The following is a 72,089-nucleotide window of genomic DNA, read 5'->3' on the forward strand; positions in this document are numbered from 1 at the left end:
GAGCTGCTTCCCCTGTTGCTAGAGGCCGAGGCAGAGGCCAAGGGATGGTTCTAGCCCATGGTAGAGGATGAGGACGTCCCAGAGTTGACCCAGTGGATTTCATGTATGCACCAGGACCCGGTGGATCTATATCATGATTTGGGTCTTGGGTGTATGCCCGGAATCGAATTCGGAAGTCCCTAGCCCGAGTTATCAGACTTTGTTGAAATTTAAAAGTTTGAAAGCTTAATGACTTTGAAAGTTTGACTAATGTTTGACTTTATTTATATCGGGTCCGTATTTTGGTTCCGGAACCCGATATAGGTCAAATACTATATTTATGACTTGTCTGTCAAATTTGGTGAGAAACGGAGTTGGTTTGACGTGATTCAGACGTTCGGTTGTGAAATTAGAAGTTCATGAGTTTTCTTGAAACTTTTCTTTGATTTGATTCTAAATTCATAGTTCTAGATATTATTTTTGGTGATTTGATTGCACGAGCAAGCTCGTATGATGTTTATAGACTTGTGTGCACAATTGGTTTAGAGCCCCGAGGGCTCGGGTGAGTTTCGGATAGGCTACGGAGTGAAATTGGACTTAGAAATATTGCTGGTGTGTTTCAGATCTGGTGCAGGCCTCAGACCTTGCAATTGCGAGGTCAGGCTTCGCATTTGCGACCTCTGATGTGTTCGCATTTTCAAGCAACTCATCACATTTGCGAAGAATAGCTGGAGCACCTCAAGTTCGCATTTGCGAACAAAACTTTGCATTTGGGAAGTGGGTCAGGGGGTACAGTGATTGCAATTGCGATCAAAAGTCGTATTTGCGGAAGGTCAAAGTTTGCATTTGCGAACAAATCAGCGCAAATGCGATGACAACAGGAATGGAAGGGACTTCGCATTTGCGATTGTTTCTTCGCATTTGCGAACCCCAGGTCGCAAATACGACATCTGCAACTGATCAAAATGGGAGTTAGACGAGATTTTTGTTCATTCTTCAAATTTTCAAAATAAGAAAACCCTAGAGGCGATTTTTCAAAGAACCCTTCTTCCCCAAATCATTGGTAAGTGATTCTAATCCTTTTTCTTTCGATCTTTCACTATATTTCCTAAGATTTCAACCAAAAATTTAGTGTTTTCATGGTGGAAATTGGGGGTTTGGGTAGACTTAGAGATCTTTGTAAAAATTGGGATTTAGACCTCAAATTGAGGTTGAATTTCAAAACAAATTACATAATCGGGCTCGGGGGTGAATGGGTAATCGGGTTTTGGTCTGAATTCCGGGATTAGACCAAGCGTGCCTGGGGGGTTGACTTTTGTTGACTTTTTCAATAATGACCTAAATTGAATCCTTTGCAATTGTGGGTAGTTCCTAAGACTTAATTTGAATCGTTTGGTTGGTAATTTGCTAGATTCTATTGGTTCAAAGGCTTGTTTGAAAGGCAAAGTTGTGATTGAGCTTTGAGTGGACCTTTGGAGCTAGGTAAGTGTCGTGGTTAACCTTAACTTGAGGGATTAGGACTTGTTTGTCTATTTGCTACATGTTTAGATATTGGGTACAACGTATTTGTGAAGTGACGAGTACTTATGCGTTGTTGTCGGGTTAAAGCATGCGGGTGGAACTTATTCCTTGTAGTTTATTGCTTACTTTGATCTTGTTATCTATGCTTAGACTAGTTACTTACTAAATTGATCGTTCTTATCGTGTTTAAGGGCTTTTGTGATGATATAGTATTGATTCCAAAGTTGAGATTGGTATTGTGGAACCATTGTTGAAGTAAGGCTTGTTCTTGTTGATTCTATCTCCCTGCTATTACTTGTTCATTATCATGTGGTAAGGGAGAGTGTTAATGCACGAAGGGTGATGTCGTGCCATATTGTGAGTGTTAATGCACGAAGGGTGATGTCGTGCCATATTGTGAATGTAATGCATGAAGGGTGATGTCGTGCCATATTGGGAGTGTTAATGCACGAAAGGTGATGCCGTGCCATGTTATGAGAATTAATGCACGAAGGGTGATGTCGTGCCGTATCTATTGATTTTCATTGTGAGGTTGAGAGTAAAAGCACGAAGGGTGATGCCATGCAAAATTTTCTTCATTGTGTTTAGTTGTTTTCACTGGTTAAAAGCATGTTGATTGTTCTGGTTATCATTTCCGTTGTATCTCTTATATCTTGTGCCCCTTTAGCATGTCCCCATCCTAATAGTACATCTTTAGCTATTATTGTTGTTTTCTTGTACATACACTATTATCTGCACAGGTCTATTATGTGGGTGTCTTGTCATATCCTCGTCACTACTTCATCGAGGTTAGGTTCGACACTTACGAGTACATGGGGTCAGTTGTACTCATACTACACTCTGCACTTCTTGTACAGATTTTGGTACCGATCCTAGCTAATCGTGAGTCTTAGCAGCTTGGACTTTTTTTTTGGAGACTCAAGGCAGATCTGCTGACGTCCGTAGACCTTGGAGTCCCCTTCTATCTCCCATATTTTATTGTTTCTTTTTTCATTCAGAATAGTTGTATTTTTTTCAAACTCTGTTTGTAGAAAATCTTAGAAGCTCGTAAGCTATGACTCCATATCCGAATTGTATCAGATAGTATGGGCTTTATGTTATTCCGCATTTTAGTTTTAGCTTCTATTTAGTTTAATTGATTCTGTTATTGAAATTTACTAAAATTTGTTTAAAGAATCCTCTAACACTGGCTTGTCTAGCAAGTGAAATGTTAGGCGCCATCATGGTCCTGAAGGTGGGATTCCGGGTTGTGACAAGTTGGTATCAGAGCACTAGGTTACGTAGGTCTCACAATTCACGAGCAGGCTTAGTAGAGTCTGGAAGGATCGGTACGGAGACGTCTATAATTATCTTCCAGAGGCTATGAAGTTTAGGAACAAATTTCACTTCTATTCCTTTGTGTCATGCGATTTTGTTCTCTCATTGCTAATTGAACTCTTCTACTCTTATTCTCTCGCAGATGGCGAGAACACGTACTGCATCTTCGACTGAGCAGCAGCCAGAGCCCCCAATGGAAGCTCCTACGAGGGGTAGAGGTCGAGGCCGAGGCCGTGCTAGAGGCCGAGGTAGGGGCAGAGCTCAGCCCAGAGCTCGAGCAACAGCACTAGTAGTGGAGCCTCAGGTAGAGTTTGAAGAGGAGGTTCCAGCCCAGACTGTTCCTGTCGAACCAGCTCAGGTCCCGGAGGGGTTCATCGCCACCCCAGTACTTCAGGATGCTTTGGTCCGTTTGGTGGGCCTTATGGAGAGTGTGGCCCAGGCCGGTACATTTCCCATGGCACTAGCCATCTCCCAGGCTGTTGGAGGAGCACAAACTCCCACTACTCCCGCTCCGGAGCAGATGTCTCCCAAGTATCAGGCTCCAGCAGCCTCGCCAGTTGGAGTAGTTCAGTCGGTTGTTGTGGCACAGGATGATGATAGACCAGCTATGTCTTTTGAGGGCTTATTGAGGTTGGACAAGTTCACCAAGCTCTTTCTAGTTTACTTCAGTGGTGCACCTTCTGAGGACCCACAGGATTATCTTGACCGCTGCCATGAGGTTCTGTAGAACATGGGGATAGTTGAGACCAATGTGGTCGATTTTGCTATGTTGCAGATGACGGGTTCTGCCAAGAGATGGTGGAAGGATTTTGTATTGACCAGACCAGCGGGGTCGCCTGCTCTTACTTGGGACCAGTTCTCTCAAATATTTCTTGAGAAGTTCCTTCCTGTCACACTGAGAGAGGATTTTTGCAGGCAGTTCGAGCGTCTCCAACAGGGCAGTATGTCCGTCACTCAGTATGAGACCCGTTTTGTAGATCTGGCCCGTCATGCTATTCTTCTGCTTCTTACCGAGAGAGAGAGAGAGGGTGAGGAGGTTTATTGAGGGACTCACTCATCCTATCAGGCTACAGATGGCCAAGGAGACCGGAAGTGAGATTTTCTTTCAGGCGACTACTAATGTTGCGAGGAGGATCGAGATGGTTGTTACACAGGAGAGAGTGCAGGGGTCTGATAAGGGGCCTCGTCAGTTTGGTGGGTTCAGTGGTGCCTTGTTTGGAGGAAGGGGTAATTTTGGTAGAGGCCATCCTCCTAGGCCATTTTATTCAGACTCCAAGCATCCCATGGTGCTTCAAGTGGACGTGGCCCTCATATGCCTTATTCCGACCAGCTAGCCTACAATGCACCACCAGCTCCTATTAGTGCACTTCTACTCCAGAGCTTTCAGGGTGGTTACTCAGGTCGACAAGGTCAATGTCAGGGTTAGCAGCACAATATCCGAGGTCCTGTTATACTTGTGGTGATCCGAGGCACATTGCTAGATTTTGCCCTCATGCATCGAGTAGTTCACAGCATCAGGGTTCTCGTGCCATAGTTCCGGCACCGGGTGCTTCACCGCCTGCTCAGCTAGCTAGAGGTAGGGGCCAGGCAGCTATAGGTAGTGGTCAGACCGTTAGAGGTGGAGGTAAGGCCACTAGAGGTGGAGGCCAGCCAGCTAGGGGCCGTCCTAGAGATGTAGCCCAGAGTGATGGGGCCCAGCCCCGATCTATGCTTTTCCATCCAGGCCCGAGGCTGAATCATCTGACGCTGTTATTGCAGGTACTGTTTCAGTTTGCAGTAGAGATGCTTCAGTTCTATTTGATCTGGGCTCTACTTACTCCTATGTGTCATCCTATTTTGCTTCATAATTGGTTCTGCCTCGTGATTCTTTGAGTGCTCCTGTGTATGTGTCCACACCTATGGAAGATGCTATCATTGTAGACCGCGTTTATCGTTCGTGTGTGGTCACCATTGGGAATCTTGAGACTTGTGTAGATCTTCTACTTCTAGATATGGTAGATTTCGATGTTATATTAGGTATGGATGGACTGTCACCTTATCATACTATATTGGATTGTCACGGTAAGACAGTGACCTTAGCCTTGCCGGGGTTGCCTCGATTAGAGTGGAGAGGGACTCCTAGACATTCTACCAGCAGGATTATCTCTCATATGAAGGCTCGGCGTATGGTCGAGAAGAGGTGTCTAGCTTACTTGGCTTATGTCCGTGATTCTAGTGCGGAGGTTCCTACCATAGATTTAGTACCAGTTGTCCGTGAGTTTCCAGATGTATTCCCTATAGACCTGTCGGGGATGCCACCCGACAGGGACATTGATTTTTGTGTTAATTTGGTTCTGGGCACTCAGCCCATTTCTATTCCTCTATACCGTATGGCCCCGCCATATTTGAATGAATTGAAGGAGCAGTTGCAGGATTTGCTTAATAAGGGTTTCATAAGACCTAGTGTCTCGCCCTGGGGTGCGCCTGTGTTGTTCGTGATGAAGAAGTATGGATCGATGAGGATGTGCATAGATTATCGGCAGTTGAACAAAGTCACCATCAAGAATAAGTATCCATTGCCGAGGATTGATGACTTATTTGATCAGCTTTAGGGTGCCAAGGTGTTTTCGGAGATTGATTTGAGGTCGGGCTACCATCAGTTGAGGATTAGGGCATCTGATGTCCCTAAGACAGCTTTTCGGACTTAGTATAGGTATTATGAGTTTCTAGTGATGTCCTTTGGGTTGACAAATGACCCAGTAGCATTTATGGATTTGATGAACCGGGTGTTCAAGCACTATCTAGATTCCTTTGTGATTGTGTTTATTGATGATATCTTGATCTACTCTCGCAGTTGAGAGGAGCACGAGCAGCATCTTCGGATTGTACTTCAGACTCTGAGAGACAGCCAGATATATGCTAAGTTTTTAAAGTGCAATTTTTGGTTGGATTCGGTCGCTTTCTTGGGTAACGTTGTATTAGCAAAGGGCATTCAGGTAGACCCTAAGAAGATTGAGGCAATTCAGAACTGGCCTAGACCTACTTCAGCCACGGAGATCTGGAGTTTCTTGGGATTGGCGGATTACTACCGTCGGTTTGTGGAGGGGTTTTCATCTATAGCATCCCCGTTGACCAGGTTGACCCAGAAGAGTGCCCTGTTCAGATGGTCAGACGAGTGTGAGGCGAGCTTGCAGAAGATCATGACTGCTTTAACTACGGCGCCAGTGTTGATGTTGCCCATAAGTTCAGGATCTTATACGGTATATTGTGATGCATCTCATATTGGACTTGGTGCGGTATTGATGCAAGATGGCAGGGTGATTGCATATGCGTCGCGACAGTTGAAGGTTCATGAGAAGAATTACCATGTTCATGACTTAGAGTTGGCAACCATTGTTCATGCGCTGAAGATTTGGAGGCACTATCTTTACGGCGTGTCGTGCGAGGTTTTCACGGATCATCGAAGCCTACAGTATTTTTTCAAGAAAAAGGATATCAATTTGAGACAGAGGAGGTGGTTGGAGCTATTGAAAGACTATGATATCACCATCTTGTATCATCCCGGGAAGGCCAATGTGGTGGCCGATGCTTTGATTAGAAAGGCAACGAGTATGGGCAGCCTTGCGTACATTCCAGTCGGTAAGAGACCGCTTGCATCAGATGTTCAGGCTTTGGCCAATCAATTTGTGAGACTAGATATTTCGGAGCCCAGACGTGTCCTAGCTTGTACAGTCGCTCGATCTTCCTTGTTTGAGCTCATCAGAGAGCGGTAGTATGACGACACTCATTTGCTTGTCCTTAAGGATATAGTGCGGCACGGTGGTGCCAAGCAGGTTACGGTAGGAGATGATAGATTTTTGAGGATGCAGGGTCGTGTTTGTGTGTCTAATATTGATGGACTTCGTGAGTTGATTCTTGAGGAGGCCCACAGTTCTCGGTATTCTATTCATCCGGGGGCCACCACGATGTATCAGGACTTGCGGCAGCATTATTGGTGCAGGAGAATGAAGAAGGACATAGTTGCATATGTAGCTCGATGTCTAAATTTTTAGCAGGTAAAGTGTGAGCTTCAAAGACCTGGTGGTTTGCTTCAGAAGTTAGAGATTCCTGAGTGAAAGTGGGAGCGTATCACTATGGATTTCGTTTTTGGACTCCCACGGACTCAGAGGAAGTTCGATGCAGTTTGGGTCATTGTGGACAGGCTGACCAAGTCAGCGCACTTCATTCTTGTGGCAGTTACCTATTCTTCAGAGTGGTTGGAAAAGATTTACATCCTCGAGATCGTCCGTCTTCACGGCGTGCCCGTGTCTATCATTTCTGATCGAGGTACGCAGTTCACCTCGCACTTTTGGAGGGCAGTACAGCGTGAGTTAGGCACACAGGTGGAGCTGAGTACAGCATTTCATCCTCAGACGGACGGACAGTCCCAGCGCACTATTCAGATATTGGAGGATATGCTCCGCGCTTGTGTTATAAACTTCGGAGGTTCTTGGGATCAGTTCTTGCAGCTCGCGGAGTTTGCCTACAACAACAGCTACCAGTCGAGCATTCAGATGGCTCCCTATGAGGCATTATACGGTAGGTGGTGCCGATCGCCAGTTGGATGGTTCGAGCCCGGGGAGGCTCGGTTGTTGGGTACAGATTTAGTACAGGATGCCTTGGATAAGGTCAAGATTATTCAGGATGGACTTCGCACAGCTCAGTCTAGGCAGAATAGTTATGCCGACCGTAGAGTTCATGATGTTGTATTCATGGTCGGAGAGAGAGTGTTGCTCCGGGTATCACCCATGAAGGGTGTGATGAGGTTCGGAAAGAAGGGCAAGATGAGCCCTAGGTATATCGGGCCCTTTGAGATTCTTGAGAAAGTGGGAGAGGTGGCTTACAGGCTTGCGTTGCCGTCGAGATTATAAGCAATTCATCTGGTGTTCCATGTGTCCATGCTCCGGAAGTATCACGACGATCCGTCCCATGTGTTAGAATTCAGCTCAGTCCAGTTGGACAAAGATTTGACTTACGAGGAGGAGCCGGTGGTTATTCTAGCCCGACAGGTTCGTCAGTTGAGGTCGAAGAGTTATCCTTCAGTCCGAGTGCAGTGGAGAGGTCAGCCCATTGAGGCAGCTACTTGGGAGTCCAAGTCGGACATGCGGAGTAGATATCCCCACCTTTTAACTAGCCCAGGTACTTTTCTATGACCGTTCGAGGACGAACGGTTGTTTTAGAGGTGAAGAATGTGATGACCCGATAGGTCATCTTATGTTTTAGAACTTAATTTTGCGCTTTGAAGCCTTAAATACCTCATTTTAGCCTTTCTCGATTTGCGTGCGCAGTCCGGGTATTTTTACGAAAAGCTTTTATGTTAAAAACTGAGAAAATATGAAATTGTTGCCTTAAAATCCATTTGAGTTGACTTCGGTCAAAGTTTTGAGCAAACAGACCCGGATTCATGTTTTGACGGTCCCAATGGGTCCGTATCATGATTTAGGACTTAGGCGTATGCCCGGAATCGAATTCGAAAGTCCCTAGCCCGAGTTATCGAACTTTGTTGAAATTTGAAAGTTTGAAAGCTATGACTTTGAAAGTTTGACCAATGTTTGACTTTATTGATATCAGGTCCGTATTTTGGTTTCGAAACCCGGTATAGGTCCAATACTATATTTATGACTTTTCTGTCAAATTTGATGAGAAAGGGAGTTGGTTTGACGTGATTCGGACGCCCGGTTGTGAAATTAGAAGTTCATTAGTTTTCTTGAAAATTTCCTTTGATTTGATGCTAAATTCGTAGTTCTAGGTGTTATTTTGGCGATTGGATCGCGCGAGCAAGTTCGTATGATGTTTATATACTTGTGTGTACAATTGGTTTAGAGCTCCGAGGGGTCGGGTGAGTTTCGGATAGGCTACGGAGTGAAATTGGACTTAAAAATATTGCTGGTGTGTTTTAGATTTGGTGAGGCCTCAGCTACGCATTTGCTACCTCTGATGGGTTCGCATTTGCGAAAAGTAGCTGGAGCACCTCAAGTTCGCATTTGCGAACAAAGCTTTGCATTTGCGAAGTGGGTAAGGGGGTAAAGTGATCGCAATTGCGATCAAACGGTCGCATTTGCAGAAGGTCAAAGTTCGCATTTGCGAACAAATCATCGCAAATGCGATGACAGCAGGAATGGAAGGGACTTCACATTTACGATTGAGCGTTGAGTGGACCTTTGGAGGCAAAGTTGTGATTGAGCTTTGAGTGGACCTTTGGGGCTAGGTAAGTGTCGTGGTTAACATTGACTTGAGGGATTAGGACTTGTTTGTCTATTTACTACATGTTTAGATGTTGTGTACAATGTATTTGTGAGGTGACAAGTACTTATGCGTTGTTGTCGGGTTAAAGCATGTGGGTGGAACTTGTTCCTTGTAGTTTATTGCTTACTTTGATCTTGTTATCTATGCTTAGACTAGTTACTTACTAAATTGATCATTCTTATCGTGCTTACGGGCTTTTGTGATAATTGAGTATTGATTCTAAAGTTGAGATTGGTATTGTGGAACCATTGTTGAAGTAAGGCTTGTTCTTGTTGATTTTATCTCCCTGCTATTACTTGTTCATTGTTATGTGGTAAGGGAGAGTGTTAATGCACGAAGGGTGATGCCGTGCCATATTGTGAGTGTTAATGTACGAAGGGTGATGCCATGCCATATTGTGAGTGTAATGCACGAAGGGTTATGCCGTGCCATATTGTGAGTGTTAATGCACGAAGGGTGATGTCTTACCATGTTATGAGAGTTAATGCACGAAGGGTGATGCCGTGCTGTATCTATTGATTTTCATTGTGAGGTTGAGAGTAAAAGCATGAAGGGTGATGTCGTGCAAAATTTTCTTCATTGTGTTTAGTTGTTTTCACTGGTTAAAAGCATGTTGACTGTTCTGGTTATCATTTCAGTTGTATCTCTTATATCTTGTGCCCCTTTAGCATGTCCCCTTCCCAATAGTACATGTTTAGTTGTTATTGTTGTTTTCTTGTACATATACTGTTATCTGCATAGGTTTATTATGTGGGTGTCTTGTCATAGCCTCGTCATTATTTCGTCGAGGTTAGGTTCGATACTTATGAGTACATGGGGTTCGTTGTACTCATACTACACTCTGCACTTCTTGTGCAGATTTTGGTACCGGTCTAGCTGATCGTGAGGATTAGTAGCTTGGACTTGCTTATTGGAGACTCAAGGTAGATCTGCTGGCGTCCGCAGACCTTGGAGTCCCCTTCTATCTCCCCTATTTTACTATTTCTTTTCATTCAGAACAGTTATATTTCTTTCAGACTCTGTTTGTAGAAAATCTTAGAAGCTCGTGAGTTGTGACTCAAGATCCTAATTGTATCAGATATTATGGGCTTTATGTTATTCCACATTTTAGTTTTAGCTTCTGTCTAGTTTAATTGATTATGTTATTGAAATTGACTAAAATTGGTTTAAATAATCCTCTAACACTGGCTTGCCTAGCACAAAATGTTAGGCGCCATCGCGGTCCCGAAGGTGAAAATTCCGGGTCGTGACACTAACAAAATTAAACTTTTCAATTTTCTTGTTAAAGTAAATATTCCACTATAAGTTTTATATCTTTTGAAGACTCAACTAAAGTCCATACTTTATTTTCCTTCATGGATTCCATTTCGAATTTCATGGCCTTTTGCCATTTCTCATAGTCAGAACCTTGTATCGCCTCTTCATAGGTCTTAGGGTCATCATCATTATGAGCAACCTCATTTGATACATCATCTTGTACCATTAGATTTAATCTAGTTGGTACGTGACGTTCTCGTGTAGACCTTATAAGAGCCTCTTGTACAACTTGCTCACCTTGTGTTGGATTTGGTTGTTGTTCAATTTGGTTTTGAACTGATTCATTAATCTGTTCTCGAACTACATTTAGTTTTTGAACTTAAACCATTGAAGATGGTAAATTCCTTGTCAACTTCAAAACATCTAATAAAGGTTCTTCAACTTGTGTCTCGTGATCTTGATTTTGTGTTGATTCAAAGAAGTTCTTGAACTTCATCAAGTTCTATTTGTCCAATATAATTTCTTTCTAAAAGAAACTCCCTTTCCAAAGAGGTTGCTCCTCTAGCCACACACACTTTATGATCAGAAGAGTGATAAAAAAATATCCCATTGTTTCTTTTGGATACCAATGAACCTACACTTATCAGATCTTGACTCAAGTTTATCGTACTGCAGTCTCTTAACATAAGCTGGACAACCCCAAACTTTAATATGTTTAATGTCAGACCTACGTCCTTTCAAATCTCATATGGAGTTTTAGAGACTGACTTAGTGGGAATTTTATTAAGTATGTATGTTGCTGCTTCTAAAGCATATCCCCATAAATTTATTGGAAGATCAGTGAACCTCACCATAGATCTCACCATATCTAATAAGGTCCGATTTCTCCTTTCAGACATACTATTGTGTTGTGGTAATCTTAGAGGTGTCTACTGTGAGAGAATCCCATTCTCTTTGAGATACCTAGTAAAATCATCACTAAGATATTCTCCACCTCTATAAGACCTTAGTACTTTGACACCTTTACCAGTCTGTTTTTCATCTTCACTACGGAACCTTTTGAACATTTCAAAAGATTCAGATTTGTGTATCAAGAATATTCACCTCTAGTTTGAATCTTCATGGACCCAAAAACATCTGTATGAATTAGTCCCAATAATTTAGAAGTTCTTTCTCCACTTCCAGTAAATGGAGATTTGGTCATTTTTCCTTTGAGACAAGATTCACGTAGTGATATAACAGACATATTGAGAAATCTAAAATATAGAAAAGAAAAGGCAACAATATAAGAACATATTTACATATATCATAAAGACATGGATTTTTATCTAAATGATATTTTCACTAATTATTTTAAACTATTTACCCTCATTATAGTTTAAGAAATCTTTATTTCTGTTAGTGGAGTAAAGGAATCCTTCAACAATATATATGAGCCCCTTGGAAATCAAATCGTTTCTCACATATATTTTAAAGGTAGGTACTCTTACCAATTATATCTCCATACAATTTCCTTAAGTAGCTCTATGCCAAATAATCCCCTGGTAGTTAGGTCGATCCTATTGGCATAGTTGAGTTCAACCATCATGATAACAAAGAACTTATTAAAGTTTATACTCCCCGGGTAGACCAGGCATCTAGTGTAAAATTGAATTATTCTTTCAATCCATGCATCTGACGCAATAAATAATTTTAACATATTCTCGAACTATAAGTCTCCTGGTAGTCAGGCCGCTCCTTATAAACAAGAAATAAATAAAATTATTTATTTTGATGGATAACTTTACCATAAAATATCTTATATTTTATTATTTAAGAACTCAAATTTTAGTAGGAAAGAATTGTTATTAAAAGTTATTTTAATAACATGATGATAAAATCTTTTATAGCACATGAATTTAGTTCAAGTTGTCTACATGCTTAGTCCTAAATTAATTTACATCACATGTAATAAATAATTCAAAATTATGTAACGAGCAAGCACGTGGCACAAAAATAAAATCCAACATTCTTCTAACATATTTATCTTATATATCACATATACCAAATAAAAATATTTCATGCCAGAACAGTATTATTAATTAATATCTCATGAACTAATAACAATTAAAAATAACAATAGAATTCAATAACCTATTATAGATACCCGTCATATTTAATACAAAATTTCAAATTCAAGTTATGAACTATCTCAAGAGTTTAACTTATATGGATACATATTTTATTCATAATAAAATAATATCAATTCATATGCATTCAAATAATTTGACTATTACACAAGACACAAGTATTATGGTTTGAACTATTCAAATATAATCTTAAACATTTCGTAAATAAATTTTAGACACGAGAAACCACGGCTCTGATACCACTGAGGGATTGCATATACATGTTCGTAACACGCAGCAGAAGACAATAACAATCTTAGGTAGATCTTTTGAGTTTAAAATTTATTTACATGTCAAAAATTGGATCTAAGACGTACCTGACGAAGAGAGTCTCGTTTCAAAATTCTTCGATAGTGCGAAGACTCTATACGTATCCATGTAATGACCCGGTCGGTCGATGCTATTTGGGTGATTGGGGATCGGCTGACCAAGTCCGCGCACTTCATTCCAGTTGGGACTACTTATTCTTTGGAGCAGTTAGCTGATATTTACATCCGAGAGATTATTCGCCTCCACGGCGTGCCAGTGTCTATCATTTGAGATCGGGGCACGCATTTTATATCGCAGTTTTGAAGAGCCGTGCAGCGAGAGTTGGGTACCCAGGTTGAGTTGAGCACAACATTTCACCCTCAAACGGACGGACAGTTCGAGTGCACTATTCAAATATTGGAGGATATGCTACGCGCTTGTGTCATTGATTTTGGGGGTTCTTGGGATCAGTTTCTTCCACTCGCGGAGTTTGCCTACAACAACAGCTACCAGTCGAGCATTCAGATGGCTCCATATGAGGCTTTGTATGGGAGATGGTGTAGATCTCCGGTGGGTTGGTTTGAGCCTGGTGAGGCTAGGCTGTTGGGTACAGACTTGGTTCATGATACTTTGGACAAGGTTAAATTGATTCAGGAGTGACTTCGCATGGCGCAGTCCAGACAGAAGAGTTATGCCGACAGGAAGGTCCGTGATGTTTCTTACATAGTTGGGGAGAAGGTACTGCTCAAGGTTTCACCCATGAAGGGTGTTATGAGATTAGGGAAGAAGGGCAAGTTGAGACCTCGGTATATTGGGCCATTTGAGGTACTTTAGAGGATTGGGGAGGTGGCTTACAAGCTTGCCTTGCCACCTAGTTTGTCGAGTGTGCATCCAGTATTTTATGTTTCTATGCTCCGGAAGTATGTCGGCAATCCGTCTCATGTTTTGGATTTCAGCACAGTTCAGTTGGATGGCGATCTGACTTATGATGTGGAGTCGGTTGCTATTTTGGATCGGCAGGTTCGAAAGTTGAGGTCAAAGGACATAGCTTCAGTGAAGGTGCAGTGGAGAGGTCAGCCAGTTGAGGAGGCTACTTGGGAGACCGAGCGGGAGATGTGGAGCATATATCCATGCCTATTTGAGACTCCAGGTACGTTTCTTGACCCGTTCGAGGACGAAAGTTTTTTTAAGAGGGGAAGGATGTAACGACCCGGCCGGTCGTTTTGAGAGTTTTATCCCTATTCCCCCATTTACTGCTCATTTTGTACTTTATAGTGATTATGTGACTTGTCGGGGTAGTCGGTTCGGATCCGGTGAGATTTCAGAATGAAATGAGACACTTAGTCTCAAGGTTGTAAGCTTAAGTTTAAATGATTGTCCGGATGTTGATATTTGAGTAAACGACTTCGGAACAGAGTTTTGATGGTTCCATTAGCTCCGTTAGGTGATTTTGGACTTAGGAGCGTGTCCATATTTTGATTTGGAGGTCCGTAGTGGAATTAGGCTTGAAATGGCGAAAGTTAGAATTTTTGAAAAGTTTGACTGGGAGTGGACTTTTTGATATCGGGGTCGGATTCCAATACCGGAAGTTGGAGTAAGTCTGTGGTGTCATTTGTGACTTGTGTGCAAAATTTGGGGTTAATCGGACGTGATTTGATAGGTTTCGACATCGTTTGTAGAAATTGAAAGTTCATAGTTCATTAGGCTTGAATCTATGTGCGATTCATGTTTTTGATGTTGTTCGAGGTAATTTTAGGGCTCGACTAAGTTCGTATCGTGTTTTAGGTCTTATTGGTATGTTTGGTTGAGGTCCCGAGGGCCTCGTATTGGTTTCGAATGGTTAACGAATCGAAAATGGGACTTAGTCCATTGCTGAAGCTGGAGCTCTTCTGGTGTGATCACACCTGCGAGGGGTTGGCCGCAGGTGCGATGCCGCAGATGGGGCTGGATTTACGCAGAAGCGGAGCTGAGCTGGCCTAGGCAGGGCGCAGGTGCGAGGGGTTAACCGCTTCTACGAGCCCGCAGGTACGAGCGAGGCTCCGCAGATGCAGAGTTGAGGGAGAGGCTTGTTTCCGCAGAAGCGGATGGAAGGTCGCAGAAGCAGCTCCGCAGGTGCGGAACCTGGAGTGCAAATGCGGGCCTAGGGGATTTAAGTGATTTCCACAAAAGTAGAGGATTTACTGCAGAAGCAGTTCCGCAGGTGCGGATAATTGGTCGCAGGTGCGAAAAGCCTGGGCAGATTATTAAAACAAGTGTTCGCGATTTTGACTTCATTTCAAACATTTCAAGCACGGTTTAGGCGATTCTTGAGAGGGTTTTCAAGGAGTTTCTTGAGGTAAGTCCCTTGTGCTCATTTTGATCAATAATCTTGCTTCCCCATTGATTTTTTCCCTAGTTGGTGTGTATTTAAGGTGTAAATTGGGGGTTTGAGGCTAGGAATTTGGAAGGTTTGATTTGGGAATTTGGGTGACGATTTGGTGTCGGATATTGATAAATTTGGTATGATTAGACTCGTGGTTGAGTGGGCTTTCGGGTTAGTGACTTTTATCGAATTTTGAGATGTGGGCCCGAGGGCCGGCTTTTGAGCCGATTTTATTTTTGATTAATAGCCTAACATTTTCTTATGGAGTCGATTCTTTTAGCCTGTATTAATTATATTGCATTGTTTATGGCTAGATTCGAGGCATTCGGAGGCCGTTTCTTGGGGCAAGGGTGTGTTGGAGTAGAGATTTGCTCGGATTGAGGTAAGTAACAATTCTAAATTTGGTTCTGAGGGTGCGAAACCCCATATTACGTGTCATGTATTTGGTTTTGAGGTGACGCACATGTTAGGTGACAGGCGTGTGGGCGTGCATCGTAGGAATTGTGACTTGGTCAAATTCCGTGAAACCGTGTAGTTGAATAATCTATCTTTATCTGTACATTCTCCATGTAATAGAGAAATTGAACCACAAATCATGTTAGAAATCACATTTAGACTATGTGTTGGCACTTTAGGGACCCACAGAGGTCGTGTACATATTGAATTATCTGCTAAATTATTATTTTGTACTCCGTCACAGTTTTACTTATTTATTTTATCTCAGTCTCTATTGTTCTTTGTTGACACATTATATCATTTCTGTTGGGGCTGACTTTCATGATTACTGAGATCCCGAGAGACTGGAGAGATTGATGACTGAGTGAGGCCGAGGGCCTGGTTGTGAGATATTGATACTATAGCATGTGAGTTGTCCGTGCGGATCCAGATATTATACTATAGCACGTGAATTGTCCGTGCAGCGTGTGAGTTGTCCGTGTGGATCCAGATATTATACTATAGCAAGTGAGTTGTCCGTACAACACATGAGTTGTCCATACGGATTATAGCGCTTGGGCTGAAGGAGCCCCTCCGGAGTCTGCACACACCTCTAGTGAGCGCAGGTACCTACTAAGTGCGAGTGCCGAGTGCTGAGGGAATGGGAGGGCTGAGTGAATGTGGCCCTGAGAGGATGCATTTGATTTCATTATTATTGCATTTAACTGTCATGTATCACTGTCTTGAAATTTCTGAAAGATATAACACTTTGTTTCACTTAAACTTGTCATGGAGTAACTGTTTGATCTAATTTATTGAACTTGAGAGCATGCCTACTTTTCTATGTTGAAATTACTGTAATTGAACTATAACTGTGAAGCCCGTCACTACTTTCAGTTCTTTATTCAGTCTTGTTACTTACTGAGTTGGTTGTACTCACCCCTGCATCTTGTGTGCATACTCAGGTGCATCCGGTCACGGCGGTTGCTGAGTTGTGGAGTTCGGATTCTCGGAGACTATCGAGGTAGCTGCTTGACATTTTGTAGACCTTGTTTCTCCTTCCCTGTCTTCCCACTTATTGTATTTAGTTTCAGATTATCATAGGCAGTATTTTCCGGACTTGTGATGTATAGATACTCATGTACTCAGTAAAACCCCGATGTTTAGAATTTTCGCGTTGTGTTTTGGATTTTCTATCATGTTTATGAGGAGTTTTATTATTTAAACTGCTTTACATCCATTTTCTGTTAAAAGTGTCGGAGTCATTTCGTAAATGTTGGCTTGCCTAGTACCACGATAGGGGCCATCACGACATGTTAGGATTTTGGGTCGTGACAATCCACACCGATATCGATCCTAGCTATCAACTCTTTGATAAAAAATACACGCGAACAAATTGAATAAAAATATTTTATTGAAACTTTTCTCAAAAATCTCAACTCAAAGATAGAAAAACAAGAAACACTTTTCTTGTAATTATATTTTTTCCCTTGGCTTTGTATTATACTTTCACTTTCATAAAGTGAGTTTTCTTCTCAAGACTTAATCCGGCAAATTTTCTTCATCACCCTTTATATAGTATCACCTATAAACTCTTTTCCTATTTGGTTGGGGTAATAATTTACTTAGGGTAAAAGTTTATTCCAAAAATAAACTTCAATCGAATTTTATGGAAAATTGGAAATCACGTCTTAATGAAAACGTGACTGCCGAACTATTCCTCAACTCAAAGTTGGATTCTCGTCGATCCAACTTAATGTTGGATTCAATTTATACGTCCTTTATGGACTTTACCTTTCCAATTCCAAATTGGTAAATTAACTAATATATATATATATATATATATATATATTATATTTCAACCAAGAAATATAATTAAATTTTCTATTCCAAATAAAAAATTTCAATTTGTTAACAATATTAACTATATCCTCTGTGTTAGCAACGAATATAATAATATTTCATTTGGACTAATAACTAAATTTATTTGACTAATCAAATTCTTTAATTTAATTATCAAATAATAAAGTAATTAATCCTTTAGCAAAGATCAGAACACTCGTTAGTGTGCGACCCCATAGGTTCAATACTAAACCGGTAGTAAATTTATCATATCAACATACTAATCAAGGGTGGCGTCTAGCAACACTCCTTAACGATCGGATAGCATGAAGTATACAATTTACTCTCAAGAACCCGTAGAAGAATAATGTAGTAATTCCTTCCACCCTTATAGCTCTGGGTCATCTTAGGATATGGTTCAACTGTCAAATCCTAATAGGCGACCAACTATGTGTTCATGTCAAATATAATCGACCATTGAATGACCTAAGAAACTCTTTTCTTCTTTCATTCAATTGCCCTGGCCAAGGTCTTAATTTGGTCGTTTATAATTCATGACAACATGGAGCTTAAACTCATTACCAAGAATCGACAGATTCCATCTTGATCAATTACTAATTCTACAAGTATTCAATCGTATCCAATATCCTTTCAACTATCGCCCTAGGGCCATAGGTGTCTAGTATCAAAGCACAATAAATAACTTGTCAATTACTATGACGATCTCAGGTCAAAGGAAACTTTTATATCACATTCTTCAAGAGAATATCCTATTGACAGTTTATGGTCATTCTAACCATTAGGAATTATCCAATGAGTCGGTTCAATAATCATATCTCTATATGTATCATCTATTTATGTGATTTAGTTAATGAGATCAACTAATCATTATCTCATAAAGACGACCACATAAATATTGATCTAACCGGATTACTAATATCCAAATTAATAATCCTACTATCAAGAACAAATTTAGATTAAATTATAAGAGACTTTGCTCTCATTATCATGATCTCTATCACGATGACAAATCTCAATATTTAATCAAGTACCTTATTAAATTAATCAAATAATTAATAATAACTATGATAAAAGAATATCAAATACCATATATTTTATATCAAATAACGTTCACAAAAATATGTTCAAATCATCAAATATGAGATTGGATCTAGGGTATATCTACTATATCCCTAACAATTTTCTAATCCCACAATTGCGGCATATCATCAACGGACGTGTTGTAAGAAATAAAACGTCCAGCAATTAAAATCATGTGGCTTTTCATATTTAATTTTGTTGAATGTCTTCCCCTTTAATCAGATTTAGGCCTAGCAAATCTTTTTTCGCAGCGAGAAAGAAGAGGAAAGGACGTGGCTTTTGCTTTTAAAGAAGTGACTTATCGATTCTTAAAATAGTAAATATATAGGAAAAATAGGATAAAAGTAAAAAAATCAATAAAAAAAATAATTGAGTTTTTTGGCCAAGTAAATATACCACATCACCTTGCCAAGTCCCTGCTTTATATATATACTAGTAAATTTATCCGCGCTTCACGCGGTTGTTTCGGGAAGAACACAAATGACTTTAAGAAAATAATTTTCTTTTTGTGAGTTCTATTGAAAAAATGAAGAATCGTGAGAAAAACTAATTGCATTCTTATATAAATTAATTAGGCATTACTAATATCGTATCAATGATAATTTAGCCGGGTAGAACAATGAAAGAAAAAGCACAAATATATTTGCTTCTAAAGCCTTTTTGAATGAGAATTTATGAAATAAAACTATTGCATGTAACATAATATCATCATACAGTACTTCTAAATTACTATCAAATTCGGAAGTCCTAAATTCACATTTATTCCCTGAGTATAAAAAAAATAAAAAAACTACTGATTTGAAAGAAAATAAAGAAAAATGGCCAGTTACAAAAAAAAAATATATATATATATATCAAAAGTTTAATGGGAGGCAAGAAAAAGTGGAGTTACTATTAATATTACATCTCGTTTAATAGTCAATTTAATTTGAATATTTTACTCATCAATTTGCTCAAAAAGAATTCGTGTTGTACTTTCTAATTTTCTTTATTTTAATCGAAATCTAATTTTTATACACGTGATATAAAATGTGATTTTGTTACCCCAAATTTTCAAAGTTTTTTTACGAAAATAAAATTAATCAAAGTAAAAAAGAATAAAAGAACAAACAATGCCAATTTCTGTGTTAAGACAGAATTGAACAAAAAAATTCATGTTGTAGTTTTTTATTTCACTCTTGTACTGTTCTTTATTTTTATTTTTTCTCCTCCCCACCCCATAGTTGTTATTACCTAAAAAGTTAAAATTTTACCACAATATCGTGATACAAATTAAAACCTTTTCTGCCTTCTAGCTAGTACTAATAGAAGTGCATGATAAAAACATTTTAAATTCTTCACATCTCATTCACCACAATATTATTGCATAAACCCGATAAGGTTTTATTATAAACTACGCATTACTCAACTTTTTTTATAGAGACAAGCTTCGCTAACTAATTGAAAAATCAAGCAAGAAAAGAGATGGGAAATAGAAAGAAAAAGTAGGAAAATAAGAAACTATTTAATATTCCTTTCTATTTCTTGTGAAATTAGACTTGTACGCGAAGCCTTTTTTTTTTATTTTCTCACAAGAAAATTTAGCTCAACCAATACTCCCCTCAAAATGTCAACTTTGAAAAAGCTCTGACAATATCTTCCAAAACAAAATAATCAAAATCTAACAAAATTAACCTTTAAAGACAACCAAACCTAAAAGTATTAAATAGTGAAATTACAATAGATATAACACCATAGGCTAACATGCTAAGCACAATACATATTTCAATTTTCAATAATTCAAGGAGAAAAAGGCCTCAAAGACAAAGCACAATACTTCCAACTAACGTCAATGAGAATAGGAAAACGAAAACGTAGAAAGTAGGAAAAAATGGGGGGAGAAGGCAAAAAGCTAGTGGCAGCAATAAAAAATAATCTTTGAGCTGCGTCTTCACAGCTTTCGGCTTCTCCGTTAGAGTTTTATTATCGGAAAGTTTCTCCGACACTGAAGTTTTTCAGACTTTTGCCTACCTTAAGGGCTTTGAATTTTATAGAGAAGGAAAAAAACACTATAAGAAAATGGAAACATAGAAGGAAGAGAGAGGGATTTGAGGAAAAGAAATAAATAAAGTAATAATGAGGAAAAAGAAAATGGAAGAAAAGTAAGCAAGAAAGAGGGATTCGAGGAAAAGGAATAAATGTAGTAATACGAGGATGAAGAAAACGGAAGAAAAAGAGATTAAATGGGATTTGATGAATAGAAATAAATGGAGTAATAATGAGGATAAGGATATGTTTTGGCAATTTTTTGATAGAAAATAAGAAAACTATTTAAAATTATGAGAAAGAAGATAAATTGTTATACTTTAAAGAGTCATGACACATCATTTTTTTCCATTCCCAACTTTATAGATTTTTTTTTTATTGGCAATCATTTTCTTACCAAAGTTGGAGATTACTTTCCTAAAATCTTTCACGCAACTAAGGTCAGAACACTAATTATATTTTTTTAAATCTTAGACCCTTAAAATTTGAATCGAACACTGTAATTCATGCAAATAGATACAGTACTTAGAGAAAATATAGAAAAATTGTGGTGGAGAGTACTTGAGCGGGATTCACAGAATCTTATTCCATTTCTCAAAATTAACTTTGGAAGGAAGTGTTAAGTGGGCCTCAGGAATAGCAGCGTGTTATAAGTTCCCACTGGAGCATTAATCCATATACTTTTTCCAGCCTGTTCCAGTTTTGGCACTGAGTAATTCAACACGCTCTGAGAAGAAATGGCTAAAGCACCAGAGAACGAACACCCTCAAAAAGCTTTTGGGTGGGCTGCTAGGGACCCCTCCGGAATTCTGTCGCCGTTCGATTTCTCTCGGAGGTACCGCTACTTTTTGTTTGATGTTTTATTTAACGTCCGGTAAATTGTTGGGTGTATTAATATTAATGTCTCTGTAATGGAAGGACTTAAAAATGCTTAACTGAAACTTTTCATGCATATCCATTCCTTGATGATTGCCATTAATTTTGCTCTTCACATACATATACGACGTATACGACGTGTGTGTATATATATATATATATATATATATATATATATATATATATATATATATATATATATATATATATATATATAAAACAATTGAATTTGTAAGTGGTTTTAATGATACGCGGATTAACTTTATACAAAGTGATAAATTAAGTTGAAATTGAAATAAACAATGATAAAGTTTCAAACCACACGAGTTGGACAATTTCAATCTCGAAAGGTTAGCCACCCTCGAGCCAGATGCGCTTTGATCGGTATCGCGATACAAAAGAACAAGAGTTTAAAGAGAAAAATAATAATGTATTGCTTTGGAATGCGGGTTATAATATGCTAAATGAATTATCAAACCTCCTTTATATAGTAGAGGAGTCCTACTTTAGGTACAATTCTATAAAAGGTAAAAAAATCTCTTGTTTTGTCGATTGTCAGTTCCTCATTGATACGTGCCGAGATTCCCGCCGTAATATCCGACCGGTCACGGATATTTCGGTCTTCTATTATGCTAACAATGTTTCTTCGAGCTTGTTCGGGACTAGGATCGATTCTGGGATCACGACCTCGATATTCTTGAAAGCGGGCGTTCCAACCCCGAGTTCTAGCCCGGTGAGACTTAGGGTCGATCTTCAGTCCATTATTGCCATGTTCCGAACTTGACCTACCATGTCGAAGGCGAACTCGATTTTGACCGTATACAGATAGTCCCCTGTTTTTCGGAGAGTAGATGACGAAAAACGACATGAGCTTCCGGTTCTTACTTCGATACCCCGCGACAGAAACGATAAAACAAACGAAACGCCCCGTCAGTCAAGTCTTAATGGCATTAAATGCATGTCAGCCACCGGTCGGCCATTACTAGATGTGAATTGCCACTGAAATACTATAAATACCTCTTCCTTTGTTCATTCCAACTTTACATTCAAACCTTCTACCCTCGTACCTTCAAAATTTCAATACTTTCTAGCAGTTATACTTTGGTTATTTGAGATCCTTTGCAAGAACCCTTGTTCATTTCTATCTCAAGCCATCAAGTGTACTCCTTTAACTTCCTCGTTTTCCTCATTTTCCTCATTTTCCCTCCATTTTCAAAGAAATGGCGAAGACTTCAAAAACCGTTCCCCAAAAAGAAACTCCTTCTACCTCGCGGCCGGCTACCGAGGAGACCGCTTCGCGTATTGCTGTCGAGGAACCAGTACCGGAACCCACATTAAAAATGTTCGTCCCTAGAGGGTGCTCGGCAACCGCCAATTTCAAGGTTGTAAAACCTTCCCCCGTACAAGGCCGGTGTGAGGAGGTCTCGAGATACACATGCTCGATCACTGAAGAAGTCCTCCCTATGGTCAAAAAGGATTGCAACTGGGTTGACAAGCACATGGTGGTTCCCGGACCCAATGAAGACATCACCATCCATATCGAGGGATACTTAAGTGTTTACACTTATCCCTTTACACTGGGCCCATTGGATCCGGTCATCATCAACTTCTGCAAAAGATACGAGGTATGCCTCGGTCAAATTCACCCCTCATTCTGGAGGATCGTGATCCTTCTTCGGTTCTTTGTGAGCAAGATCCAGATCGATGGATGCTCATTCACCATCGACCACCTCATGCACCTATACAGTTGTAACACCCCGAAAAATTTTGAAGAACTTAAGTGTAAAGCCCGGTAAACTTTGCAAAGAAAATAATGTTTCGTGGTGCCGGACTAGGCATATGTGTTTGAGGATTGTACTTTTTGGGTTGAACAATGCACAGGAAAGTAAAAGAAAATTTTTGGCGGAATAGTGTATTTCTGCGGTCCATTATGCGACCGCAGAATCACTATGCGGACTGCATAATGGCCGCAAAGTGAGACAGTTAATCGGGTCAGTTGAAAGCAATTATGCGGTCGACTATACGACCTCATAAATGTTATGCGGTGAATTATGCGATCGCATAACAGTTATGCGGACCGCATAGTGACCGCATACATAGACAACCTTTTTGATCATTTTATCAGCAATTATGCGACCGATATGCGGTCCGCATATCCATTATGCGGTCGCATATACGACCGCAGAACTGTTCCGCAGCTCCATTTTTGAGTTTTTAAAACCCGACCCTATTTCGTTAAATACACTCTTTGGGCCATTTTTGAGCCATAATATGATATTTTAGAGTGAGAGAGAGTGCCCTAGAGTGAGAAAGTGTTCTTCAATAATTTTCTTCAATTCTTGCTCAAGTTTTGGAAGATTTAGAAGGGAAGCTCACTAGGTCTTCATCCTAGAGGTAAGATTCTACACCCTAAACCCTAATTTTGAAATCTTCTGAAAATGGGTAACTAGCAAGGTAACTTTTGGGTATGAGAGTTGTTTATTTTACATACATGTGTTATCAAAGGGTGTAGGAAGATTGTTGAGCGAAAAATAGTAAAACTTGGATTGTGGGATGATGGAATCCTTCGTAAAAAGGACATTGAAACTTTATGCACATCTAGTGTTTGATAAATTGCTCAAGTGAGCTAGAACCATGATCATCTTCCAAATTTTGATTCAATTTGTTATATTTCTATAATAGATTGAAGTTGCTAAGAATTGCGGAACGTTTTAGAGTTTAAGGAAGCTCAAGTGAGGTATGTTGGCTAAACTCTTCTCTTAGAATTGAATCCCACGATATTCATGTAAATTATGTAAGTCTCGAGTAATTCATTATGAAACTGGCTATTCCGAGTAAGATTGAGTTGAAAGATATATGTTCAACAAGCATCCGAAATGCTTTGCTCATGTTATGTTACCAATTGAGTATGTGTTAAAATATGGGCTGTGCATTAATAATGTTTCGACTTTAAGTCAAGTTCAAATGAAGGCTATTATGCCAAATTTTGTGAAATATCTCTATGTGCTTTAGACTCTAAATTGCTCACATGTGTACAACACACCTTGATTTGAATTGTATTTATTGTTGTTGTTGATGATGATAATTGAAATTGATAAGGTGAGAAATACTGAATATGGCCAACGTGCCAAGAATGATCTTATAATTATGGCCATTAGTGCCAATGAGATGAAAAGATGTGAAAGTAATACGAAATGCGATGATTGATATAAAAAGGTTGATGTCTCAAATAAGACAGCCTAGCTGGTCGGGTCATGATCGGACACCATGCCGCACACATGGTGGTGATTGTGCTGGAAATTTATAATTTGAAATTGTGATTGTGGTCGATGTCCCTAATGGATAGCCTAGCCGATCGGGTCGTGATCGGACTCCGTGTTAAAGACGGTGGTATTGATATTGAGAGAAATTGTGGTTGATGTGTCTAATGAGATGGCCTAGCCGATCGGGTCGTGATCGGACTCTGAGCTAAGAGTACGGTGGTACTGATTTTGTGAATAATAGTATTGTGGACAATGGTATATCGATACTAAAAATCTCCCAATGTGAGATATAAGAATTAATTTGAACACTGTCTTGATCCTAAATTAAGGTTTGATGTTAATTAAGGCTTTTATTGATATTATAATAATCTTGTTTGTATTATTTGTCATTCTATTGAGGGACTATTTAGTTATACATACTAGTTCTATTCGACGGTACTAACGTCCCTTTTGCCGGAGGCACTGCATCTTTAAATGGATGCAGGTGATTCCACAGCAGGAGATATTGATCAGTGATAGCAGTACACCTTCCTCCAGCTGACTCGGTGAGCCCCACTTCATTCCGGGGTCATGTATCTTTTGTACTTTATATATTCAGTTTGAGGTATAGCCGGGACCTTGTTGCCGGCATTATCATTGTACTCCTCTTTATCTATAGAGGCTCCGTAGACATAGTGTGGAATGTGTATTGGTGCTGGGAAAGACAAACTACGTTATGTTGTGGTTGTATTACTTGTTCTAGTTAAGACGACTAAAAACGATGGAACTATTGGTAATGAATTTGTATTGTGAACATGAACACCTTTTTGTCTAATTAATGAAAATATGTATTATCTTCATTCGTGGATGAGTTTGGGTAGAAGAAAATCTAACAGGCTTGCTCGGTCGGGTTTACTCGGTTGAGCGCCGGTCGCGCTCCTCGGTTTTGGGGCGTGACAAACTTGGTATCAGAGCTTAAGATTTTAAAGTGTCCTAGGATGTCTCGGAGCCGTGTCTAGTAGAGTCCTTATTATCGATGTGTTGTCGACCACATCTATAATTAGGATGCTACATGGACATTTAGGAATAATACCCTTCTTTTATGTTCTTGATCGTGCGATAAAGATGGTTATAAGATTGTTCCTTCTTTTAACTCCTGAGTTGCTCTAATATTCAGTACATAGCGCCTAAGAAGAAGGCAAGAACTGGCCAAAGAGCTAATGTCACCCCAGTAGTGACAGTTAATCCTGTAATTGATGATGCGGGTGAACATCCGAGGAGTGAGAATATTCCTCCAGCTACTACACTGCCTGACTCTACTACAACTGATCAGACCGCACCTGTCCCTACACCTACTGAGGGTGCAACGGTCCCTCCAACTGATATACCAGTTCCACCTCCAGTTCCAGCTTCCGATTCTGGTATTTCTAATGTTGATCTTAGGGGGGCCATACAATTGTTGGCTCAAATAGTGGCTTCCCAGACCGAGAGGTCAAATATTGCACCCACTTCTTCCAGTCAGCCAGGGGATGGAACTAGTTCCAGAGTGAACAGGTTTCTCCAGTTGGATCCTCCAGTGTTTACGGGTACTAACCCAGAGGAAGATCCCCAAGATTTCATTGATGAAATGCACAAGACTCTCAGAGTTATGCGTGCTACTGAAACAAAGGCAGTGGAATTGGCCTCCTACCGCCTGAAAGAGGTGGCATATTCTTGGTTTGAACTATGGGAGGAGTCCCGTGAAGAAGGGAGCCCTCCGGCGAGGTGGGGTGAGTTTGCCGATGCCTTCATTGATTATTTCTTGCCTGCCGAGACTAAGGCAGCCCGTGCTGCTGAGTTTGAGAACCTGAGGCAAGGTAGCCTGAGTGTATGGGATTACCATATGAGATTCGAGTACCTGTCTAAATATGTTATTTACATGTTGCCCACTATGGAGGCTAGAGTTCGCCGATTTTTACAGGGCCTTAGTCCCTTGGTAATTAATGAGGGTGCTACAGCTGCCTTGAATTTTGATATAAACTATGGAAAGATGGTGGCATTCGCTCAAGCCACTGAGACCCGCAAATTAAGGAACAGAATGGAGCGAGAGGGTAGTAATAAGGCCCGGTCTGCGGGCAACTTTGGTGGTTCTTCTAGTGGTGGCAAGTCAGCCTTTAGAGGAGGGTCGTCAGGGCCATCACAGTCCTTTGCTCAGTCTTTAGCTAGTGTACCGCCATCAGGGCCCAGTCAGCAGCAGTAGTGGAGTCGTTTCAGGCCCAATCAGGGCAACATGGGCTCATATCAGCAGGGTCGTCAGGGTGGTAGATTCCAGCAGCAGAGGAGGCCCCCATGCCCTCGTTGTGGAAAGATGCACCTAGGAATATGCTACATGGACTTACCCATATGCTACGGATGCTGATTGAGGGGTCACATTCAGAGGGATTGTTATTCGTCCCGTCAGGGTGCGGGCAGGGGCCCAACACAGCCAGCTAGTTCTGCAGCTACTACATCCGCAGCACCTCCTCCAGCTCGAGGCACTCCAACACCCGCAGGGCGTGGTGCAGCTAGGGGTAGAGCACAAAGTTCGGGAGGATCTGGCCATTTCTATGCTATGAGGGGTCGCCAGAATTCAGAGGCTTCTCCAGATGTTGTTACAGGTATATTGACTATCCAATCTCATAATGTATATGCTCTTATTGATCCCAGTTCTACTTTGTCATATGTCACACCTTATGTTGCTATGGAATTTGGGATAGAACCAGAACAGCTTTATGAGCCGTTCTCTGTATCTACTCTGGTTGGTGAGTCTATTTTGGCCACGCGAGTTTATAGGGATTGTGTTGTCATATTGCGTGGTCGGGACACCACGGCCGATCTTATTAAATTGAGAATGGTCGATTTTGATGTGATAATGGGGATGGATTGGCTTTATTCTTGTTTTGCCAAGCTTGATTGCCGAACCAGAACTGTTAGGTTTGAATTTCCAAATGAGCCAGTTATTGAATGGAAGGGTGATGATGTAGTGCCGAAGGGTAGGTTTATTTCTTACCCAAAGGCCACGAAAATGATCAACAGGGGATGTAATTACCATTTGGTCCGGGTTACGGATACCGATGCTGAGGCACTTACACTTGAGTCTGTGCCTGTTGTAAATGAATTTCCGGGAGTCTTTCCAGATGAACTCCCTGGGATCCCACCAGACAGGAAGATTAATTTTGGGATTGATGTAATGCCAGACACGCATCATATATCTATTCCACCCTACAGAATGGCACCAGAAGAACTGAAGGAGCTAAAGGAACAATTGAGAGATTTGTTAGAAAAGGGTTTTATCCGACCAAGTGTGTCGCCTTGGGGCGCACCGATCCTTTTTGTAAGAAAGAGAGATGGATCACTGAGAATGTGTATTAACTATCGGCAGCTTAATAAGGTAACAATAAAAAATAAGTACCCACTGCCAAGGATAGATGACTTGTTTGATCAATTGCAAGGTGCCAGGTACTTCTCCAAAATTGATTTACGATCCAGGTATCACCAATTTAAGATCAGGGAGCGGGATATTCCGAAAATAGTTTTTAGAACCCGGTATGGGCATTTTGAGTTTCTAGTAATATTTTTTGGGCTAACAAACGCCCCAGCAGCCTTCATGGATCTTATGAATCGAGTTTTTAAACCATTTCTCGACTCTTTTGTGATAGTGTTTATTAACGATATTCTTGTATATTCACGAAGTCGAGAAGACCATGCCGATCATCTCAGGATAGTTCTGCAAACCCTGCATCAACACCAGTTATATGCAAAGTTTTCAAAGTGTGAATTTTGGCTTGAATCGGTCGTATTCTTGGGTCATGTAGTTTCTAGTGAAGGAATTAAGGTTGATCCTCAGAAAATTTCAGCTGTGAAGAATTGGCCGAGGCCTACAACTCCAAGAGAAATTCGCAGTTTCTTAGGCTTGGTTGGATATTACAGAAAGTTTGTGGAGGGGTTTTCTACTCTTGCCTCTCCATTGACTAAATTGACGCAGAAGGCAATTAAGTTCCAATGGTCAAATGCTTGTGAAAAGTGTTTCCAGGAATTGAAAGCAAGATTGACTACGGCACCGGTGTTGACTCTACCAGAGGGTATAGATGGATTTGTGGTATATTGTGATGCTTCAAGAATCGGGCTTGGGTGTGTATTAATGCAACATGGGAAAGTGATAGCTTATGCTTCTAGGCAACTCAAGAATCATGAAAAGAACTATCCAACACATGATTTAGAACTTGCAGCAGTGGTGTTTGCATTGATAATTTGGCGTCATTATTTATATGGGGGGAGAATGCAACACCCCGAAAATTTTTGAAGAACTTAAGTGTAAAACCCGGTAAATTTTGCAAAGAAAATAATGTTTCATGTTGCCGGACTAGGCTTATGTGTTTGAGGAACGTAGAACTTGGCAATTTTTTGATAGAAAATAAGAAAAATATTTAAAATTATGTGAAAGAAGATAAATTGTTATACCGGTTAAAGAGTCATGACACTATCATTTTTTTCCATTCCCAACTTTATAGATTTTCTTTTTAATGGCAATCATTTTCTTACCAAAGTTGGAGATTACTTTCCTAAAATCTTTCACGCAACTAAGGTCAGAACACTAATTATATTTTTTTAAATCTTAGACCCTTAAAATTTGAATCGAACACTGTAATTCATGCAAATAGATACAGTACTTAGAGAAAATATAGAAAAATTGTGGTGGAGAGTACTTGAGCGGGATTCACAGAATCTTATTCCATTTCTCAAAATTAACTTTGGAAGGAAGTGTTAAGTGGGCCTCAGGAATAGCAGCGTGTTATAAGTTCCCACTGGAGCATTAATCCATATACTTTTTCCAGCCTGTTCCAGTTTTGGCACTGAGTAATTCAACACGCTCTGAGAAGAAATGGCTAAAGCACCAGAGAACGAACACCCTCAAAAAGCTTTTGGGTGGGCTGCTAGGGACCCCTCCGGAATTCTGTCGCCGTTCGATTTCTCTCGGAGGTACCGCTACTTTTTGTTTGATGTTTTATTTAACGTCCGGTAAATTGTTGGGTGTATTAATATTAATGTCTCTGTAATGGAAGGACTTAAAAATGCTTAACTGAAACTTTTCATGCATATCCATTCCTTGATGATTGCCATTAATTTTTGCTCTTCACATACATATAGGACGTGTATATATATATATATATATATATATATATATATATATATATATAAATTGAATTTGTAAGTGGTTTTAAGGATACGCGTATTAACTTTATACAAAGTGATAAATTAAGTTGAAATTGAAATAAACAATTATAAAGTTTCAAACCACACGAGTTGGACAATTTCAATCTCGAAAGGTTAGCCACCCTCGAGCCAGATGCACTTTGATCGGTATCGCGATACAGAAGAACAAGAGCTTAAAGAGAAAAATAATAATGTATTGCTTTGGAATACGGGTTATAATATGCTAAATGAATTATCAAACCCCATTTATATAGTAGAGGAGTCCTACTTTAGGTACAATTCTATAAAAGGTAAAAAATCTCTTGTTTTGTCGATTGTCAGTTCCTCATTGATACGTGCCGAGATTCCCGCCGTAATATCCGACCGATCACGGATATTTCGGTCTTTTATTATGCTAACAATGTTTCTTCGAGCACGTTCGGGACTAGGATCGATTCTGGGATCACGACCTCGATATTCTTGAAAGCGGGCGTTCCAACCACGGGTTCTAGCCCGGTGAGACTTGGGGTCAATCTTCAGTCCGTAATTGCCATGTTATGAACTTGACCTACCATGTCGAAGGCGAGCTCGATTTCGACCGTATACAGATAGTCCCCTGTTTTTCGGAGAGTAGATGACGAAAAACGACATGAGCTTCCGGTTCTTACTTCGATACCCCGCGACAGAAACGATAAAACAAACGAAACATCTCGTCAGTCAAGTCTTAATGGCATTAAATGCATGTCAGCCACCGGTCGACTATTACTAGATGTGAATTGCCACTGAAATACTATAAATACCTCTTCCTTTGTTCATTCCAACTTTACATTCAAACCTTCTACCCTCGTACCTTCAAAATTTCAATACTTTCTAGCAGTTATACTTTGGTTGTTTGAGATCCTTTGCAAGAACCCTTGTTCATTTCTATCTCAAGCCATCAAGTGTACTCCTTTAACTTCCTCGTTTTCCTCATTTTCCCTCCATTTTCAAAGAAATGATGAAGACTTCAAAAATCGTTCCCCAAAAAGAAACTCCTTCTACCTCGCGGCCGGCTACCGAGGAGACCGCTTCGCGTATTGCTGTCGAGGAACCAGTACCGAAACCCACATTGAAAATGTTCGTCCCTAGAGGGTGCTCGGTAACCGCCAATTTCAAGATTGTAAAACCTTCCCCCGTACAAGGCCGGTGTGAGGAGGTCTCGAGATACACATGCTCGATCACTGAAGAAGTCCTCCCTATGGTAAAAAAGGATTGCAACTGGGTTGACAAGCACATGGTGGTTCCCGGACCCAATGAAGACATCACCATCCATATCGAGGGATACTGAAGTGTTTACACTTATCCATTTACACTGGGCTCATTGGATCCGGTCATCATTAACTTCTGCAAAAGATACGAGGTATGCCTCGGTCAAATTCACCCCTCATTCTAGAGGATCGCGATCCTTCTTCTGTTCTTTGTGAGCAAGATCCAGATCGATGGATGCTCATTCACCGTCGACCACCTCATGCACCTATACAGTTGTAACACCCCGAAAAATTTTGAAGAACTTAAGTGTAAAGCCCGATAGACTTTGCAAAGAAAATAATATTTCATGGTGCCGGACTAGGCTTATGTGTTTGAGGATTGTACTTTTTGGGCCGGCTCGGACTTTTTGGGTTGAACAATGCACAGGAAAGTAAAAGAAATTTTTTGACGGAATAGTGTATTTCTACGGTCCATTATGCGATCGCAGAATCACTCTGCGGACCGCACAATGGCCACAGAGTGAGACAGTTAATTAGGTTAGTTGGAAGCAATTATGGGTCGACTATGCGACCGCATAAATATTATGCGGTGAATTATGCGATCGCATAACAGTTATGCAGACCGCATAGTAACCGCATGCACAGACAGCCTTTTTGATCATTTTATCAGCAATTATACGACCGATATGCGGTCCGTATATCCATTATGCGGTCAGCAGAACTGTTCCGGAACTCTATTTTGGGTTTTTAAAAATCGACCCTATTTCGTTAAATATACTCTTTGGGCCATTTTTGAGCCATAATATGATATTTTAGAGTGAGAGAGAGTGCCCTAGAGTGAGAAGGTGTTCTTCAATAATTTTCTTCAATTCTTGCTCAAGTTTTGGAAGATTTAGAAGGGAAGCTCACTAGGTCTTCATCCTAGAGGTAAGATTCTACACCCTAAATCCTAATTTCGAAATCTTCTGAAAATAGGTAACTAGCAAGGTAATTATTGGGTATGAGAGTTGTTTATTTTACATGCATGTGTTATCAAAGGGTGTCGGAAGATTGTTGAGCTAAAAATGATAAAGCTTGAGTTGTGGGATGATGGAATCCTTCGTAAAATGGACATTGAAACCTTATGCACATCTAGTGTTTGATAAAATGCTCAAGTGAACTAGAACCATGATCATCTTCCAAATTTTGATTCAATTTGTTATATTTCTACAATAGATTGAAGTTGCTATGAATTTCGGAATGTTTTAGAGTTTAAGGAAGCTCAAGTGAGGTATGTTGGCTAAACTCTTCTCTTAGAATTGAATCCCACGATATTCATGTAAATTATGTAAGTCCCGAGTGATTCATTATGAAACTGGCTATTCCGATTAAGATTGAGTTTAAAGATATATGTTCAACAAGCATCCCAAATGCTTTACTCATGTTATGTTACCAATTGAGGATGTGTTAAAATATGGGCTGTGCATTAATAATGTTCCGACTTTAAGTCAAGTTCAAATGAAGGCTATTATGCCAAATTTTGTGAAATATCTCTATGTGCTTTAGACTCTAAATTGCTCATATGTGTACTACATACCTTGATTTGAATTGTATTTGTTGTTGATGATGATGATGATAATTGAAATTGATAAGGTGAGCATGAAATACTGAATATGGCCAACGTGCCAAGAATGATCTTATAATTATGGCCATTAGTGCCAATGAGATGAAAAGATGTGAAAGTAATACGAAATGCGATGATTGATATAAAAAGGTTGATGTCTCAAATAAGACAGCCTAGCCGGTCAGGTCGTGATCGGACACCATGCCGCACACATGATGGTGATTGTGCTGGAAATTTATAATTTGAAATTGTGATTGTGATCGATGTCCCTAATGGATAGCCTAGCCGATCGGGTCGTGATCGGACTCCGTGTTAAAGACGGTGGTATTGATATTGAGAGAAATTGTGGTTGATGTCTCTAATGAGATGGCCTAGCCGATCGGGTCGTGATCGGACTCCGAGCTAAGAGTACGGTGGTACTGGTTTTGTGAATAATAGTATTGTGGACAATGGTATATCGATACTAAAAATCTCCCAATGTGAGATATGAGAATTAATTTAAACACTGTCTTGATCCTAAATTAAGGTTTGATGTTAATTAAGTCTTTCATTGATATTATAATAATCTTGTTTGTATTATTTGTGATTCTATTGAGGGACTGTTTAGTTATACATACTAGTGCTATTCGACGGTACTAATGTCCCTTTTGCCGGGGGCGCTGCATCTTTAAATGGATGAAGGTGGTTCCACAGCATGAGATATTGATCAGTGATAGCATTACACCTTTCTCCCAGCTGACTCGGTGAGCCCCACTTCATTCCGGGGTCATGTATCTTTTGTACTTTATATATTCGGTTTGAGGTATAGCCGGGACCTTGTTGGCGGCATTATCATTGTACTCCTCTTTATCTATAGAGGCTCCGTAGACATAGTGTGGGTTGTGTATTGGTGCTGGGAAAGACAAACTACGTTATGTTGTGGTTGTATTACTTGTTCTAGTTAAGACGACTAAAAATGATGGAACTATTGGTAATGAATTTGTATTGTGAACATGAACACCTTTTTGTCTAATTAATGAAAATATGTATTATCTTCATTCGTGGATGAGTTTGGGTAGAAGAAAATCTAACAGGCTTGCTCGGTCGGGTTCACTCGATTGAGCGCTGGTCGCGCTCCTCGATTTTGGGGCGTGACAACAGTCCCCGAATCTTTCGGGGGGGATGGGGGAGGGTCTGATCAAGCTCGCGCACCGGGCCAGTAAAGCCCCGTTCTCGAGTATTGATGAAGATCGGGATCGAGGCTGACTAGGTTGTTTCGTCCAAGTGAAGATCTTGGACTTGATCCTAGGCGAACGCATGCCGTTCCCCGAGAAGTGGAATATACCACGTAAGTAAAATTTCGTTTTCAAAATCTTATTTTACGATTTTTTCCTTCCTTCTTATCGGTGCTTTGTGGTGGTGCAGCTGTCGCTCAGGTTCCGAATGCAGTCCCTCGACTCAAGGAGTGGGTCGAGGGCATCGTGTTACAAAGTCCATATTCCGAGCGATCATGGCGCGAACTTTCAAAGGGTCGGTGGGAGGCCCATTCTCATGGTGAGATTCCTTTCCTAAGTAGGTAATATTTGGGTTCCTTTCGTGTCATTAAGTTCTCACTTGTTTCATTTCCTTTTGTAGGTTTATCCAAGGACGTGACACTGAGGCCTCCATCCGGTGGCGAGAAATTCTCCGCCGAGTCCCCTGCTTCGAGTTCTCCGTGCTCGGAGAAGAAGAAACTAAGGAGAAGGTTGGTGCGCAAATCCAAAGAAAGCATAAGAGCTCGAGCACCATCTTCGGATGCACTCTATCGGTTGAGGGACGAATCCGAAGAAGAAGGAGAAGCCTTCGATCTGATGGCTCGCGTGTCATTGCAACTCGAAGGGCAAAGGGCCTCCGAACCGAAGAGAGGCGAGGCCGGATTGCCTCAAGTTAGGGAGGCTGACAAGGAGACTGTGGCCGAAGCTTCCCGAGATATGGGCAATACCCCAAAGAAAGCACATGGTGTCATAGACATCACCGAGTCGCCCTCGTTCACCGAGTCCATGTATAATGGGGCTCTGACGGTGACGGAACGTCTCAATAAGGAGGCCCACGGAGCGGACGACCCCTTCCGCGGATTTTTTGTTGGCATGGATTCTACCGCCACGGAGGACGTCACCGGATTGGGTGACTTGGAGGTGCAGAAGAAAAATCCATCTTCAGGAACAAGCGGGCCTTCCGCAAGCCCGAAACTAATCAATCGGTTCCCAGCTCCGAGTGTGGATCCTGACCGGAAGCGATCGATCGTTATCTCTATTCCGGAGGATGTCCGGGTCCTCTCTACCCCCGTAGGGATGGCCAGTTACCTTCGGTGTCTAGTGACCGAGAAAGACCAAGCCAAGATGAACGAGCTGGACACGCCTTGCCTGTTCAACGACGCACAACAGGTGCTAAACCGGGTAACTTCAGATACCTCTTGATGACTTTTAATTTGTACTTAGACTAATTTATAGATAATCCTAACATTTTTCTTTGTGTCTGTAGGCCTCGGTGCTTCATCATGAGACTTTTCTCCGATATCGGGATGAGCTAAACCAGCTTGAGGCCGAGGTTCGAGGGCTCACTGAGAAGAGAAATACTTACAAACTTCTCAGCGAGCAGCGTGAAGGGGAGGCTAAGAGCCTCTGAGCTGAGCTGGAGGTGTCTCGGAAAGAGCATATCGACCTGGCCGAGAAGATAAAAAGCATTTGAGGTTAGTGATGATGAGCTAGACTCAGTGACTAATGGTCGGAATCCGTAGGTCCAACAGAAGATCAATCGGATCGACCAGCTCCGAGCTGAGATGGATGCAGTTAAGGCCGAGACCGAAGAATGGAGAGGCAGAATGGATCGCCTAGCCTCGGAAAAGGAGACGACTTGGGAACAACTGACTTCGGCTGAGGTCCAGCTTCGAGAAGCAAAGGAAAAGGCCGAGGTGCAGGCCAAAAAGTTTAAGGAGCTCCAGTCTTAGCTAAGTACAGCTGTCTCTGATCGAGAAAATCTTGCCAAGGATCTTGAAATGACCAAGTCAATGATCTTGGTGGTTAAAGCCGATGCCGACGAGATGGTGTCCCAATATAAGGCCGATGCCCAGGAGGTCCAGGATCGAACGAAGGATATCGTCGAGCAAGCAAAGCGGCAATCCCGAAGGGAGGCCCTCGAGGAGATTCATGCTCGGGGTTTTGACTTGTCGGCCGAAATCGAGAGTGCTAAGGGGCTCGAAGTCGAGGCCAAGAAGCTGGCTTATCCCGAGGATGAATAAGGCTCTGAGGGTTCGAGCGGATCCGAGGGTGGAGGAGACTCCGATGACCCTGGCGACGAGGCGGGCTCCGGTGAAGACCAGGCCATTTATGTGCCTTGTACATTTTTCTTTGTTTTTTGTATTTTTGTACTTTTGTACTTTTTTGTCAAGGCCGTTTGGCCCTTGTAAAGACTATATGTATATATAATACAAGGCTTTATTTTACCTTCGACAATTTTTGAGTTTTGTTATCCTTTGCTTTATTCTTTATGTTTGCAAAGATTGAAATGCCTTAGCATGAAACAGATAGGTCATGTTCGGAGGTTCGAATAGGCCTTGCCTTCGATATTATTTTGTTTAAGGCATCATGGGGGTTCGGTATGACCATAACCTTTCCCTAAAGTACTTATAATTTTTTAGATTATAGTTTGCAAGATTGTATCCTTTAGAACCGGTTAAGAAATATTTCAAGGCCTTATTTTTTATTACGGGTGTCGGACGTCTCTGAGCCATTTTAATATGGACATAGCCTTTTAGTTAGGGTGTTTCCTAGTGGGCTTGTCACGTCGAGTTATCCGGACTTGCCAAAGATAACAGTCCTCGAATGGGGATGGTCGTAGCCTTTAAGGTTCGGGCGCTGTATAATAGGTTTTGTGCCCTCGGGCTCTGATAGCCCGGGCCGTTAGAGTTTGTTTCTGGATGGCAGTCCCCGAGTGGGAGTGATCGTTTGAACCCGGATAAAGGCGACCCTTGGGCTCGATACCTTTAGGGGATCGAATGTAGGAAATTCAGAAAGAAAAGAAAAATTTTAAGGGACAAGATGTTTATCCTCAAGGTAGAGACTTCCTTTTATTTTTGTGCATAATATATACGATTACACATGCATACAAGCTTTATGTCAGGGCTCGAGCAGTCTATATGGGCACGGTTCATTCGACCATTTTTCCCTTACAGTAAATCCTATCGATCGAGCCGAGACCATTCAATTGCAAAGTTTCTTTCCTTACTAAAGTCGTTATCCGAAAGTAATGCCCCCTAGTGTTCGGGGCCGATCGTAGAGAGGCCTCGAATACTATTGTCATGATCTTCAATACTGGTTCATAACCAGCCTTTGATTCTAAGTTAGCACAATTTGTTGTTGCCTCGTAAAAAACCTTGCCGAAAAATCCATTTGGGACAAAACCGGTTCAAGGGAAAAATAGTGCAACGCGTGCTTTCAAGCCTAAAAATTGTATCGTTTTTTGATGGTTGCCTGCAAGTGTTAGTTCGAAATGCAAATAAGTAAAAGGAACGAATGGGGTCGTACCTTAGCAGTAGTATCACTTCAAGTGAGTTATATTCCAATTGTTCAGTAGTCGTTCACCGTTCATTGCTCCGAGTTTGTATGATCCCTTTCCGGTAATCTCGATAATTTGATATGGCCCTTCCCAGTTCGGCCCGGCTTCCCTTCGTTCGGGTTCCAGGTGCTTAGTGTGACCTTCCTTAACACTAAGTCCCCCACATTGAAGTGTCGAAGGTTGACCCTTCGATTATAATACATCTCGATCCGCTTTTTTTGGGCGGCTAATCAGACAAGGGCGGCTTCGCGCCTCTCATCTAATAGCTCCAGGTTCGAGTTCATGGCCTCGTCGTTTGATTCCTTGGTTGCATATCGAAACTTGATACTTGGTTCTCCGACTTCAATCGGTATTAGAGCGTCGGCGCTGTAAACCAGCGAGAACGGGGTGGCCCCGATACTGGACTTCGAGGTCGTACGGTATGCCCATAGGACTTCGGGCAGGAATTCCTTTCATTTTCCTTTGGTGTCTGTTAACCTCTTTTTGATGTTTTGGAGTATGGTTTTGTTGGTCGACTCTGCTTGTCCGTTCCCACTAGGGTGGTAGGGTATTGATAGGATCCTTTTGATCTTATGGTCTTCGAGAAACTTGCTTACTTTGCTACCGATGAATTGTTTCACATTGTCGCACACTATCTCGACCGGCATTCTGAACCGGCATATGATGTGGTCCCAGATGAAATCGATGACTTCCTTTTCACCGACCTTCTCGTATGCCTGGGCTTCCACCCACTTAGAAAAATAGTTAGGCATAAACAATATAAATTGAGCCTTACCGGGTGCCCATGGAAGGCGGACAACGATGTTCATTCCCCACCTCATGAATGACCATGGTAACAAAACCGAATGCAGTAGCTCCCCGGGTTGATGAATCATCGGAGCATGTCTTTGACATTCATCACATTTTCGTACGAACTCCTTCGTGTCCTTTACCATGTCGATGCAGTAGTAGCCGACTCTGATTACCTTTCGAACCAATGATTCGGTGCCTAAATGATTTCCGCAGGTGCCTTCGTGAATTTCCCTCAGAACGTACTTGATATCTCCTAGTCCTATACATATCGCGAGCGGGCCATCAAATGTTCTTCTAAACAGGGTTCCATCTTCGGACAAGCTAAACCGGGTTGCCTTCGTACGTAGGGCCCTCTATTCTTTCGGATCCGAGGGCAGTTTTTCGATCTTCAAATATTCTATATATTTGTTTTTCCAGTCCCAAGTCAAGCTCACTGAGTTTATCTCGGTGTGGCCTTCTTCCACTACCGATCTCATGAGTTGTACGACCGCCCCCGAATTGAACTCATCGTCCTCGACTGCCAACCCTAGGTTAGCAAGGGCATCGGCCTCACTGTTTTGATCTCGAGGTACGTGTTGTAGAGTCCACTCCTTGAATCGATGTAAAACAACATGCAACTTATCCAGATACCTTTGCATTCGTTCCTCTCTAACCTCGAATTTCCCATTAACATGGTTCACCACAAGGAGGGAGTCGCACTTATCTTCGATTACCTCCGCCCCCAAGCTTTTGGCTAGTTCGAGACCTGCAATCATGGCCTCATATTCGTCCTCGTTGTTAATCAATTTTATAGTTCTAATAGATTGTCTAACTACATTGTCTGTTGGTGGCTTCAATACGATGCCAAGTCCGAACCCTTTTGCGTTCGAGGCACCATCCGTAAAGAGGGTCCAGATCCCCGAAGAAGTCCCCGAGTTCAACAACAACTCTCTTTCGATCTCGAGTATTAGGGCCGGCATAAAGTCGGCCACAAAGTTTGCAAAAAATTGAGATTTAATGGTGGTCCGGGGCCGATATTCAATATCATACCCACTGATTTCCACTGCCCATTTGGCCAACCGTCCCAAGATCTCAGGCTTATGCATTACATTCCTCAATGGGTAAGTAGTCACAAAACATATGGGGTGACATTGGAAGTATGGTTTTAGCTTTCTAAAGGCGCTTAGCAAAGCGAGCGTCAGCTTTTCTAGGTGAGGGTACCTAGTTTCGGCCTCACCAAGGGTCCTACTAACATAGTATATTGGAAATTGCGTACCTTTCTCTTCTCGGACCAGGACTCCACTTACCGCTATCTCCTATACTACCACGTACAGGTACAGTTGTTCGTCTGTCTTCGGCGTGTGAAGTAGCGGTGGGCTCGATAGGTATCGCTTGAGTTCCTCCAAGGCCCGTTGGCACTATGGGGTCTGTGAGAAGTTATTCTTCTTCTTCAACAGTGAGAAGAATCGATGGCTCTTATTGGAGGACCTCGAGATAAATCGCCCCAGGGCGGCTATGCGTCCGGTTAATCTTTGCACGGCTTTCACGTTGTCCGTAACCGTGATATCTTCGATGGCTTTGATCTTGTCGGGGTTAATCTCGATTCCGTGGTTGGATACCATGAATCCGAGGAATTTACCGGATCCAACTCCAAATGCACACTTCTCCGGGTTTAGCTTCATATTGTATTTCTTCAATATGTTGAAAGTTTCCTGCAAATGTTTCAAATGGTCCTCTGCTCGCAGGGACTTGACCAACATATCGTCAATGTAAACCTCCATTGATTTTACTATTTGTTTCTCGAGCATCTAGTTTACTAGGCATTGGTAAGTGGCACCGATATTTGTTAATCCGAATGGCATCACGTTATAGCAGTATGTGCCATACTTAGTGATGAAGGAAGTTTTTTTCTGATCGCCCAGGTTCATCCGTATTTGGTTGTACCTAGAGTAGGCATCGAGAAAACTGAGGATCTCGTGGCCAACCGTGGCATCGATCATGCGATCGATGTTGGGCAAAGGGAAGGAGTCCTTGGGACATGCCTTATTCAAATCCTTATAGTCTACACACATTCTTAATTTATTCCTTTTTAGGGACTACCACTACGTTTGTTAACCAATCCGGGTATTTAACCTCTCGAATGGACCCTATTTTAAGGAGTTTAGATACCTCGTCCTTCATGAAAGCATATTTGACCTCGAACTGGGGTCTCCTCTTCTGCTTGACCGGGTGAAACTTCAGGTCCAGGCTTAGCTTGTGAGTGGTTATCTCCGGCGGGATGCCTGTCATATCAAGGTGGGACCAAGCGAAACAATCTTCGTTATATATAATAAATTGAATGAGTCTTTTCCTGAGCTCGGGACTTAACCCCGTGCCCAGGTATACCTTTCGATCGGGAAAATGTTCGGTTAGTACGACTTGTTCCGGTTCCTCGACCGTTGATTTTGTGGCATCGGAATCGTCAGGGACTATGAAAGATCTGGGGACTCGGTAGTCGTCATCATTATCTACCCCTCGTTCCTCCGATCATATCGAGGCTGGTGTCAGTGATTGCTATTTGGCCCCGTCTTTGACCATCCGATTCGGATCCTCCGATGTTGAGAGTGTGGATAACGGGATCACCTCATCGATCGCGAACATCTCCTTGGTGGCCGGTTATTCCCCATAAACCGTTTTGACTCCTTCGGGTGTTGGGAATTTCAGCACCTGGTGCAGTGTCGAGGGTATTGCCCTCATGTTGTGAATCCAAGATCTTCCGAACAGAGCGTTGTATCTCATATCTCTTTCGATTACATAGAACTTGGCTTTCTATACGGTTCGAAATGTTACCGCGTTTGGAGGAAAAGGTTTTTGCACGAACTTCTTGAAATCTAGGCCTTTCAATATCGGCGGTGCGCCTGGGATTTGGTCGACCCTGGAATTGTAGGTTTCTACCTTTTTGTCATTAGTTTCGATTTTCTTTTCCCCTGATTCTACCCGTTTTGTCAGTTCCTCGAGCATCTTTATGATCTCGGGGTTAGTCCCCGATTCGTTTTCATTCGACCTCTTTGCGACCGATTCATCCCTGCGGTTGACTTTCCGGGACTGATCGGGTTCAATTCTGCTTGTACGCGGTTTTGGTTCTGTAACTGAGCTATCGCCACCTGTTGAGCCTGTAATATTTCGAAGATCATCCGTAAATTGATCCCATCTCCTCTAATATTTTGTGTATTTTAAGTTGCTGATCGGGATCCACCACATATGTTATTCTCGGGATCGGTAGGCAGGTTTGCATTGATAACCACATGTGAATTAGTGTCAATCGGGTCCGCGATCGAAATTCTGATGGGATCAACAGGCGGTACCTCGTCACTGGGCACTATGTTGTTATTTTCACAGTGATGGCCAGACTCATTGTCAACATGTAGGGGTGTTGATTGAGAGTTTGACATTTTGAGCTTTAACCTGAAATTAGAAACACTTCAAAGAACAAGTGTAAAGTAGTGTATGTTATGAAAATTTGTATCAAATAACCACTATTATTCTTAGCCCCACGGTGGACGCCAAACTGTTTACCCTCAAAATCAGATAACAAATGATTTTGTATGTGATTTTAAGGATACGCGAATTAACTTGATACAAAGTGATAAATTAAGTTACAATTGAAATAAACAATGATAAAGTAAATTCAAACCACACGAGTTGGACAATTTCAATCTCGGAAGGTTAGCCACCCTCGAGCCAGATAAACTTTGATCGGTATCGCGAAGAACAAGAGCTTAAAGAGAAAAATAATAATGTATTGCTTTGGAATGCGTGTTACAATGTGCTAAATGAATTATCAAACCCTCTTTATATAGTAGATGAGTCATACTTTAGGTACAATTCTATAAAAGGTAAAAAAATCTCTTAATTTGCCGATTGCCAGTTCCTCATTGATATGTGCCGAGATTCCCGCCATAATATCCGACCGGTCACGGATATTTCAGTCTTCTGTTATGCTAATAATGTTTCTTCGAGCTCGTTCGGGGCTAGGATCGATTCTGGGATCACGGCCTCGATATTCTTGAAGGCGGGCATTCCAACAACGGGTTCTAGCCCGGTGGGACTTGGGGTCGATCTTCAGTCCTTTATTACCCTGTCGAAAGCTAGCTCGATTTCGACCGTATACAATATATATATATATATATATGTATATATATGTATGTATGTATTTCGGTACATAAAGCATGGATTGGACTTTGATTTAGTGGTGAGAGCGTGATAATGTCTTAATTATGGGCACATATCAAGTTACTCTGCTGGCGCGGAGTTCCAATCGTTTGTCCTTTATACTCCCTCCGTCTCATAATATGTGTCGTGATTCCCTTGTGCACGTCCCTTAAGAAAGAATAATTTTTGACTACTTTACCCTTATTAAATATTTTCTCAATTTATATGTCATCTCCATAAATTATATTATTCATATTTTTACTAAATGTGAATGCAATTGATTTGCTTTATAGAATATATGAAGAGACACCTAGGATAACTAACAAATCAGTAATGCAAACTCTTCCAACAGATAAATGGCATTCATCATTCTTTCAAATAAAATTTCAAACGTGTATTGAATCTTCAACAATCAATTGAGTTTTCACTTCATCTCCATTTTCTTTATATTCTTTTATTCCGTGTACTCTAGCAGAACTTCAAAAGTTTGAATATATTTTATAAAGAACTTTGGCATTTAAATTATTGATTGCATTAGTGTAAACATGATTAAAGTATTTAAGATTACAAGGTAGGCTTCTTGGTATTTGAATAAAATTATCCATAAGTAATGTATTTATAGTATTCTAAGATAATTAATTATTATGAGTAAAAAAGAAAAAATATAATATATATTTTTTTAAATTTTTAAAATGATAAATAATTTGTGACAAATATTTTTAGTAACCACAACACATATTATGAGAGGAGGGAGTATATTTCTCGGTTATCAAAACATATTTTCTGTAAACATTTCCAAAGAACCGCCGTACCTTTTCGTGCAATATTTCCTTGACGGCGCGGTTGATTATTCATGTGGGTTTTTATTCGTTGACAGGAGTCTCTATCCTTTCTTTAGGCTTCCTTTGTTCCTGATATCGTTTTGTAATTACTAAGCAGCAGAAGTAGAAACGGTGTACTTTGGGTTTTGCTGCATGATATCATACCCTTTAACACAATATTTAAATAGTTCATTTAAATAATTCTTTGAATTTGAATAATGAGTCTAAACCTACATGTTGTGCGTCTTACGCTGTATCTTTAGCAGGCTAAATAATTCCTCCTAGAACTTATAATGACCCTTGACATTATAATATATTGATATACATGTATATATAGACCATTGATGGAAGAAATACCAAAATTTTCGATTCCACCGCCTGACGATTGGAATTGGCTTATTGAAAGGTTCCAACATTAAGAATTTTTTTCTAATAATTCCGAAGCCATTTTTTTGTTTAAAAGTGACTAGAATACCTTTTTTGTTTCCGAAATATACTTCTTGCTGATATAGAGACAAGATACACATCACATATAGTAGTACTTGTAGTATCAGCCACTTCTCCTTTTCTCATTCCTCTCTATTGGTGGTCCTGCTTCTTGTTTGTATAGTTGAAATGTAAATTTAGCTTCCTGATGTGGGAAATTTAATGCTTAGCCAGCTCATGACATTGTGAACTTATCCTTTTTGAATTGATGGCAGACAAAATGGTGATGATAATGTTACAGTCAAGATACTTTATTGTGGAGTATGTCACTCCGACTTGCATTGTTTGAAGAATATTGAGTGGGGATTCACAAATTACCCTATCATCCCTCGGTAAGCTGCTCAACCTCCTCAGGATATAGTATATATGTCCTAGATCCAATCTCATATGTGATGATTTGAACATATTTTTATGAACGTTATTTTATATAAAACATATATGGCATTTGATATTCTTTAATCATTGTTATTATTAATTATTTAATTAACTTGATAAGGTCCTTGACTAAATTTTGAGACTTGTCATCGTGATGAAGATCATGATAATGGGAGTGAACTTTCTTATAATTTAATCTAAATTTATTCCTGATCATATGATTATTGATTTGGACATTAGTAATCCGACTAGATCAATATTATGTGATCGTCTTTACTGGATAAAGATTAGTTGATCTTATTAACTAAATTACATAGATAGATGATGCATATAGAGATATGATCATTAAACCGACTCATTGGATAATTCCTAATGGTTAGAATTACCATAAACTGTCAATAGGATATTCTCTTGAAGAATGTGATGCAACAGTTTCCTTTGACCTGAGATCGTTATAGTAATTGACAAGTTATTTATTGTGCTTTGATACTAGACACCTATGGCCCTAGGGCGATAGTTGAAAGGATATTGAGTATGATTAAATACTTGTAAAATTAGTAATTGATCAAGATGGAATCTGTCGATTCTTGGTAATGAGTTTAAGCTCCATGTTGTCATGAATTATAAACGACCAAATTAAGACCTTGGCCAGGGAAATTGAATGAAAGAAGAAAAGAGTTTCTTAGGTCATTCAATGGTCGATTATATTTGATATGAACACATAGTTGGTCGCCTATTAGGATTTGACAGTTGAACCATATCCTAGGATGACCCAGAGCTATAAGGGCAGAAGGAATTACTACATTATTCTTCTACGGGTTCTTGAGAGTAAATTGTATACTTCATGCTATCCGATCGTTAAGGAGTGTTGCTAGATGACACCCTTGATTAGTATGTTGATATGATAAATTTACTACCGGTTTAGTATTGAACCTATGGGGTCGCACACTAACGAGTGTTCTGATCTTTGCTAAAGGATTAGTTACTTTATTATTTGATAATTAAATTAAAGAATTTAATTAGTCAAATAAATTTAGTTATTAGTTCAAATGAAATATTATTATATTCTTTGCTAGCACAGAGGATATAATTAATATTGTGAACAAATTGAAGTTTTCTCTTTGGAATAGAAAATTAAATTATTTTTCTTGATTAAAATATATATATGATATATATAATATCAATTAATATTGATTTATATAAAGGTTATATATATATAATATTAATTTATTCTTAGCAATATGAAATTGAAGATAAAAGTGCATAAAAGGGCTTGTGAGCACAGTAATCCAATTTGGAATTGGACTTAACATAAACGTCCATAAAGGACGTGTCTGACAACTTAAACCCATTCCATGGGTTTCATATCTTCATATTTTCAATAGGAAATTGGAATTGGACTTTATGGAAAGTCTTTAAGATTCGGCAGCCACATTACCTGTTGAGAATGGGTTTTCGATTTTTCCATATAAATTTCATGAAGTTTATTTTAGAATAAACTTTTACCCTAAGTAAATTATTACCTCAACCAAATAGGAAAAAGGTTTATGGGTGATGTTATATATATAGGGTAATGGAGAAAATTTGCCGGACTAATTCTTGAGAAGAAAAATCACTTTGTGAAAGTGAGAGTGCAACAAAAACCAAAAGAGAAAATACAATTACAAAAAAAGTGTTTCTTGTTCTTCTATCTTTGAGTTGAGATTTTTGAGAAAAATTTCAACATAATGTTTCACTCAATTTGTTCACGTGTTTTATTGATCAAAGAATTAGATAGCAAGGATCAGTCTCGATGTGGATACACATAGAGTCTTCGCACTATTGAAGAAATTTTTGAAATGAGACTATCTTCACCAAGTACGTCTTAGATCCGATCTTTGACATGTAAATAAATTTTAAACAAGAAAAGATCTGCCTAGGATTGTTATTGTCTCCCGCTGCATGTTACGAACATCTATATGCAATCCTACAGTGGTATCAGAGCCGTGGTTTATTGTGTTTAAAATTTATTTAAGAAATATTTTAAGATTATATTTGAAGAGTTCATACCATAATACATGTGTCTTGTGCAATAGTCAAATTGTTTGAATGCATATGGATTGATATTATTTTATTGTGAATAAACTATGTATTCATATAAGTTAAACTATTGAGATAGTTCATAACTTAAATCTGAAATTTTGTATTAGATACGACGGTAATCTATAATAGGTTATTGGATTCTACTGTTATTTTAATTGTTATTAGTTCATGAGATGTTAATTAATAATAATATTTGGCATGAATTATTTTTATGTGATATATGTGATATATAAGATAAACATGTTAGAAGAATGTTGAATTTTATTTTTATGTCACGTGCTTGTTCATTACATAATTTTGAATTATTTATTACATGCGATGTAAATTAATTTAGGACTAAGCATGTAGACAACTTGAACTAAATTCACATGCTATAAAAGATTTGATCTTCATGTTATTAAAAGTTTTTTTAGTAACAATTCCCTCTTACTAAAATTTGAGTTATTAAATAATAAAATATAAGATATTTTATTGTAAAGCTATCCATCAAAATAAATAATTTTATTTATTTCTTGTTTATAAGGAGCGGCCTGACAACCAGGAGACTTATAGTTCGAGAATATGTTAAAATTATTTATTGCATTGGATGCATGTATTGGAAGAATTATTTAATTTTACACTAGACGCCTGGACTACCCCGGGGAATATAAAATTTACTAAGTTCTTTGCTTTCATGATGGTTGAACTCAACTATGTCAATAGGATCGACCTGACTACCAGGGGACTATTTGACATAGAGCTATTTAAGAAAATTATATGGGAATATAATTGGTAAGAGTACCTACCTTTAAAATATATGTGAGAAATGGCTTGACTTCCAAGGGGCTCATACATATTGTTAAAGGATTCCTTTACTCCACTAACAGAAATAAAAATTTCATAAACTATAATGAGGATAAGTAGTTTAAAATAATTAGTGAAAATATCATTTAGATAAAAGTTCATGTCTTTATGATATATGTAAATATGTTCTTATATTATTGCCTTTTATTTTCTATATTTTAGATTTCTCAATATGTTTGTTATATCACTGCGTAAAATACTTGAGCAACCAAGTTGGTAGGACCAAACTTTGATGACTGGTATAGAAATTTGAGAATTGTTCTCATACATGAAAAGCTCATTGATGTGATCGATAAGCCTACAAAGATAATCTCACCAGGGAATGATGTTGTAACACCTCAAAAAATTTCGAAGTATTTAAGTGTAAAGCCCGGTAAAATTTACAAAGAAAATAATATTTCATGGTGCCGGACTAGGCTTACGTGTTTGAGGATTGTAGATCGGACTTTTTGGGTTGAACAATGTACCGGAAAGTAAAGAAAAAATTTTGACGGAAAAACGTATTTATGCGGTCCATTATGCGACCGCATAATCACTCTGCGGGCCGCATAATAGCCGCAGAAGTGAGCAGGAGAGGGCCATTATGGAAGCAGCTATGCGGTCGACTATGCGACCGCATAACTATTATGCGGTGCATTATGCGACCGCATAGTGACCGCATACACAGACAAATTTTTGATCATTTTTTTCAGCAATTATGCGACCGATATGCGATCCGCATATCCATTATGCGGTCACATATGCGACCGCAGAACCGTTCCGGAGCTTCATTTTTGGGTTTTTAAAACCCGACCTTATTTCGTTAAATACACTCTTTGGGCCATTTTTGAACAATAATATGATATTTTAGAGTGAGAGAGAGTGCCCTAGAGTAAAAAGGTGTTTTTCAATAATTGTTCTTCAATTCTTGCCCAAGTTTTGGAAGATTAAGAAGGGAAACTCACTAGGTCTTCATCCTAGAGGTAAGATTCTACACCCTAACCCTTACTTTCGAATTTTGTGTAGAATTGGATAATTAGCAAGATAATTTCTGGGCAGGAGGGTTGTTTATTTACAAGAATATGATATCAAGGGGTGTAGGAAGATTGTTGAACTAGGAATGGTAAATATTGGGTTGTGGGATGATGGAATTCTCCATAAAAGGGCCTTGAAACCTTATGCACACCTTGTGTTTGATAAAATGCTCAAATGAGCTAGAACCATGATTATCTTCCTAATTTTAGTTCAATTTGTTATATTTCTAAGATAGATTGAAGTTGCTAAGAATTCCGGAATATTTAGAGTGTAAGGAAGCTCAAGTGAGGTATGTTGGCTAAACTCTTCTTTAAGAATTGGAATTCCCATTATCCTTGTAAGTTCCAAGATGTTGATTACAAACCTAGTATTCCGATAAGTTTTGTGATAAAGATATATGTTCAATTTGTGTTTCAAATGCTCTCATCATATTGCATTATAAATTGAGGATGTGTTTCAAAACTATGGATTGTGTATCCACATGTTATAATTTCCAGTAGTGATTTATGTGAAAGTTATTATGCCAAGTTGTGTAGAGATTGGGATTTTGATACACCTTCACCTGCATATATTGGGGTAAGGCGGCATGACCGCTTTGTGTAGGGACTATGGTATTGTGGGACTACACCTCCACCCGCATACATTGGGGTGAGGCGGTATGACCACTTTGTGTATAGTTTTGGTATTGTTGTGGCACCAATATATATATATATATATATATATATATATATATATATATATATATATATATATATATATATATATATATATATATATATATTGGGTTGAGGCGGCATAACCGCTTTGTGTTGGTATTGGTATCGTTGATGCAATTCCACCCGTATACATTGGGGTGAGGCGGCATAACCGCTTTGTGTTGGTATTGGTATCGTTGATGCAATTCCACCCGCATATATTGGGGTGAGACGACATAACTGTTTTGTGTTGGTATTGGTATCGTTGATGCATTTCCACCCGCATTACATTGGGGTGAGGCGGCATAGCCGCTTTGTGTAGGTTCTTGGTACTGTGTGAAGGTTGATACATCCACCCGCATACATTGGGGTGAGGCGGCAGGGCCGTTTGAGTAGAGTTGTGGTATTGTGCTTACACCTCCACCTGCATACATCGGGTGAGGCGGCGGGGCCGCTTTGTGTGAAGGTTACAAAGGATCTCATCTTAAATCCTATAAATGTTATTGATAGCTATTAATAAGCTTGCTCTGGTTTACACGGTTATCTATATTATTCTATTGCTTCCCCGATTCACCATATTCATATTGTATTTCTAAATTCTTAAATTGGTGTTTGGTTTTCATACTAGTACTATCCGACGGTACTAATATCCCTTTTGCCAGGCGCTCTGCATCTTTAAATGGATGCAGGTGGTTCCACAGCAGGAGGAATTGATTAGTGATAGCGGTGCACCCTCTTCCCAGCTGACTTGGTGAGCCTCACTTCATCCCGGGGTCATGTATTTTTAGTGCTTTGTATATTCTGTTTGAGGTATAGCCGGGGCCTTGTTGCCAACATTATCATTGTACTCTTCTTTATCCATAGAGGCTCCGTAGACATAGTGTGGGTTGTGTATTGGTACTGGGAAAGACAACTATGTTATATTGTGGTTGTATTACTTGTCTCATTTGAGACTTTAAAAATGATGAAAACTAGTGGTAATGAACTGGTATTATAGACATGATCACGTTTTGTCTAATTAATAAAAATATGTATTATCTCTATTCGTGGATGAGTTTGGGTAGAATAAAATCTAATAGGCTTGCTCGGTCGGGTTTACTCGGTTGAGCGCCGGTCGCGCTCCTCGGTTTTGGGGCGTGACAGATGTTCAAGGCACCAAGGTTTATCAGATACACTTGGAAGAATGCCTTGCTATTAAACACATCATTCTCGCTTCTATGAGTTCTGAACGCCAGAGAAAACATCAGAATATAGATCCAACTGCAATCATTGAACATCTTAAGAAGATGGTTGATACACAGTTGGACCTCATGTCAATCGTGTGATTGATCTTATCGAAAAACTTGAGAAGTTGGGTTACAAGCTTAGTAAAGAGTTTTCTAAAGATTTGATCTTGTAGTCAGTATATGATGTTGAATGTTTTCACTGTAAGAAGAAAGGGCATTGGAACAGAAATTGCAAGGAGTATCTTGCAACTCTAAAGGACAAGAAACAAGGTGAGATATTAATGAAAAATATTTTCAAGGTTTCTTTAGCTACTACTAATTCTTCACTGTGGGTATTAGATACTGGCAGTAGTTATAACATTTGCAATATGTTGTAAGGGTTCAAGATAAGTAAGAGACTAAAGAAAGGAGAAGTTAATCTACAAGTTGGAAATGGTGCAAAAGTTGCAGCCATAGCTGTAGGATCAATTTCTTTAATAATGCCTTCGGGCAAAGGACTTATGCTAGATGATTGTTATTATATTCCTAAATTTGTTTCGAACATAATTTTAGCTTCTATGTTGGACAAGCGTGAGTTTCACATTAACATAGGCAATGGTATTTGCTCTATTTATTATGGTGATGATTTATATGTGAATGACTATCTCCAACATGATGTTTATGTCTTACTCTTACCTAATGTGAATGCTAATATGATTATGCATGTTTCTAGTCTTAAAAAGTAAAGAGATGATCAAGTAATCATACATACCTTTGGCATTGTAGGCTTGGTCATAATGGAGAGAAAAGAATTAACAAGTTGTACAAGGAAGGGTACCTTGATAAGTATGATTTTGAATCATATCCAACTTGTGAATCTTGTCTCAAAGGAAAAATGACCAAATCTCCATTTACTGGAAGTGGAGAAAGAATATCTAAATTATTAGGACTAATTCATACAGATATTTGTGGGCCCATGAAAATTCAAGCTAGAGGTGGATATTCTTACTTCATCATCTTCACTGATGATATGTCAAGATATGGATTTGTGTATTTTATGAAACATAAATCTGAATCTTTTGAAATGCTCAAAAGGTTCTGTAGTGAAGTTGAGAAACAAACTGGTAAAATTATCAAAGTACTAAGGTCTGATAGAGGTGGAGAATATCTTAGTGAAGATTTTACTAGGTATCTCAAAGAGAATGGGATTCTCTCACAGTGGACACCTCCAGGAATACCACAACACAATGGTATGTCTGAAAGGAGAAATCAAACTTTATTAGATATGGTGAGATCTATGATGGGGTTCACTGATCTTCCAATAAATTTATGAGGATATGCTTTGGAAGCAGCAACATACTTACTTAATAAAGTTCCCAATAAGTCAGTCTCTACAACACCATATGAGATATGGAAAGGACGTAAGCCTAACCTTAAATACATTAAAGTTTGGGGTTGTGCAACTTATGTTAAGAGACTGCAGTCTGATAAACTTGACTCAAGATTTGATAAGTGTAGGTTCATTGGGTATCCCAAAGAAACAATGGGATATTATTTCTATCACCCTTCTGACCATAAAGTGTTTGTGGCAAGAGGAGCAACCTTTTTGGAAAGGGAATTTCTTTTGGAAGGAAATTATAGTGGAGAAATAGAACTTGATGAAGTTCAAGAGACTAATGAATCAACACAAAGTCAAGATCACGAGACACAAGTTGAAGAACCTTTATTGGATATTTTGAAGTTGACAAGGAAGTTGCCATCTTCAACGGCTGAAGTTCAAGAACTAAATGTAGTTCAAGAACAGGTTAATGAACCAGTTCCAAACCAAATTGAACAACAACCAAATCCATCACAAGGTGAACAAGTAGTATAAACGCCTTTTAGAAGGTCTACACGAGAACGTCATGTACCAGCTAGATTAAATCTAATGGTACAAGATGATGTATCAAATAAGGTTGATCATACTGATGATGACCCTAAGACCTATGAAGAGGCTACACAAAGTTCTGATTATGAGAAATGACAAAAGGCCATGGAATCCGAAATGGAATCCATGAAGGAAAATAAAGTATGGACAAAGTTGAACCTTCAAAGGATATAAAACCTATAGGTTGTAAATGGGTTTTTAAGAAAAAGATTGGAGCAGACGGAAGGTGGAGACCTACAAAGCCCATCTTGTTGCCAAGGGATATCCTCAGAAAGAAGGAGTCGACTATGACGAGACTTTCTTTCCCGTGGCAATGCTCAAATCAATTCGGGTTTTGCTTGCTATATCAGCATACTATGATTATGAAATATGGCAAATGAATGTGAAAATAACTTTCCTTAATGGTGAGCTAGAAGAGGTATGTATATGACACAACCTGAAGGTTTCACATCTTCGTCTGATCATAATAAAATATGCAAGCTGCAAAGATCCATTTATCGACTAAAGCAAGCTTCTCGAAGTTGGAATATTCGCTTTAACAAGACAATTGAGAAGTTCAATTTTATTAGATACGAAGAAGAACCTTGTGTGTACAAAAAGGTTAGTGGGAGCACAATTATATTCTTAGTACTGTATGCTGATGATATATTGCTCATAGGGAATGCCATACCGGCATTGCAAAGTACCAAGATTTGGCTATCTGAACAGTTCTCCATGAAAGACTTGGGAGAAGCAGCTTATATATTAGGAATAAAGATCTATAGAGATAGATCGAGGAAGCTGCTTGGACTTTCCTAGTCTTTGTACATTGATACCATCTTAAAGAGGTATAACATGGATAATTCCAAAAGAGGCTATCTACCAATATGCACTAGAATTACTCTCAGTAGGGAGGATTGTCCTAAAACACATGAAGAAAGAGAATGCATGAGTAGGATCCCATACGCTAGTGCAGTGGGAGCTATCACGTATACCATGACATGTACACGTCGTGATGTGGCTTATGCACTAGGGGTGACTAGCCGATATTAGGCAAATCCTGGTGAGGAATATTAGAAGGTGGTGAAGACCATTCTTAAGTACTTAAGAAAGACTAAAGACCAATTCCTCATCTATGGAGATTCTGAGTTGAAACTTGAAGGTTATACTGATATAAGTTTCTCTTCAGATAAAGATGATAACAAATCTATTTCTGGTTATGTATTCACCTTAAATGGTGGTGCAGTGAGTTAAAAAAGTTCCAAACAAGCTACAGTAGTTGATTCAGTGACTGAAGCAGAATATATTGCAGTTAGTGAAGCTGCTAAGGAAGCTGTATGGATTGAAAAAGTTCTTAACTGAACTTGGTGTGGTTCCTTCAATAGAAGGTGCAGTTCCATTGTTGTGTGACAACACTGTAGCCATTGCTCAAGCAAAAGAACGAAGATCACACCAAAAATCTAAACACGTTCTGCGAAGGTATCACTTGATAAGAGAGATCATTGAATGTGAAGACGTCTAGATTCAAAAGTTTGATGAAAAGGAAAATGTTGTACACCCAATCACTAAAGTTCTTGGCACAAAAGAGTTTGACAAAAACAAGTGAAAATTGGGAATGAAGTACAAGAGCGATTGGCTCTAGTGCAAGTGGGAGATTGTTAGGGATATAGTAGATATGCCCTAGATCCAATCTCATATGGGATGATTTGAACATATTTTTATGAACGTTATTTGATATAAAACATATATGACATTTGATATTCTTTTATCATTGTTATTATTAATTATTTAATTAACTTGATAAGGTCCTTTATTAAATTTTAAGACTTATCATCGTACTGGAGATCATGATAATGAGAGTGAAGTTTCTTATAATTTAATCTAAATTTGTTCTTGATCATAGGATTATTGATTTGGACATTAGTAATCTGGTTAGATCAATATTTATGTGATCGTCTTTATTGGATAAAGATTAGTTGATCTCATTAACTAAATTACATAGATACATGATGCATATAGAGATATGATCATTTAACTGACTCATTGGATAATTCCTAATGGTTAGAATTACCATAAACTGTCAATAGGATATTCTCTTGAAGAATATGATGCAACTGTTTCCTTTGACCTGAGATCGTCATAGTAATTGACAAGTTATTTATTGTGCTTTGATACTAGACACCTATGGTCCTAGGGCGATAGTTGAAAGGATATTGGGTATGATTAAATACTTGTAGAATTAGTGATTGATCAAGATGGAATCTGTCAATTCTTGGTAATGAGTTTAAGCTCCATGTTGTCATGAATTATAAATGACCAAATTAAGACCTTGGCCAGGGCAATTGAATGAAAGAAGAAAAGAGTTTCTTAGGTCATTCAATGGTCGATTATATTTGACATGAACACATAGTTGGTCGCCTATTAAGATTTGACAGTTGAACCATATCCTAGGGTGACCTAGAGCTATAAGGGCAGAAGGAATTACTACATTATTCTTCTACGGGTTCTTGAAAGTAAATTGTATACTTCATGCTATCCGGTCGTTAAGGAGTGTTGCTAGACGCCACTCTTTATTAGTATATTGATATGATAAATTTACTACCGGTTTAGTATTGAACCTATGGGGTCACACACTAACGAGTGTTCTGATCTTTGCTAAAGGATTAGTTATTTTATTATTTGATAATTAAATTAAAGAATTTGGTTAGTCAAATAAATTTAGTTATTATTTCAAATAAAATATTATTATATTCTTTGCTAGCACAGAGGATATAATTAATATTGTGAACAAATTGAAGTTTTTTTGGAATAGAAAATTAAATTATTTTTCTTGATTGAAATATATATGTGATATATATAATATCAATTAATATTGATTTATATAAAGGTTATATATATAATACTGTTAATTTATTCTTAGCAATATGAAATTGGAGATAAAAGTGCATAAAAGGACTTGTGGGCACAGTAATCCAATTTGGAATTGGACTTTAACATAAACGTCCATAAAGCACGTGTCTGACAACTTCAAACCCATTCCATGGGTTTCATATCTTCATACTTTCAATAGGAAATTGGAATTGGACTTTATGGAAAGTCTTTAAGATTCGGCAGCCACATTACCTATTGAGAATGTGTTTTCGATTTTTCCATATAAATTTCATGAAGTTTATTTTGGAATAAACTTTTACCTTATTACCTCAACCAAATAGGAAAAAAAAGTTTATGGGTGATGTTATATAAAGGGTAATGGAGAAAATTGCCGGACTAATTTTTGAGAAGAAAAATCACTTTGTGAAAATGAGAGTGCAACAAAAGCCAAGAGAGAAAATACAATTACAAAAAAAGTGTTTCTTGTTCTTCTATATTTGAGTTGAGATTTTTAAGAAAAATTTCAACACAATGTTTCATTCAATTTATTCACGGGTTTTATTGATCAAATAGTTGATAGCAAGGATCAGTCTCGATGTGGATACACATAGAGTCTTCGCACTATCGAAGAAATTTTTGAAACGAGACTATCTTCACCAGGTACGTCTTAGATCCGATCTTTGACATGTAAATAAATTTTAAACACGAAAAGATCTACATATGATTGTTATTGTCTTCCGCTGCGTATTACGAATATCTATATGCAATTCTAAACGTCCTTCTTCCCTAACACTTGATACTTTGATGTGACAAGACTATTTGCCCATCTTCACAAGTGTTTAGATACTTTGATGTTAAAGGTTTTCAAATTAAACATCTGATCACGAAGTCTTCAAATAAGGCATGTCAATGTCTTCTTGCCTAATTGGTTATGATATATAAGACCCTACTAGCAAGATCTGCAATGTATGCATTAGACATATAAGATCAAGAATAAGGGAGTTGTACTTGTTGATAGTTGATTTTTATCGTATTTCAGATACTTGGATGCAAATGTTGAGTACATATAAACTTAGACTATAATTAAGAAGTTTAGGTTGTTATAATCCAACAGAGGTGGGGGGAGAAGGATACCGAGAAGAAGATAAAACACTTAGTTTTAAGAAAAATGGACCTTCGACTTAACTCAATCCCAAAACGTTAGCTCATGGGTGGAGGATTGTCTAATACTATATGAAGTTACTAGAACTCATATTCTTATCTTATGGTAACTCTAACAACCCTCCACGCTTAAGACTGAATATTTAGAGCGTGGATGACATGAGATAACTTGTTAAGAAAAATGAAATCTTTATCTAATCTAACTTAATTCTAAAAGCTAACTCTTAAGGTGGGCATTTCTCTTTTCTTGGATAGAGTTGATTAAATGGTATAACTGGAGAAATTATGTGAACAGTTTCCAAAAAAGTCTACACTAATCTGTTCTAACTGCTAGAGACTTCATCAGTGGCAGTTCTCATTAAATTTGAGATGAGAAAAACTGATTGAAGATTTTGGAAATATTTCCTGCTTCATTAGATAAAGCAGATAACGAGCCATGAGAATAAACGAATACTTGATTTTACTTGTAAGTGTGCCTCGCATGTAAATATAAATGTCTACACCCATTTGTCACAAGGGTACACGGCTTGAACATTGCAATGATACGCACTAATGGTAGAGATTTATTAGGTGCTGTCTAAAGGGGTAGCTTTCTTTGGAATGTTTGAGAAGAGAGCAAATTGGAGTAGTAGCTCAAAGGAACTACCAGCTTCATTATTTTTGGTTTCTTTAACTACGTTTTATGCAATAGAAGGGGACTGTTCAATTGTTTACTTCTACTAATCAGTAGAATTTTTTGGTACGTCACTAATCAATACTAGAAATTATTAAGCATCGTCTGATCATATCATTTACCATTCTTTTAAGTGCATTTTAATTGAACCAAAAGATAAGTCAAAAACCTGAGCACATCGCTTAAGGCAGCTATCAATGGATTGACCGAGTTGCCAACAAGTCTAGAAAGCTCAAAGGAAATACCAGATTCATTATTTCTAGTCTCATGAATTACATTTTCCCGCAGGGCAAGGATTGTTCAGTTGATTAATCCTACTGGAATTTTAAGCACAGAAGTTTAGTTGAGAAAGGAGAGATAAATGACTGAAAGGAATCTTAGTTGTATATAGGTTCTCTCGTCTCATGGAAAATTATTAAAGCTGGACTTTATCTAAATAGAGTATTACTCTTGAGAGTCAGTTAACTCCATCTGGCTAGTGCTCAGGTTGACGTAGAAAGAGCAAAATTAACAACTGACAAGATTGTTTTCCTTTTCAGCTACATGCTGCACAGGGTCGATCTTTGGCTGCTGGATGCTTTTCTTAAACTAGACAAAGAGCCCTTTCTGTGGCTTGATTTATCCTAAACCTTGTGTCTGAAGGACATAGAGCTGTAGTATCCTCTGGAATTGTTTGTTCTCTATTCCCTCTAAGCTGTTACTCTTCTAAGATTTCTGCTAAATACACATGGGGTGGTCTCATTAGAAGTGCTCGTGACTGTTTTCTGATATCTACACATAATTATACTCACTTACTCTCAATAAGTACTGTTACTCTGGTTTCAGTACATGAACAAAAACATATGTGAAATTCATGGAAAGTTGATTAGATGACTAGCATATTACCTTTCGGTCTTTCATCCAGTGGTTTACTAGTTCTACGAAACACTAAAAACTTAAAGTTTCATAGTAGGGTGGTCAACATGTCTTGGATTTTTCATGAATTTGCTAGTTTAATGTCAAAAGTTTGCTTATGTTTCAGCTTAAGGAGCTTACTTCTGTGCAGTCATGAAATTGTTGGTCTCGTGACTGCAGTTGGCACTAGTGTCCATAGATTCAATGTTGGTGACCGAGTTGGAGTTGGAGTGATTGTAGGCTCCTGTCAAACGTGTGATATCTGTGAACAGAGCTTGGAAAGCTATTGTCTCAAAGTTATGTTCACCTACAACTCCACATACCATGACGGTACAAAGACATATGGTGGTTACTCCGATATGATAGTTGTTCATCAGCGCTTTGTTCTTGAATTTCCTGAAAATCTACCTTCTGATGCTGGAGCACCTTTATTATGTGCTGGAATCACTGTATACAGCCCAATGAAATACTATGGTATGACCGAGCCAGGCAAGCATTTGGGTGTTGCTGGATTGGGGGGGCTTGGTCATATTGCTGTGAAGATTGGAAAGGTCTTTGGGTTAAAAGTTACTGTCATCAGCACTTCTCCTAAGAAGGAAGATGAGGCCATCAAGAAGCTTGGTGCGGCTGCTTTCGTTTTAAGAAGTGATCCTACAAAAATGAAGGTAAGTGCAAAAATAAATAAAAAAGAGAATTTTAAAATCCAAAACAGGTGATGTTCTTAAGAAGATTAAGAAGGAGTTTAAGCATTGTGCATGTTAATTCACACCATTTAAGGCATTACAGGTTTCATTTAAATTCTTAACACCACATTGTAATTGCAACAAGAACTTGGAAAAATAGTTCTTGATGACTCAACTAGGAAAGATGCATTATTTAGACTGCAGTCCTCATGGTAAGGGTTGTTCTGCAAATAACTATGAATCGAATCTTCAATATCCATGTCGCTCAATTACAAGCTAGTTGGAGTTCGGTAAGTAGTAAACATTGTATATGGAGGAAATTTCCAACGTTAAAGCTAGTTTGCCTGTTACTGGTTTCCGTTTGTGTTGTAAGTTCGATTCTCATAATAAAACAGATGTGACATGGTAGTTACAACTACAAATCTTATTTCCAACTACAAGATCCCTGGTGTTGTTTAAGTTGAACTTTTCTTTTGTCGCCTAAATCTTTGTTATTTTCAACGAATCACATGCATTTGAGTGGGGATAATTTTTTGACTTGTTCAAGGAAAGTGATGTAGCCGCTGTCAAGATCCTTTATAAAAATTATGATATAGCGGTTGTCCATGCAGGCTTTTGTAAATACTATGGATTACATTATTGACACCATTGTTGCGGTTCATCCATTGGCTCCGTTGCTCAGTTTGCTAGAGATGGATGGTAAACTTGTTACTGTTGGGTTGCCTGAAAAGCCACTGGAGCTTCCGATTTTCCCTTTAGTTTTGGGTAAGAGAGCCTGCTTTAGAACATCAAAATGTTGCTTTTATTTTTCAACCATTTTAACTGCATGATCATATTTACAAATTTGATTATTAATAGGTAGGAAGCTAGTTGGGGGAAGTGACATTGGAGGCATGAAAGAGACGCTAGAAATGTTAGACTTTTGTGCAAAGCACAACATTACTGCAGATATCGAGCTGATCCGAGTGGAGCAAATCAATACGGCCATGGAACGACTTGCAAAATCTAACGTTAAGTAGCGGTTTGTGATTGACATTGCAAACTCTATATCCTGCCCTGGTTGTTCAATGTAGTTGTTGTTTCTTCCTTCAATACCAGAAAAAATTCATATTCGAAAAATTGAGCAATGTATTTGTGATAAGTTGATATATGACTGATCAACTTGTGAGTTATGGAGTATTAATAAGACGAGAAATGTTTGAGCTTCTGTGTTTTTATTATTCATTGTCCATTAAGCTTTGTTATTGTTGGAAATTGAGGTTTTGATGATTAACAACGTGTAGCAGTATAAAATGGTTGTTGCATGTTAAAACCCTCGTACTAGTAATGGCTCTTGTACAAATGTTGGCCCTAAATCTCAGCAGGTTTAGGAGGATTCACTTTCGCGCATGTTATTTCCTTATTTTGTGGAAAGTGACATGGCAGCCTCCTAAATATGAGAGAATCATGGCAGATCTCTCTTGCTGGAGACAAGGTCAAGGATTGCAACGACCCGACCGGTCATTTTAAATTCTAGCATTTCGTGATGTGATTTGAGACTTCAAGTGGCTTCATATGGTGTATTAGGACTTGCGTGCATGACTAATTTTGATTTTTGGGTGGTTCGAGATGGATTTAATAGAAAGATTTTCAATATGGAAGTCTTAAGTTGAAAGAGTTGATCAAGGATTGACTTTTAAGTAAAAGACATTGTAATCGGGATTTGATGATTATAATAGGTTCGTATGGTGACTTTAGACTTAGGCATATGTTCGAATTTGTATTTGGATGTTCCTAGAGGATTTTGGCTTTATTTGTCGAAAGTTGGCAACTTAAAGAATTTGCGAGCTCATAGTTTTGATCGGGAGTTGACCTCGGTGTTATCAGACTCCTATTGTAGTTTTGAGATCTTGTATAGTTTTGTTTAGTTGATTGGGACTTGTGTGTAAAGTTTCATTGTGATCCAGAATATTCAAGTGTGATTCGGACATGTTCAACGAAGTTTGAAGGTTTGAAAGTTAAGAGAATAATTTTGATCTTCGATTCTTGATTTTGATGTTATTTATGATGTTTCGAGCCTTTGGATAAGTTTGAATAATGTATTTGGACTTGTTGATATGATTGGACAGGGATCCGGAGGCCTCAGGTGTAATTCGGGGTGGTTTCGGACCATTTTGGTGATGTTTGAGTTACTGGTATTTAGCAGGTGACTGTGTTCTTCGCGGTCATGGTCAGTATGCAATGCGTTCACAAAGAGTATTTCTGGTATTGGTCTTGTTGCTCTTCGCGTTCGCATGGAAGTGTCGCATTCGCGTAGTATTGTTCCAAGTGTATGGCGTTCGCGTGTGTCTGTCACGTTCGCGAATAGTTAGAGCTGGTAGGGGATTTTTTGCCTTTGCGTTCGCGAAGGTGTAGATCGCGTTCGCGAAGGAGAGGGACTTTTCACTATGCAATGGCAAGGGCGAGGCCGCGATCACATAGGGTATTTTGTTCAGTGGCTTGGTTTGTGCTTCGCGAACGTGGAGCAGTGGTCACGTAGCCAAGGGTACTGCCGGGCTGTGTATTTAAGATATTATTTCGGGATTTTGAGCTTATTTGTCATATTTTAAACCCTAAACTTGGAGAGGGGCAATTTCTTATGAAAATATTTACACAAAACTTTGGGATAAGTGATTTCTACTCACTTTTAGTATTACTTCAAGATTCTACATGAATTGTTAATACCCACAACATGGAATTTTGAGGTGAAATTTGGGATTTTTTCTATACTTTAAGAGAGTGTAATTTGAGGATTTGAGCATCAATTTGGACTTGGTTTTAGAATCTAATCATATATTTGGACTCGGCAGATCATGGGTCATCTGATTTTGGCATTGGTTTCGGGTTTCGGGCACGCGGGCCCGAGATTGACTTTTGGGGAATCCTTCAATGATCGAGGCTTTATTGATTTGGATTACTTCCTATGCAATTGGTTGACTTCCTTGATTAATGGTTGGCTAGATTCGAGCCGGTTAGAGGTATTTTCTTAAGGAAATGCGATTTTGGAGCTTTGGACAAGCCCATATGAGGTAAATGTCTTGCCTAGCTTTGGTTGAGAGAATATTTCATAATAACTGGTATTGTTTGTCACATGCATGGGTGATGTATATGTGAGGTGACAAGCGTATATACATGTGGCATGAGTATGCATGCTCGGGGTAGGTTTTAGATTTACCTTATGCCTTTGTTTGCTTGTGTGTTCTACTAGATTCTATGTTTTACTCTATTATTTGATTACATGGGCACGATGAACTATGCTAGAGTTAATGTTGACGCTAATGGTACCGTATTTGGAGCATGATGAACTATTCTTGAGATTGTTGCCATAGATATTTTAGATGTAGTCACAGATATGTTATGAACACATATCCATACGTGTTATTCTTGTGTTATGCCTTAAATTGATGTATGACTATTTGAGTTTCTTTAACCACGTTAAAGACTATGAACCAACTTTTGATGCTTATTTGGGCGTGATGATTATTTGGGTGACGTACTACGTGTTGGGTCCTTGGTCATACGTACATATATGCATACATCCTACCTAGGAATCATCCCTTGTATACATGCATACACCCATGCATGGTTATTTCTTGGTCGACATACATTTTATATGCTTACCTCATATTCATATGCATACATCACCACATATGGTTATCAAATATGTACTGAGGTTATGGCACAAGATTTCTTCCACACGGACATCGGGATATTATATTGATTGGGAATGAGGTTTTTGCCGTGCGGTGATTGTGATGTGATATTGATTATGGCACGTGAGTTGTCCTTGCAGCACGTGAGCTATCCGTACGGCTGTTATAATTATTGGCACGTGAGTTGTCCGAGCGGTTGTTATGATTATTGGTATGTGAGTTATCCGTGTAGCACTGAGTTATCCGTATGGTTATGGCACGTGAGTTGTCCGTGCCGCATGTGGATATGGATCTATCCTACTAGGGTCATCCTCTCATGTTTCTCTCTTGATGGCGTACATGCGGGTTGTGAAAAACTGATGGGTTTCTGGTTGATTGATGATGCGTGGGGTATAAGGGTGGCATTCTTGATTGATGATGTGTGAAGTATAAGCGTGACATTCTCAATTGATGATAAGTGGAGTATAAGGGTGGCATCCTTGATCCTACAAGTGCATTCTTTATGCTTGTCATATATTTTATATGTTCTTACATGTATTATCCATGCATGTCATCTACATTTACTAGTTGATTCATTTTATACTTTCAGGAGACTTGTTAGTGAGTTTTTGGACACTCAGTGACTGCCCGGTTGTTGTAGAAAGGGAGTTATCATCACACATTGATATGTTAGACTCATAAACATGGTATTTGGAAATTGATACGGTATTGGATCATTGTTATGTACAGATTTTACTTTCATGTATGAGTATTTGATCACACACACTACTTGGTGCATGTCTATTTATGTGCGGAGTTTGTGCAAGTTGTACTTGCTTGACCTGTTTAATCGACAAAGGTTGTTTATTGCCCCTACCCAGTTGTGCACCATATTATTGATATTCTTTATTCTGTGACTATCTTTTCTGGATAATTCTTTGTATTGTATATGTTATTGAGCTTCACAGGTTATTCAAAGTGAGTATCATTTGGACATAAAAACCTCGTTACTACTTTATCTAGTTTAGTCAGGATACTTATTGAGTACATGGGGTCGGTTGTACTCATACTACACTTCTGTACCTTGTGTGCAGATCTTGAAGTTGAGCTGCTGTGGATGATGAAGGCTATAATTGAGGATGTAACTACATTCCAGATATAAGCTACCACTTGTTCTTGGTAGTTTAGGATTTTTACTTCTGTTTATGTGTATTTCAAATAGATGTTGTATTTATTCTTTGAACCAGCTTTATAAATCTAAATTCTAGTGGCTCATGACTTGTACTACCAATCCTTGGGGTATTTGTATGAATATGCATCTTGTTATTTATTATTATTGATGAGCTTTCATTTGAGTTGTATTATTCATTGTTTGGCTTACCTAGCAAGTTGGGGTTAGGTGCCATCACCATTAGGTGAGATTTTGGGTCGTGACAAATTGGTAGCAGAGCTCTAGATTCATAGGTTCTACTAATTATGAACAAATGTCTAGTAAAGTCTTGCAGATCGGTATGATTATGTCCATACCTATCTTCGAGAGGCTACAGGGCATCTAGGAAACTTTCCTTCTTTCTTTCCACATCGTGCGACTTTGTTTCAGCTCGAAGCCTATAATCTCCAATTTTTTCTTTTTGATTCTTCAGCGATGTTGAGTACTTGGTATTTAGATGTGCACCAATGACTTGTGATGTTGCGGAGGGGATGCAAAGGGCTATGGATACTTGATCATCGTCTCTATGTGTTGTATGATCTTGAGATGTGGATATGTTTGCGATCTTCCAGTTGTTCATTTGAGGAATGAAGCGGAGTCTTATATCTGTTTGACAAGTGTAGACTCGGGAAGATTAATTGATTTCTTAGTGGTTGTGACCATGGTAGGGCCATAGGAAGATGTTGATTTGAGGTTGGCAGGTGGGTTATCTCCTGCAAGGAGATCTGGGGTTGTGTGATTCGTATGAGACTTATATTCAGTAGAATGTATATACTACCATTTTGGAGCATTAGAGGAAGTTGGCTTGACTGTTGTGAGGATGAGTATGTACTCGGCAGATAATCCTAGTGTATTTTGACTAGTGCTATGCGAGCTTATGAGGAGATCAACTGGATAGCAGTGTGAGGTCATGGCAAGTTAAGAAGGAAGGGTATTGTGGGTTATCAGATGACGTGTTTGTGACTCCAAGCCAAGTGGGGGAGTCTACCATCGACGATCGGGTCATTTGGGCATGTGTTGTTATAGTTCCCGGATTTGGATTATAACAACCCGATCGGTTATTTTGAGTGTTAGCATTCCGTTTAGTGGTTTAAGATTTTGAGTAGCTTCATATGATGTATTACGACTTGTGTGTATGGTTGGATTTGATATTCAGGAAGTTCGGGATTGATTCAGAAGAGTAATTCTCATTTTAGAAGCTTTAAATTAGAATAGTAGACCAATATTTGACTTGTAAGTAAACGAGCTCGAATTCGTATTTTGATGGTTCCAATAGGTTCGTATGGTAATTTTGGACTTAGGTGTATGTCCGAATTCATATTTGGAGGTTCCTAGGATGATTTGGCTTTTTTTTTTGTGGAAAGTTGGCAATGTGAAGGTTTAAAAATTTCATAGGTTTGACCATGCGTTGACTTTGTGGCTATCAGGTTTGGATTGTTATTCCGGGACTTGGAATAGGTCTATTTTGTCATTTGAAACTTGTGTGAAAAGTTTGGTTTCATTCCGAGTTGATTTAGTATGAATCAGATGCTTGGTTGTGAATACTTGAAGTTCTTGAGTTTGAAGGTTGCGTGACGAATTTTGGTGTTTAATTTTCGAGTTTGATGTTATTTGTAGCATTTCGAGCCTTTGGATAAGTTTGTATTAGGTATATGGACTTGATAGTATGATTGGACGGGGTCCCGAGAGGCTCGGGTGAGTTTCAAGGTGGTTTCGGACCCTTTTTAACCCCGTTTAGCTGCTGGGTTTTGGCTACAAGGGTGTACATCACGATCACGGAGCTCTGGGCTGCATCGCTAAGAGTAAAATGCAATATTGGACCTGTGAATCGCGTTCGCAGAAGGAAGGTTCGCGTTCGCAAAAAAGAATTTTTTGTTGTCACTGAGCTTATTTCGGGAGCTTATATCCTACAATATATAAGTACCTTCAACGTGATCTAAAAATAAAAGTTGTATCCCTTTGTGTCTAGTGTTCAGAAAGTCAAACTTTTTGTCATTTGGAATTTTGTACAAAAGGTTATGTCGGTTATACCACAGGCTATCTGGAATGAGTTTAGGAAGGTTTAATGGAGTTTGTTCATCGTGATCGCGAGGAATCATGGCCGCGGTCGCGAAGGGTAACACTGTGCTGGACATTTTTGGAATCGCAATCGCGAGGTTGGTGACCACGATTGCAAAGAAGGACGACTGGCAGTGCATTAATACATCCAATTTCGGGATTTTGAGTTCATTTTCTTCATTTTCTGAGTTCTTGGAGCACAAGTAAGGCGATTTTGGAGGAGATAAACACCCAAATCTTGAGGGTAAGTAATTTTATCTTTGTTTTGATTATATATTTTTTTTCCAAGGATTATTACACCTAAATTAAGGATTTGAAGAGAAGAAATTGGGGGATGTTTTGGACTTGAACTTAAGAGAATGAATTTTGGGATTTTGAATATGAAAATGAGGTCGGATTTGGATGAAACTTATATGGTTAGACTCGTATTCAAATGGGTTGTCGGAATTTTTGATACGGTTCCAAGGTGCAAGCCTGTGTTGACCTTTTTGGTTGACTTTGAGTATTTGACTAAAGATTTGGCCTTTATCATTTGGATTTGATTCCTATGACATACTTTTATATTTTTGAGTTGCTTTTGGCAAGTTTCGAGCCGTTCGGAGGTCAATTTGTGCGGGATGGTACTTCTAGAGTATTGATTTGGCTTGCTTGAGGTAAGTATCTTACCTAAACTTGGTTGAGGCACTAGTTGCCTGAATTATTTTTGATAGCTACATTCTATGGGTGGTGCACATGTCACACCCCAACTTTAGAAGGTGCGACCGGCACACGATGCCCGAAAGCCCGTGCGAACCGACATCTAGACTGAGACCATATGACTTAGAATCTAGGCCAACGAGGCCTTCAAGTAACCATTTCAATGAACACACCAGCTATGGAAAAGACTCTAGAATAGATTTGATTACACATACACATAAATGTCCGTTTCCATCAGAGTCACAATCATATTTTATACATACCAACCACTAGCTTAGTCTGCAAGCCTCTAAGAGTATCATAATATATGTACACAACTTGGTTGGGGATAGGGCCCCACCGTACCAAAAATAACTGGAACATGCACTTTGATAACTAGTGACCTCTGAACAGCTACTCCGAAGAAGTAGAGTGCACGACCAATCAGCTGGAACAAACACCCTACTGGGGAGGGACGTCACCGGGCCTATTTGTACCTGCGGGCATGAACGTAGTGCCCAAAGACAAGGACATCAGTACGAAAGATGTACTGAGTATGTAAAACAGATAACATGCACAGATCAACGACATAACATGAGAGATAGAATTACACAAACATGGCCTTGATACCGTACACAGGCCACCAGGGGCGTACACTGCTATAACCACGAAACTGTCACGACCCAAAATCCAACTAGCCGTGATGACACCTAACCCAATCCGTTAGGTAAGTCAATTACCAACTATCCAATTTCAACAATAATTATTAAAGCAATTTAAGGGAATAAATGTCTTAATCGTGTACAATCCCCAAGAACTGGTAGTACAAATCATGAGCTTCTAAGAATAGAGTATACAAAGCGGAAATGAAATAAATACATAGTCTGTTTGAATAATACATAAACAAAACTTTTATAAATCTAAGGCTACCCTGAACAAGAGGCAGCTACAACAGGAACGCAGGTACATCTTCAAGTCCCACAACCATCGAGCACAGCAACAACAACATCCAACATCTGCACGCAATGTGCAGAAGTGTAGTATCAGTACAACCGACCCCATGTACTGATTAAGTAACAAACCTAGCCGTAGGTTGAAAGTAGTGACGAGCTTCCACCAAGGTCAGGTCCATAACCAATAGTTCACAACAGTCCATAATAGCATAAAGCAAATAATACCAGAAGTAACTCAGAGATAAAATGCTCAGCCAAATCGTGATTTCAAAAAATAATACTTCTTCCTTTCAAATACATTAGTGAAAACCCAAATCGTTTGCCGAAGTTGCCAATAATATGAATAGTTTGAAAACGATAAATTTCTCCAAAAATCTTCTCAATAATAAATAATATGTTTCATTTTCATTTCGGATAACCCGTGTAAAACAAATGCATCACTATGCCCATCTGTCAAAAATGTGAGAAATCATGAATGATGTGATGTTGTACAGCATGAAAAAAATACATCTCTATGCATGTATGTCATGTGTGCATGCCAATGCGATGCAATTCAGTGATAAAATCATAAACAGCCCCACAGGCATAATATCACTCATATACAACCCCTCGGGCATACATCACAATCACTCTTGCCACTCGGGCATACCTCACAATCACTCTTGTCACTTGGGCATACCTCACAATCACTCATGCCTCCCAGTCACTGAGCACTCGGCACTCGCACTCAGTAGGTACCTGCGCTCACTAGGGTGTGTGTACAGACTCCGGAGGGGCTCCTTCAGACCAAGCGCTATAATCTCCATGGATAACTCACGTGCTATAATAATAAAGTATGCTATAGGCGGGCAGCCCCGATCCACACTCATCCTCACAATCAGGCCCTCGGCCGATATCAAACATGCTGCGGCGTGTAGCCCGATCCCATAAATATGTAACTTGCTGCGGCGTGCAGCCCGATCCCATAAATATGCAACATAAATCAGGCCCTCGGCCTCACTCAGTCATAAACCTCTCAAGCCACTCGGGCATCTCAGTAAAACAGGGCATTCGGCCTAAAACATTTATATGCATCAAAATAGAGTCATAAAACTGAGTTATGATATGCAATGAAATGAATATGACTGAGTATGAATTTTCAATTTAACACAATAATTCACAGCAATATGACCTCTGAGGGTCCCAATAATACTGGCACATAACCTCAACATGATTTTTAATAAGCTTTTCAGCTCAATTTCTTTAACACATAAAACCACATGGAAAATGCCAAGATTATTTAACTATAAAATTCCACAGAAATAATTATGTCATAATCTCTATAGTGCAAGCCCACACATCCGTCACCTAGCATGTGCGTCACCTCCCAACAATTCACAAAACACATATATTCAGGGTTCATACCTCAACTCCAAGATTAGAAGAGTTACTTACTTACGAAACGTTGAAAATTCATCATTCACCATAGAACCATCACCCGATTCTAACACAAGGTTCATACCTTAACATAGCTCCCTTGCAATAGGTGTCCCCATCCAAACGTTGGTCCATATTATATACCCCGAGCCACCCTGCTCAAAATCAATAACCACGGAGAGGCAATTGACAAAAATACCACACAAAACCTGAAAGGACATAACCATTACGCTACGTTATCGATCATGTATACCCAAATACTCATCACACTCAAATTCCGCTATAAATCTTAAATAGAACCGCACCATCTGTGCACATAACCAATGAATCATAACTCTTCGTAGCACAAATGAGTAACTCACAGATCATTTGAGAACATGAATAAGTTCAACATCAACCGAATGACACATCCCTCAAGAATAGCAGTATGGAGCCAACCATTCCAGCTCGGTGTAGAATACACATCTTAATTGGACCAACCTATGGACCCCCAAATCAACTCGGGTTACCCACAAATAGATAAAAATCCCTCTGAAAATCCATAATGACTGAATCATGACACATTTCATCATCCGGCTAGCTCCGGCCACAACTTCACAGTCCACAACCATGAAACAATCTGCTCCTGGGAACTCCCAATCTCCAAATCCATAGAACAAACGAATCACCATATTTGATTCTATCTCCACCGCCCGAATGCCTAACACCTCTCTCATACATGATCATCCCACGAGAAATACTTTAAAAGTTCTTTCGTGCCACTTGAAAAAAATTGAATATCAGCAGTCTATCAACCATGTGAGTACCGCAATACTAATTTATACATCCGTAAGTCAAAAATACAATGCGCCTTCTGAAGTCTGCCCCCTTCTCATACAACACCAAGTAGTAATAGTATTTATCTAGACATCGAAAACTGTTCATGCCTCTAAGAATTTATGACCTCCCTTTCAAGGCTAAACCGTGACCTTGCACACACCAACCTTAATCCCACACAACTCACCGCATCTATCATGCCATCATTTGAAAAAAAAGTACGAGAACCTCATAATCATTCTGAGTCACAAGTAAAATACATATCTGATCAGCCAGAAGCCTTCCATTTGATCCCGTCCGGTGTAAAATCACAATACTCAACATGCTCCTCAAGCTGGTAGGAAAATACCCATCTCAAATCGTGGTAGAAAACCTCGAGAATGCTTTGGAATCCATTTGCACATAATCAGGCCATCAGAGTTTAATCTCTCTAAATCAACCAAGCCACGCAAGTTGCCAAGCCCAGGTGTATTGCCAAAAAGTACCTGTAGAAAACCCCCACATCATAAGCACTCAAAGAACCGATCATATCCATTACCATACCGATCCAACCTACTACCAAGTTGTCCTATTTTCTCCGAGTCCCTTCCGAATTTGTCTTCAGATTGATACTTCTTCTTGCTAAAATACCATGATCTTTAACCACAACTTACCCTACAAACCTTAGCATAGAACCAGAATGCCCTACGGCCCATAAGCAACTGTATTCTTCTTAAGCACCTTCAAAAATACCACAACTATAACACTCACTCTGAGAATATCTTATGTGAATTTGAAATTGTTCTTCTTACCTTCCTTATACAAAAATGTAGAATCCATAGTCATATAGAATTTCCGCAAGTCCAGGCACCGTCAAACGGAAATCTCGGATTTTATCCATACACAAGTCCGGAAACATTCTCAATTGCTATATATAAATTCTCAAACCCGCTGGAATTTTCTCGGGAGTCACCCACTTTGCTCAAATCTAATTGCACCGCCCAAATGGGCCAAAAGACACGTGCCCTATTAGCACCACAACACTCAAAGAAGTAACTCTACTTTACCACCACATATCAAATTCATACTCCGTGTGCACTACATCATTTACCAATAATAACTCACTCATCCCGTGAATTTCATTTACTCATACGTGCAATATAATCCTTAACCAGGAATTTGCTTATTCGAGTCATACTCGATCTCAACTTCTGCAAGTTATAGCTAGCCCACAAGTATGCCTCAAACCAAAACTAAAATTTAACACCTAACCATGAAATTAAATTGTCAATAGCAGACTAAACCAATAGTCCACAACAGTCCATAATAACATAAAGCAAATAATACCAGAAGTAACTCAGAGATAAAATGCTTAGCCAAATCATGATTTCAAAAATAATAGTTCTTCCTTTCAAATACATTAGTGAAAACCCAAATCGTTTGCCGAAGTTGCCAATAATATGAATAGTTTGAAAACGATAAATTTCTCCAAAAATCTTCTCAATAATAAATAATATGTTTCATTTTCTTTCCGGATAACCCGTGTAAAACAAATGCATCACTATACCCATCTGTCAAAAATGTGAGAAATCCTAAATGATGTGATGGCAACATGAAAACAAAAATACATCTTTATGCGTGTATGTCATGTGTGCATGCTAATGAGATGCAATTCAGTGATAAAATCATAAACAGCCCCGCGGGCAGAACATCACTCATATACAGCCTCTCGAGCAAACCTCACAGTCACTCGTGCCACTCGGGCATACCTCACAATCACTCTTGCCACTCGGGCATACCTCACAATCACTCATGCCTCCCAGTCACTCAGCACTCGGCACTCGCACTCAGTAGGTACCTGCGCTCACTGGGGTGTGTGTACAGACTCCGGAGGGACTCCTTCAGACCAAGTGCTATAATCTCCACGGACAACTCACGTGCAATAATAATAAAGTATGCTGCAGGCGGGCAACCCCGATCCACACTCATCCTCACTATCAAGCCCTCGGCTGATATCAAACATGCTGCGGCGTGTAGCCCAATCCCATAAATATGTAACTTGCTGTGGCGTGCAGCCCGATCCCATAAATATGCAACATAAATCAGGCCCTCGGCCTCACTCAGTCATAAACCTATCAAGCCACTTAGGCATCTCAGTAAAACAGGGCATTCGGCCCAAAACATTTATATGCATTAAAATAGAGTCATAAAACTGAGTTATGATATGCGATGAAATGAATATGACTGAGTATGAATTTTCAATTTAACACAATAATTCACAGCAATATGACCTCTGAGGGTCCCAATAATACTGGCACATAGCCTCAACATGATTTTTAATAAGCTTTTCTACAGCCAACTCTTTTTAATGGCCATGAATATGGTAGAGTCATCTCTTGTAGATAGGGAAGATTTTCGATTTAGGGAAAGTTAAAATAAGTATTCAGCAAGAGACAACTACAACTTTTTGAATCTATTGAAGGAGAGATCTTGAAATATCATGGCCGATTGTGCATTGGGACAGAGGTTCATTTTCATGCTATTCTATTCATCTCGGAACGTCAAAAGTATACCACGATGTCAAATGATTACATTGGTAGGACGACATGAAGGAAATCATTATAGGGTTCGTAACATAATATTCCAATTGTTGATCGGACAAAATACAACATCAGGAACCCAATGGATTGACACGAATAAAGTAACCCAATATGGAAAGGAGAAAATATTTTCATAAGATTCGTTTCAAATATAGCAAGTTCGATTCCACTTGGACGGCTGTGGTTAGTTTGACAAAAATCAATTTACTTTTACTAGACAAATTACTAAAGGTTATGTAAAACGGAGGGGTGCAGATGGTAGATCGGGTACAAAGTGTTTTTGTCTCGATTACGGTTAATAGAGGTGCTCAGTTACAGAGAGCTTCTGAAAGCCCTCTCTTGAAACATGGGTACATAAGATAATTCTAGCAAGTAAAGTGTACAATTCAGATGCTCAAAGACATGTTACAAGCTAAGAATCCAAATTTTATGGAAGGATGGGATAATCAATTACTGACTATTGAGTAGTGCACAACAATAACTATTGTAGTATCTATACATACAGGAGGATCATAAGAAAATATTTTAAATAGCATGGAATAACTCCTGATAAAGCATGATGCAGAAGGAAATATAGATTCCCTATAAGGCAGTTTGAAAGACAGAATTATTCGACCTGATCTAACGTATCAAGTTATAGAAAAGTCAGCCTATTTCAAGAGTGTTTGTGCTTAAAAGCGTCATAGATAGAACCCAAAACGCGACGACGAGACTTAAGGAAGTCTCGAGTTGATAATGAGGCCTTCTTTAAAACTTCACTCATGGAGAGCATAATAACTTAATGGGATAA

The 72,089-nt window shown here is 39.3% G+C and overlaps 1 protein-coding gene across 3 annotated transcripts; it reads left to right on the forward strand.

Moving 5' to 3' along the window:
• The first annotated feature begins 20,894 nt into the window (after positions 1–20,894).
• On the forward strand, positions 20,895–59,160 carry LOC104109871 (probable mannitol dehydrogenase). 3 transcript variants are annotated; one of them, XM_070175002.1, is made up of 6 exons: positions 20,895–21,355; positions 29,492–29,636; positions 33,381–34,026; positions 34,104–34,232; positions 34,314–35,113; positions 35,199–36,747. In XM_070175002.1, the coding sequence occupies exons 3-6, from the start codon at positions 33,996–33,998 to the stop codon at positions 35,340–35,342; spliced, it is 1,104 nt and encodes a 367-aa protein (XP_070031103.1). In that variant the 5' UTR covers positions 20,895–21,355; positions 29,492–29,636; positions 33,381–33,995; the 3' UTR covers positions 35,343–36,747. The 3 variants fall into 3 exon arrangements, with proteins under 3 accessions (XP_070031103.1, XP_070031104.1, XP_070031105.1); XM_070175003.1 differs by having other exon boundaries at positions 34,314–35,101; XM_070175004.1 differs by lacking the exons at positions 20,895–21,355; positions 33,381–34,026; positions 34,104–34,232; positions 34,314–35,113; positions 35,199–36,747 and adding exons at positions 43,756–43,872; positions 57,411–57,924; positions 58,554–58,707; positions 58,801–59,160 and having other exon boundaries at positions 29,346–29,636.
• The last annotated feature ends 12,929 nt before the right edge of the window (positions 59,161–72,089 follow it).

Source organism: Nicotiana tomentosiformis, chromosome 5 (genome assembly GCF_000390325.3).
Source record: "Nicotiana tomentosiformis chromosome 5, ASM39032v3, whole genome shotgun sequence".
In the NCBI taxonomy this organism is placed as follows: Eukaryota; Viridiplantae; Streptophyta; class Magnoliopsida; order Solanales; family Solanaceae; genus Nicotiana; species Nicotiana tomentosiformis.

Coding starts and splice junctions, on each gene's coding strand:
- LOC104109871 (XM_070175002.1), top strand. CDS start 33,996: ATGCCGTTCCCCGAGAAGTGGAATATACCAC. Junction 34,027..34,103: donor CGAGAAGTGGAATATACCAC/GTAAGTAAAATT, acceptor GTGGTGGTGCAG/CTGTCGCTCAGGTTCCGAAT. Junction 35,114..35,198: donor CACAACAGGTGCTAAACCGG/GTAACTTCAGAT, acceptor TTGTGTCTGTAG/GCCTCGGTGCTTCATCATGA.